At 50.4% G+C, this 63,431-nt stretch overlaps 2 protein-coding genes and 1 non-coding gene across 3 annotated transcripts; all 3 read right to left on the bottom strand.

Moving 5' to 3' along the window:
• Positions 1–8,859: 8,859 nt before the first annotated feature.
• Positions 8,860–9,020, bottom strand: LOC138074829 (U1 spliceosomal RNA). Its single transcript, XR_011144632.1, has one exon. It is a non-coding gene; the product is annotated as a U1 spliceosomal RNA (small nuclear RNA).
• Positions 9,021–11,032: 2,012 nt separating this feature from the next.
• On the bottom strand, positions 11,033–18,458 carry VSIG8 (V-set and immunoglobulin domain containing 8). The gene is made up of 7 exons (XM_068966776.1): positions 18,410–18,458; positions 14,680–14,855; positions 13,959–14,160; positions 13,614–13,835; positions 12,761–12,880; positions 12,227–12,434; positions 11,033–11,312 (listed from the first exon to the last, which is right to left on the bottom strand). Exons 1-7 carry the CDS (start codon positions 18,456–18,458, stop codon positions 11,033–11,035), a joined length of 1,257 nt encoding a protein of 418 aa, XP_068822877.1.
• A 16,856-nt stretch (positions 18,459–35,314) lies between these two features.
• On the bottom strand, positions 35,315–63,153 carry CFAP45 (cilia and flagella associated protein 45). The gene is made up of 12 exons (XM_068993875.1): positions 63,136–63,153; positions 57,470–57,595; positions 54,472–54,608; positions 52,093–52,237; positions 51,594–51,764; positions 50,223–50,401; positions 48,072–48,201; positions 43,649–43,795; positions 41,083–41,196; positions 40,301–40,494; positions 35,764–35,988; positions 35,315–35,393 (listed from the first exon to the last, which is right to left on the bottom strand). The coding sequence occupies exons 1-12, from the start codon at positions 63,151–63,153 to the stop codon at positions 35,315–35,317; spliced, it is 1,665 nt and encodes a 554-aa protein (XP_068849976.1).
• Positions 63,154–63,431: the final 278 nt, after the last annotated feature.

Here is a 63,431-nt window from a genome sequence, read left to right as displayed (position 1 = left end):
TATGCTTCCAAGTTCTGGTATGAAACCCCCATAGTCAAAGATTTCTAGCCTTCCAGGCCATTTTGAAGGCATAGATAGGTGTCAAAGGAAGAAGCTAGGACATGTTTTATGTAACTATTTGTTAGCCTTATTTATTATTATAAAAGTTAACAGTGGGCCTGAATATGGGGACCCCTCTCACTGGACTTTTTTTTTAATTTATTTATTTACTTATTTATTTGCTCTGCCGGGTCTTAGTTGCAGATGGCAGGCTCTAGTTCCCTGACCAGGGATAGAACTCAGGCCTCCTGCATTGGGAGCTCAGAGTCTTAGCCACTGGACCACAATCATTTTTTTTCTGTCGTGATTCCCATCCAGCTCCTGAACCGACACCCTCCACCTGCCACCCCATGATGAAGAGCAACCCCCAGTTCACACTGCAGCACAGAATCGAACTGTTCTGGAATCATGTGGGGGAACAACAGCCCCTCATTTCCTGTAAGACTGAGCCACGTGTCTCCAGCTCATCACTCAGCACCTCTCTCTTCGCAGCTACCATGCCAGAGATGCTGGGAATACAGCTGTGAGTAGGACAGATAGAGAGTTCTGCATCCAGGAAGCTTGCCATCTAATTGAGAGAGAGAGACATGAAACAAACACACACAAATACTTAATTAAACCTGTGCTGAGCTCTAGAGAGGAAAAGACCTGGACCCTGCGAGCAAGAATAATGAAGGAGAAGAACAGAGCTGGTAAGGGGCAACCCCAGGGCCCAGTCTGAGGAGGGACATTCCCTCTGAGACCGGCATGGACAGTACTTAGCGATGCAAAGTAGGGAGGTCCTCCACGCAGAGGATGAGAGAGCCGGAAGCCCTTCTAGAAAGACCTTGGCATCTACGAACGTCTGGAGGACGGAGGGTAATGAGCAAGGGGGACTCTGGGAGAAGACAGCAGAGGTCAGAGCACGCAGGGTCTGGTAGGACATGGTAATATTTAAAATTTAATTTTTTAAGTTAAAGGAGGCCACTGAAGAGTTTTAAGAAGGGAAATGACATAATCAGACTTACTTTAATCAGACTTAAACATTTTTAAAAGCTCCCTCTGGGGGCCTTGTGAAGAATGGATTGCAGGGATGGGGGGGGAGTGGTTTGGGGGGAGGAGGGTGAATGCGGGAAGATGAAGTTAGTGAAGGGATCCTGGCAAGATGCGATGACAGCTTAGAATTGAGGTGCACAAGCGCAGGGGCGTGGGTGGAGAAGTGGATGGACTGGAGAAATACCTAGGAGCTAGAACAGACAAAGTGTGTGAAAAGCCTTAATAGCTCAGTCGTGTCCGACTCTGTGAGACCCTGTGGACTGTAGCTCACCAGGCTCCTCTGTCCATGGGATCTCCCAGGCAAGAATACTGGAGTGGGTAGCCATTCCCTTCTCCAGGGGATCTTCCTGACCCAGGGATTGAACCTGGGTTCCCCACATTGCGGGCAGATTCTTTTCTGTGTGAGCCACCACAAGATTTTGGGATATGTGAGGGGTAACTTGGGCAGGAGGTCGGACCTGAGAACAAGGCAGATAGAGGTGCCACTTACCCAAACTGGGAATACAAAAAGAAGGGCAAGTTTTAGGGGGAAGTTAATTGTCCCTTAATTATCAGAGAATAGGACTTTAAAAAGAACAAGACATTTGGAGGCTGAACAATGTATTGTGTGAAATCATGTGAAAATAGAATGCTCAAATGTAGGTAATTTCAAACAATGCAACCTTATAATTTAAATGTAAATTGATTTAAGGAAGAGAAGCCATTGATCCCTCTTCCCCGGCTCCACTCCCTCTCAGGACAGCTGTTTCATGCCTGTAACTAGTAGATTTCTCCATTCAGATCCAGAATTACATTCTAGACCCCAACACAAACCTGAGGTTGTAGGGACGGTAAGACATCTCAGGCAGACAGGGCCTCCCACAGCATGCTCGGCACAAACTGCTCCGGCTGATCCTGTCCTGGTTTGTTTCTCTGCCACCTGGCCTGAGTCCTGCCTACTCACCCCAGAAAGCCCTGAAACATTCAAGACTCGAGGTTGATAATGATGAGGGGCCACCCTGGACCCCAACACTCTCTGAATGCAACCCACCCCACAGCATTCAGAGTCCCACCTAGATTGTCCAGGGGGAGCCCCAGTGAGGTCTCAGGGGAGCCCTTCCAAGCAGAGCCAGTGTCCTGGTCAGAGAAGAGCAGCTCATCACTCACTCCAGGAGTCATTGCCAGACACCATGATTGTCCTGCAGAGATCAGTCTCACCAACCAGCTCAGGGCATCCTTTCGTGGGGGTGGTAGAGGGCAAGGCAGGGTGGGGCACAGGAAAGGGGACTTGGAGAGGAGCCCCCTCAGATCAGGCTGGCTGGGGAAAGGAGAGCTTCCTGGGATGGAGACCAGTGCCTGCCAGCAGGGGGCTCTTGGCCCCAGAGTTGGAGTAAGGTCAAAGCAGAGACCATCTTTGGGTACCTAGTGCTCTGAACCTGGAACGATTCTTATCTTTCTGAAGGACCACTGGGTACCTAGGCAAAGGGAGGACAAGGCCAAGAGTTGGGGCAGCATGAATCAGGGCCTTGGGCTGGGAGAGGAGGGTACTAGTGATCTGCTGTGCACCATCCCTTGAAGCTGTGGCCATCTGGCCATCACTGACCACAGTAAAAATCCTTCCCGCGACACAGTCTCCTATGAGACTGTCCGAGCACCCAGTTGGAGGGACACACAAACATCTCATCACCAAGTTGCCTCTTTTTCTCGGGGACAAACGTGGCTTTAATGCTGCCGTCAGAGCACAGCCTCATTCCTGGAGAACTGAGTCAGCCAAGTCCTTTATGCTAAAGCTAAGAAGAATGTCAGGGAAGTCTGGGGAAGATGGAGAGGAAGCTGGAGTATTGGACAGATGAGGCTTCATGGTCATTTTCAGCAGACGTAAGTGCTGCGATTCACAGGGTCGCAAAGAGTCGGACATGACTGAGCGACTGAACTGAACTGAACTGAAGGGCCCTCAGTCTGGAGCACGGAGAAGGACACACCCCTTACCGGGGAGCATACCAGCTGACACACACACACCCCACCTCCCCTGTCCCCCAGCCCCACCCTGGGAGTCCTTAAGATGGAGATGACTCAGCAATTAGCAGCCCCAGCCCACACCCTCCATTCTAGACAGGCCCAGCCTTTGCCTGTCCCTGAATCCGACAAGCTCGTGCACTTTGATCATTTTTGCAGGATCTTCCCCTACCTCCCAGACTAGAATATATCCATTTATCCACCTTGTTCTCCAGTCGAAGTTTTGAAGTCCAGCCCTAGGCACTCCTTCTCTAAGAAACCTTCCTTCAAGGGATCTCAGAGCATCACTTCTCCCAGCTTTGTGTGAAACTGAATCAATAATCATGTGCCTCACTCTTCAATTTTTCCAAATGGATTAATGATCTCCCTAGGGAGGCTGGGAGATGCTGGAAGCGTCAGGTTTAATGCCCTGGTCCTACCAGCGACACACAGTAAGTTGTAATGCACTAAGTGGCTAATGCAGAAGCTGGGGACATACAGGTGGACAAAAGGGACCATGCTTCAGACATCCCCTCAGCAAGGAAGCCAAAAGTGCCCAGTTGGAAGATTCTATATCACCCTGGCTTCTCCATTGAGAATAAGTGCACGTGAAAAAGGGGGAAAGCAAGGGGATGCGTGGAGTCACTATTGCTGTAACCCAGGCAAGAGATGATGGCAGCTGGGAGCCGGCAGATAACAGTGGTGGACGAGAGGCTGGTCAGAGGTCAGATCCACTCTGCAGGGAGACAGTTCCTAACAGATTGGATGTGTTGGGGAGACAGGTGAGTGTAAGAAAGGTTTTAAGGAAAGACATAGAGGCTATCAACTGCAGTGGGCAAGATGCTGGGGGAAGTGGATCAGGGGCAGGGTTTGGGGCATGCTGAGTTTGAGATGTCTGTTACATATCTAAGTAGGTAGGAGAGTGTGCAGTGTGGGAGACAGGTCTGGCCTGAGTGGATAAATTTGGGTTTTGTAGGCATATCAATTTTATTTATATATTTGGGGTATACTACGTTTTATTAACATTATTTTTCAAACAATGACGTTCAGATTTGATATAAAGATAAATGGACAGGCAGTTCTCAAGGTACAATGTATTCAACGATCACAGACAATCTGCTGCCCTGCTGCACACTCAGAAGCAGCAGGATAGGGACAAGCTGTGTAATTGAAGGAAAGACCCCAGCCATTCGGGACTCAACAGAGGTCACTGGGCATATCCCATTTTAGATGGAAGGATAGATAGAAAGGTAGCGGCCAGCTGGGAGATGACTCCCACCCTCCTTCGCCACTTTCTCTAACTGAGTGATGCATTCCTAGAAAGGCTAATGAGTACTGAAAGGAAGGAATCTTCTTTCCCCACAGGAACAATGTCATCACTGCAGATCAGGCTCCTGCCCAGGAACCTGTTGCTCAGTTTTTTAATGGCAGTAATCTATTCCCACAAGTCCTTAATAAACTGAATGGGAAGCCTGCACACTGCACAGGAAAGAGCTTCCTAAGGAGCCTGTTAGTCCAAGGAACAGGGGCACCTTGACCTGTTCAGCAGAGCCATGCCTGATGTCTACTCGCCCTGGTCCAGAGATCTCCCAGGTCCTGCCTGACTCTGCTTATTGGCTTCCAGGCCCTTTTAGGGAGGACAGTTTTCACATGCACTTTAGAGAAGGAGCTGGGGGGGATATTCGTGGCTTTCTCCATCATGTGCCCCTGAAGTCATCGGGGGCATTGGCTACTGTCACCCCAAGTTGGGGGAGGAGTTGATTGTCCGGCTGATTGTCATCCATCACACTAAGTTCAGGGAAGGTCAGCTCATGGAGAGGTTCTGAACTCTTGAAAGGAGTAGATGTTGAGAAAAGAGGTGACACAGCCCTGCACTCGGTGGAAGCCTCGTCTGATGGATGCGCGAGGGTGACAGGACATTCCCAGGACAGGGCAGAGATAGCAAAGTCAACACCACTTCCCTTTACGTGGGAGACTGCCCTCATAGAACAGGACATAGCTAGGGCGCCTTTCTGAAGAACTGATGCAGGATGAGAAAGAGGATGTGAGAGGAGGAGAGGGTTACAGGCAAGGCAAACAGCCTCTACCAAGGGACTGAGTCCAGGCGGGGGTTGGGAGCTGAATCCGAGCACTGAGCATTGCAAGGGGAGCCACTTGCAAGTTCAGGAAAGTCACAGCAGGGAGGGCAGGCGCCCCATGGCTGCAAGTGGTATCCAGGCAGAAGGTGGGCGCAGGGGGGCAGGCTGCCCTGACCAGGAGGTGTCTGTGGGGCCTGACAGGCAGCAAGCGGGGCCTGTAGTGCACGGAAGGGGCTCGGTTTCAAGATGGAGCTGATTCTCCCAAAAATGTTGAAGAAAATCTCCGTGCCCTCTGCTGGGAGGGTCCCTCCTCAGCTTTGGGAGAGAGCTGGGTGAATACTCTGCGGGAGGGGCCATCAGGTCAGTCCTCCAAGGGGCACCACAGTCGGCACTGGGCCCAGGGAGGCAGTTGATGTGGCCTGATTCCCAGCAGCTGCGAGCAGGCAGATGTGAAAGGTCACAGAGGGCACACCCTGGTCCTGGGAGGCGGCGCTGGTAATTCTGGCAGCTCATCCTCAGGCCTGGCTCGGGCCCTGCTGAGCTTGTGTTTCAGGCGCTTCCTGTTATTAGTAGTATCACTATTACTCAGGAGGATTGCCGTAAATATTAATACATGCACATGCGTTCCAGGATTCAGAGGCGAGGCCTGATTCTCCTCCTGCTTTACTACTTGCTGGTCCCTGGGCTGCTCACCTAATCCCCTAGATGCTGAGCATCTCCAGATTCAATCCCAAGGCTTCATTCTCCTCACTCTTTCCCCTCCCTGTGGGCCTCCCGCTACCTCAGCCTCCAACCTCAACCTCGTGTGGTTAAATCGCTGCCTCCAGGTCTGCCCTCCTCTGAAATCACATATTGAGGACTAGGGGCTTGGGATCAACCATTTGCAGAGCCCCTACTATGTTGTGTCTGACTCTTTGCAACCCCATGGACTATACAGTCCATGGAATTCTCCAGGCCAGAAGACTGGAATGGGTCCGACCCAGGAATCAAACCAGGGTCTCCTGCATTGCAGGCAGATTTTTTTTACCAACTGAGCTATGAGGGAAGCCCCTACTATGTACCAGGCTCTGTTAAAACAATATCACACAAAATAGCCTCTTACTATTCCATTTTACAGATGAAGAAACTGAGGCTTTGGGAACTTAATAATAATGAGGAACCCAGGTCTGTCCGACTCCAAAACTAGGGCTTTTTCTTATGTTGTTGTTGTTCAGCTGCTTAGTTGTGTCCAACTCTTTGTGACCCCACAGACTACAGCACGTCAGGCTTCACCAGCTTCTGGGGTTTGCTCAAACTCATGTCCATTGAGTCAATGATGCCATTCAACCATCTTATCCTCTGTTGTTCTCTTCTCTTCCTGCCCTTTATCTTTCCCAACATCAGCTCTTTGCATCAGGTAACCAAGGTATTGGAGTTTCAACTTCAGCATCAGTCCTTCCAATGAATATTTAGGGTAGATTTCCTTCAAACAAGGATTGACTTGTTTGATCTCCCTGCTGTCCAAGGGACTCTCAAGACATGACTAAACCACAAATATTTACTACAAGTTTTCTTCCTCCTTCCTTTCTTTCTTTTCTCCCCAAGCTAGCCAATATGGGTCCACCATCACCTCAAACTCAGTTGCTACAAAAATAAGCTTGACAGTTTCACCTTCTCCCTCCTCTGCTCAGTGTCCTGCCTTTGTTAAGGGCTTTGGTCTCCTCCCTAAGTGTTCCATCCTCTGTCCTTCTAAAATACATCTGGAGTAAAATAAGTAAAATAAATCCAGGAAGGCTGCTGAGGGCAATGGCCACGGGTGGCAGATGGGTGGCAGAAGGCTGTTTTGTCCACTCCCTGGTGGCAGGCAGTGACCTAGCCCATGTTCTAGATCCTCCAAAACCACCACCATCTCCTCGCCTGCACAGTTCCGTGTCTCTCAATGCTCTTTGCCTTTCAGCGTGTTCTTCTAATATAACAGCAAGGAACTGAATGGATCCATTTTGTTTCCACACAGCAGGAATAAATGAAATGAGTCTTCCAGGTGGACTGGATGGACAAGGATCATGAACTCCAGAGCCTCACCCGAGGCTCCCTTGGGAAGCAGAGGGGGCAGGACTAAACCTCCAAAAGAATTCTGCCTAAGCTGTGATTGAGTAATTAGCTCTCCAAACCCCTTTGTTTCCAGCAAAGCAAGGGAAACAATTAATCCCTCCATAGAGTCACACAGTGTGACTGGGCCTGGAGTATTTGCAATGTAATGGGGCAGCAAGCATAGTTATTCTACCAGAAGCACAGAAGAAAAACCACTGGGGTTTCACACAGTTACGTTTTGGGGACTTAAGAGAGGATGAGTAGAGAATGACTCCCTAAAACCTGAATAAGAGGATCAGAGAGGGAACTGAGCCAGGAAGGACTCAGGATGTCCATGAGTAGATTTCTCAGGGTTGGATGTTCTAGGAGAGCCATTCATGGAAGATGTGTGGATAGGAAGTTATGTTGTTGATGGTTACCAAGGACACATAAACTGTCTGAATAATTTTTTATTGACTAGAGGAACTAGAATTCAGTTTTGGCAGAACTAGGAAGTGGGTGCTCTGTGTGTGTCTCTGGGAAAAAAGAGAAAACTTGAGACTGCACTTAAGATTCCCTCGCTTGAAGCAACATTTGTGTACATAGCCTTCTGCCTGCTTGCAGATATGGTCTGCCCAAGTTTGGCGAGTCAGTTGTTAAATGCAACCATTATGAAAAATAAAAGTATAAAAATTTACAATTAAATGAATTCTACTGAGACACAGGAGATAAGCATTCAAAATTCATCCTATCCCAATTAGCCTGCTACAATTCATGACTGTCTTAATTCTTGAGGTTATTTACTTCTGCAGAGATGGTGTGATAGTGCACACTTCTCCTGACTCCACGGCTAGGACATCACATCGGCAGCCTGAAGTCAGCCACGGTGGGAGAGTTTACATCAGGGCAATAGCAAATGATACACATTAGGGCCTTTTGGCCCCCTACACACTCAACTTCGCTCCCAAAACCACTCGTAAACATTTACTACCATAAATGTTCCCCAATACTGACAAGCAGGAAAAATGAAAAAGCCCAAGGTGTCCCTGAAGCAAAACCTTCAGAGCAGAAACTCCCATCCTTTCTCACCCAGAAGTGACGAGTGCAGTGATCATTTATTTAGGGATTTAGGAACTTCCTGGGCTTCCCTGTTGAGTCACCCTGCCGAAAGTTGTTTCCAAAGTCCCTCTAAAATCTCTTACTGCTTCTTAATGAGCTTTTCTTGCCAGCACCTTGTTGTTCTCACCCTTCAAAGGAAGGCTAAGTCTGAGTATGGCTCCCTGTTTCCTGGAATGGGGAAGATGATGTCATTCAACACAACCTGCACAGCTGGCTGCCTCTGTACCTCCCTTCCTTGCAGGGAGCTGAGCTGGAGGGTCTAAGACTGGGAGAGCCCTCCCCAAGTCACCCTTCAATCTCCAGCCTTACGGCAAACATGTGCTAGGCCCAGCATCCTGCTGAAGTTCTCTCTATGAACAAATCATCCTACAGGAGCTGTTAAATGTCTCCAAATAAATGAGGGAAGGATGGTTCCTGGAGTTCTCTGCTTCCCTTACTTAGTCCCCTTACTCCCTCCCCATCCAGCCTCAAGAATCCCAACCTCCACCCCCCAACCCCCACTCTAAGACATCTCTCCCTGGCTCCCTCTGTTCCACAATCGTCTCTTCTTTCTTTTGTTCTTCTTCAGGAGAAAGTGTGAATGCAGTCCCCCCACTAGCACAAATTATGCCACCGAGTTTCCCACATTTGAGTAAATCACAGGGGCAGCACATCCAGAGTGCAATGGGTGAGCCTTGCCCTGGGAAAACCACCTTCGTGATCACGGCGTCGCCCCTGCCATCGTCTCTCCTTTCTCTCCCCAAACTCTATCAAGGCAGAACCAGAGATGCCATTACCCTTTTGCAAGTACCCAAGCCAACAAGAAGGGTTTCCTAGTTACGTACAACCAAGCAAGGTTTCAGAGTGTCCTCTATCAACAAACTCTGAGGTCCATCCATTCCCCACAGTTCACATGGCCACAGGGTAAAGCAGAAAGACTTCAGGAGCCCTGCTTCTCCTTAAGAGAAAAAGAAGCCAAAAAAAAAAAAAAGACAAAGAAAAGGAAGCGCTACGCTCTCAGAGGCAGGTGGCTGGGCAGAAGCACGTAGAGCAGAGTGACCTTGAAGTACTATTCTCCTCAGAAGACCCTCAACCCCTAAACCAGGCACAGGTCCAGTCGTGTGCCTGTTGCAATCATCCAGTGTGGAGTACAGCCACTTGGTCCATTAGAGGCAGCTGAACTGAGAATGTGATGCTTAGGGCTCACTAAGAGTAGCACTTGGACCAAGGGATAAAAACAACACAGGGACCCAATTTGAGTTCAACAGGAGAAAGAGATCTCTGACAGGCAGAAGCCAAACGGACTGATTTGGGAGGTGCCACTGCAGGTATTCAAGAAGAGGTTGAAATACCTTTTGTCAGGAATGTAGAAGAAGGAATTAAAATGTCAGGGAAAAAGCATGATGCCTAAGAGTCAAACATGCCTGTTATTACCTGTGACCTTGGTTAAGATACTTAATACCTCTGAGCCTCAGCTGCTTCATCTATATAATGGGATACTGCACCTCACAGGATTAAATAAGACGAAATATCAGAAAGCACCTGGCAGTCAGAGGGTGCCCGATAAATGTCAATCCCCTTTCCATTAAAAAGGGGGCAGCTGCTGCAGCTGCTGCTGCTGCTAAGTCACTTCAGTCGTGTCCGAGTCTGTGCGACCCCATAGACGGCAGCCCACCAGGCTCCCCCGTCCCTGGGATTCTCAAGGCGAGAACACTGGAGTGGTTTGCCATTTCCTTCTCCAACGCATGAAACTGAAAAGTGAAAGTGAAGTCGCTCAGTCGTGCCTGACTCTTAGCGACCCCATAGACTGCAGCCTACCAGGCTCCTTCATCCATGGGATTTTCCAGGCAAGAGTGCTGGAGTGGGTTGCCATTGCCTTCTCCGAGAAAGGGGGCTAGGTTAGATGAATTTAGTCTTTCTACTGAAACCCTTCCTAGTGTTGAAAAGGATGGCATACATCTGGGAGAGATCAGGAAGTCGGGATTTGGTAGGTGAGAGAAGGAAGAAACATGCTGAGAATGGTCAGGGAATATTCAGAGAGGTCATGCCTGCCAGTTCCTTGTTATCTCTTTTGATTTCTGGAATAAAAGAGAAAAGCAGGATTCTGGATTGAAAATCAAGCCTGAGGAGTCTCCGTTTCTCCATCTGCCTAGGGAAAGGGTAGGATTAGGCAGCCCCCTTCCAGCTCTGACTGCTCCCGATCAAGGAGGGTATGGGGCACATGTTGAGGAAATGATGCTGGACAACAGGAAGCAACGACCCCTCCCCTACCCCTGAGCATGGCCCACCACCCTGACCCCGTGCCCAAACCTCCGTGCAACCACAGCCACCTCAGTCTCGAATCTTACATTTTCTTTATTGTGCTAACACTGCTGCCTCAGAGCTCAGCTCTCACACTCACAATTCAGTCCAGGTCCCCACCCACCCAGCCCCCGGGGCTCTCTGCCTTGGCTGGGGAAACGGGCCACCGGCTTCGTGCGCTCTCGGACACTTCCTCCTCTCTCCCTCTCCAGGAGCCTGCAGGCTCCGAGGATGAGGAGAGGGCCCAGATGGCCTTTCTCTGCCTTCTCCCGCCCTCTCCCACGTTTAGAGGAGGCGGCTCAGCCGCTCGACTCAGTTCCCGAGGGAAACGTCCTCAGCCCTCAGCCGCCGCGCGGCCGGGAGCAGCCGAGGTCGGCGCCGGCCGGAGCGCGTCCCCAGCTGCGAGCAGAGAGCCCCGCGCCCCGCTCCCAGCCGGGGCGCAGCCCAGTGCCGCGCGCTCACACCAGCAGCCCGTCCTTGCTCTGCCGCGGCCCCTCGGCGGCGCTGGCGGGCTCGGCGCTCTTGACCTGGACGTAGACCGGGGACGGGCCCGCTTCGCAGGCGGCGGCCGCGGGGGCGGGGCGGGGCGCCAGGGCCACGTCCTCCGGGCCGCCGCAGGGCGCAGGCGCGTACTTGCGGCGCAGGGAGTGGCTGACGTTCTGCGTCGGGCGCCCCAGGAGGTGGGTGACGCGGCTGCCGCGCCCGCTGGCTTTGCACCCGGGCGCCACGGCGTCCTCTCTGTGGAAAACAACAGGCGGGCGGGTGAGCGGGCTCCTCCGCGGCGCGGCGTGGGCACGGCCTGGGCAGAGCCGGGGGCTCTTGGCAGTCTCTCGTCTCCCGCGCCTCCCTCCGCCTCCCCTCGCCTCTCAGCCTCAGCCTCGACCTACTCTCCCCCTCTGCCCCTTCCTGGACCCGCGGCTCCGCAGCGTTCCCGGAGCCACCGTCCCCGTCCTCCTCCGGACCGGGCTTGTCCACACATGGCCGGACAGCCCACGGCAGGGCAGGCCGCCGCATCTAGGCGCCCTCCTGTCCCCTTCTGATGTTTTCGCAGAACCACCAGCTCTGATAGAAAGGGAACCTTGGAGATCCAGAAGGAGCTGCTTTCCCTGACCTTCTTTCCTTCCTTAACCCTGACCTTGCCCTCTCTCTTCCTCTTTTCTCGTCTCTCCTCTCTTAATCTTCTCCATCTTTTTCTCCATCCCCAGGGCATTGCAATCATTAGCACTCCTAGTCTTGTTCTATTTTTATTTCTAGTTTGTTTCTAATAGAAGTTATTAGCACTATTCTTAATATTAATGAACTCTTCTTAAATAGGCATGTCCAAGAATTCTCACCGGCGCGATACAAGGGAAAAGAGAAAAAATAAATACAGGCCCTGCCCTCCAGGAGCTTACAGTCTAGACAAGACAGAGAGGTGCAAAGACGCGAGGGATGTGGAGGGCAGGGGAGCAGAAGTGGAGACTGGCAGGGGAAGGAAAGACAAAAGCCATGCGATGAGTGGCCAGTTGACATGCTGCGATCCCAGCACTCCGTGGCGATGGCAGGCAGGGTGGGGGTGGGGGTCCCAGCCGGCCGGTGGCAGGCAGGGGTGAGAGGGAGCAGCGCGCCGGTCCCCTGCCGCGCAGCAGCATGCAGCATGCATCAGGTTTTACCTGATCTCATTAGACAAGTCGCCGCAGGCCCCTCCGCCGACCCCGCGGCCGACCCCGCCGCCGTAGCCGAAGGTACCGCGGGAGCCGCCGCCGACCCCGGCGCCCCCGCAGCAGCAGCAGACGAGCCCCCAGATGCCCACCAAGAGGCAGCCCAGTGCGAGCAAAGAGCCCAGCACTGCGCCGATGATGATTCCTATGCGCCGGGTGTCTGGGGAGAGAAGTAGAGACTAGTCAGGCTTTCTGCAGCCTGGCAGGTGCTTGGCTAACCCGGAGTGGCAAGCACAGGGCTTCTGTGTGAAAAAGGATGGGGGATCCAGGGGGTCCCAGGGCCCTTGGACACACAGTGAGGAATATATGGGGAGAGGCAAGTTAACTCCTCATATTTGCATGTTTCTCCCAGGGCTTCCTGGCTGACCTTGGCAGAGCTATATGCATTGATGAGACCCATAAGGCTGAGCCTGCTGAGACTCCAAAATACAGCCCAGCTGCCTCCCATCCAACCCTCCCAGCCAACAAGCCATTGCCTGCACCCACCTGAGACCTTCACCTCCACCACACACACGCTGTAGCCCACGTGGTTGGCCACTGTGCACTGATACAGCCCATCATCCTTGTAGGAAATGTCCTTCAACACTAGGTCACCGTTGTTCAAGCCTGAAACTGAAGGAGCATCAGAGGGCAATGGTGAGGCCAAGGGGCTTGGTGTTTGAGAGCTTCACCCCAGCCTAGACCACTGCGGGTTGGCCCAGGGAAGGAGGGTGTATGTACACACAAAAGTCCACCCCACTGTGTCCAGGTGAGTCACCTTCCCCTGCTGAAAGAGAGGCAAGGAAGGCCCCTTTCCCAGCAACAGGAAAGAGGCCATGATTTCACTCTCTGACCTTAGGGAAATATGCCCCCTCCCTGAGCCTCAGTCTCCTCATTTGTACAGTGAGGACCGGGTTAGACCAGAGGAATTCTAAGGTTCCTTCCAGCTCTGATCATCTTTGATTGTGAGTACCAGTCAGCATCTCTCTGTGCCAGCAGCTTTACACACCTCATCCTGTTTAATTCTCACACACCCTTGGAGAATGACCCTTACCATTCCCTTTTCATGTACCGTAGAATGAAACCACGGCACAGAGAGGTCAAGCCACTTGCCTGAGCCTTGCTGCCAGTCGTGGTCCAGCCAGAATGCAAACCCAGCTCTATCTGAAACCATCCTCTTTCCGAATTAGTCATACTGCTTTCGACTGACTCTCCCCTTTTGCCTTCTCTTCTTCCCTCTATAGCAGCTTCTGGAACAGGCTCAGAGGAGGAGTCTCCCACAGTTGATGCCGCTGATGAGCTAGGGAAGCCCCAGCAGGACCCAGCATCCCCATCTTCCCCTTTCCCAAGGCCCCCTCACCTTGACTGATGGAGCTGTGGAAGGACTCCTGGTAGGAGAGCTCAGAGTGGAAGCTGTGCTGAGAATGGTAGGACCCAGCACGGTAGGGGTGAGTATGCCCGCTGATCTTGGCCCACTTGTAGGTGAGAGGTGGGCTGCCCCCATTGGCAAAGCACTTCAGTACCACATCATTGCCGTGTGTAAAGTGGCCCTCAGACCAACACAAGGGCACCGCAGGCCGCGCTACAGGGAAGAGGGTAGTTGTGAGCCAGGGCCCAGCCAAGAGGCAGAGCCAGGCTCAGGGTGGCCAAGGCACCCTTGATTCTGAAGTCTGGGGAAGGGGATCCCAGAGGAGTCTGCTCATACCTTGGACAGTGATGATGACCTTCCGGGTGGCCACAGTGGTCTTCTTCACCCGGCACTCATAGGTGGCTGTGTCGGAGACTTGCAGGTTCGAGAGGGTAATGGAGGCATCGTACTGGCTGGGGTCTGAGGCTGCAAAGCGGACCCTCTGCTGCAGATGGGGGAGGTTGCCATGGTTGATCCTCTTGTCCTGGTAACTAAGGAACTGTGAAGAGAAGAAAACAGAGATGGTGAGACAGGCAGAGCCAAGGATTGGCTGTCTGGGGCAATTCACTGAACTTTCCTGAGACTCAGCTTTCTTGGATGAAAAACGGGAGTGATAATGCCTGACTTTTAACAGAATGGGTGAGATCATATGAAGTCAGGCACTCTCTGCCTAATAGCTACCTCCCAGGGGCATGCGAGGATTAAATGGGATGAGGTGAATAAAGCCACAGGCACACAGAGAAGCTGGATGGTACTCAATCAAAGGCTATCTGAGCTGGAAGTATAAGGTCGGGCCAGGACAGTGTCTGTCTTCTTTTTGGAGTGGGGTGGGGGGAGGTGGCCTGACTGACTGGCTTGATTGGAAATTACACAGCTCCTCCCCATTGCCCCATTCTCTGAGAAGCCTTGGGGAAAGTTCAAGGGCTGGGTTTTCTTATTTACCCTGCAGTGTGCTAGCTGCCCAACAAGTAAATACTATGAAGTGTGGAGTAAGGAGAATCACGTACCCAGCACTTACCACATTCTCCCGATGTGAGGGGTCTGAGTTGACCTGCTTCCACTCGATGTCCAGCCCGTTAGGACCGTAGTCCTCAGGGTCCAGGATGTAGGGGCAGCCCAGCCTCACATTGTCACCTTCCGCCAGGTACAGGATCTCCTGGCCATCCCCGTTGATCCGTACAGCAGACAGCAGTGCTAGGATACAGGCAGGGCAGATGGGATGAGGGGAGCGGGACCAGGGCTTGGGTGATCAGCTTCAGCTCCCTTCTCTCCACCATTCCTCGTCAGTGGCAGCCCAGGCCTCAGTGCGGTTTCCTCAGGGAGTAGGGCCTGCTCTCAGAGTGTGCATGATTTGAACAGTGCATATCTGTGCTGACTTGTGTTAGCGTGTCTGTATTCTATAACTGTGTAGAATGGCAACTATACTGTTTCTATTTTGTATATATATAGTTGTTAAGAATGCTTGTATATGGGACTTCTCTGGTGGTCCAGTGGTTAAGAATTCGCCCTCCAATGCAGGGGATGTGAGTGTGACACCTGGTCAAGGAACTAAGATCCTACACACTGTGAGGCAGCTAAGCCCGTGCGCCACAGCTATTGAGCCAACACGCTCTAGAGCCTGTGCGCCACAACTCGAGAAAGCCCATGTTCTGCAGTGAAGACCCAGCACCGCCAAAATAAAAATAATAAAATTTTAAAATAAAATATGAATGCTTGTGGGTATGCATGATTATCTATGCGTGTGTGGATATGTCCACATATGGACTCTGTGTGTTTATGGGTGTTTGTGTCTGCTTATGTGTACTGTAGGGAGATTTATGCACATGGCTAGGTAGAGTGTCTGCTTCTATATTCACATGACAGTACCTGTGGGTGTGAGCGCGTGTGTGCCTGTGTGTGCAGACATGTGGAGCACGTCGAGTTGTTAAATGCTCTGATGGAAGCGACTAGCTAGTTAAAAGCCACATCTGTCTGGACCAAGTGAAGTGGTCGCGTCCAGAGGCAGGAGGATGGACACCATGACCTCTGGAGTCCCCTTCCGGCCCAGGGAGCAGAAGAATGGGTAGTCTCTGTGTGTGTGTGTATGACAGTGCATGTCTGCGGCTGTGTGCCCGTGTGACAGTGTGTGCCTGGCTGTGTAAGTGCTCTGAGTGATAGCGTGTGCCTGTGTGCAGCTGTGACCAGGAGCTTGGCTGCATCCGTGTGTGACAGTGAATGACGGTGCTGAGACCATGGCTGCAGTCGTCTGTAGTATAGGACGGGTGAGCCTTGCATGAAGGCATGCGGCGTTGCGTGCTCTGCGTCCTGCCCCCTGTGTGATCCTGTGCCTCAGGTACAGCCACCGTCACATGCTCGCTCCACTTGGGGCCCCTCCCGCTGCCACCAGCCCTAGCCTCACTGAGTCAGCCCCGGGTGAGGAGCCAGGATCTGGAAGCTCAGGACTGATCTCTCCCTCCCTCCCCTGAAGCCCCAGGCAAGTGCTAGCCCCAACTTGTTGGACCTACAGAGGAACGCGAAGTTGGGTGGGGGGGCAGTGCCCAAAGGGCCCCAACCCTGGCTGAGGGGGCAGCGTGCCACCTCCCAGTCTCTGGCATCCCCTTGCCCCCGGCCCCTTGCCCAGCCTGGCTCACTCTGCAAGAATCAGCGAGTCCTTTGGCATCTCAGCCCCTGGTCTCAGTTGCCCATCCTGCTTTTGCTTCTCTGGCTCTCTCCCGGGACCACCTGCACACTTAGAGAGCGTCTCACACACACAGGATTATACACTGTCACAGCCAGAGACATCAACACATAGACACACTCTTACACACCTTCAAAATGCGGATACCTACCTATGAAGTCCCACCTTCCTATACACACAGACACTGTCAGATCCACACAGCCATACAGACACACAGCTACACACAAACGCAGGTACATATTAATCCAGAAGATACACCCACTGCATACACTGGCAATCCCCCATGTGCATTCATTCAAGACTAAGCTACAGAAGCTTAGTCTGGTTCTTAGAGAGCCAGCAGGTGCCCTTTCAACATCCACAGCACCACAGGCATCACTGAACCTGCCCCTCAGGATCCCAACTGGGCCATCAGCCATGCCCTGAACCCGCCCCCCACCCCTGCTCAAGCCTCCAGGGTAACCCAGAGCAGGCAGACTAGCTGCTGGGGCTCTAACGGGACTTGATGATGCCTTCTCTAGCCCCAGGCCATGCTAACACCACCTGACTCCTGAGATAAGGATCCTAACACCATCTGCCAGGTCCTGGGCTGGCGCAAGGCAAGCCAGCAAGCCAGAGATGAGCCAGAACTCAGTGGAGTACAGAGGCTCCACCCTGGGGAAGGACTGTCTGTCGAAAGCAACCAACAAGAGAATGCTCTCCACACCCTGGGAGCCAGCTGGGCAGGAGGGTAAGTATTCTGGGCAGGGGGCTTGGGAGGGAGGGATGGACTGAAAGAGAGTGTCTCCACCCTGCACTAGGCAGAGTGTCTGCCTTTGTTCCAGGCCAGGGAGCCTCACCCTAGCCTTTCAGTCTCCCTAAATCTCTCTCAACCTCTTCCCAGCCTTTCTGCACCCTCTTACTCTCCTGGGGAAGTCATTCCTGGCGTCTCACCTTCACTCCTCTTGCTGTGGTCCTAAGGAAGTACCTCCAGGGAGTGTGAGAGGAGAGAGAAGCTGGGGGGATGGAAGAAGACCAGAGTGGAAGAGCGAGAGTTGGGTGCAGAGACTTGGAGGAGGGGCAGGGAAATCACAACAGTCTTGCCAAGGAAGAGGACAGATATCTCAATAGCCGTGTCTACTCTCAGCTTGTAAGTCCTTTGTGAATTTGTAAGCTGCTTCCAGAGCCATGAACCCTCCTTCTGCAGATAAGGGAGGAGAAGGGAAGGGAGGGGAGAAACGGCAGCCCCCACAAAAGGTACACATGACACACAGAGATGTGCCAGGTCCCCACAGCACAGCTTCCACAGTAAGCTCAGCCAGGCCAGCTCCCACCAGACAGAGAAGGGGTTGCAGGCTTGCTGCCAGAAAGGCAGTCACTCACAGGCTCCCCCCTCCCTGAGCTCCTCCCCTGTGCCCCCTCAGCCTGCACCCTGACCCCCAAGAGCATCTCAGCCATGTCTGCCGATGCCCACACAGATGGGGGCAGGCAGCCTTGATGTCCAGTCCGGAGCCCTGCCCTCCAGGTGTGTCCCAGGGAGGGGGCTCCAGGAGTCACCTTCCCCGCCCTCCCCAGGCTCACCCTGGACGGGCTGGGTGCTACCCTGGAGCTCTCACAGTGCAGGGGCCCAGTCCTGCTGGAAGCAGCCCATTCTTTCTCCACCAGCCCAAGCCTCTGCCCTCTTCAGGCAAGTGGGCTGGGTGGGAGGCCCTCCCACTGAGAATAGCACACAGACCAATAGAAAAGGGATCTTTCCAGGCTCCTCCTCAGCCCCCACCCCCAGTTCCCATAGTAACTCCTAGTGAGCCCTATGCTCCCATTCACAGCATGTCCAAACGTGTGTGAGCCCCACAGGTTCAAGGACACAGTGAAGAGCCATCCAAGAACACATGCCCCAAACCTTCAAGTGCAGGACTCTCCTGGGGAGAGGTCCCCTTGGCAACATCCAAACCCCAGCCCAGCAGGGCGAGGGTGGGCAGCACCCTGCCAGGGAATCCGAGCCCACCTTCCAGGCTCCTCTGTGAGCCCCTCATTGCCTTTCTCCTGTGCATCCAGCTTCAGGTGGGCATCCCGCCCCTGCCCAGCCCCATACCTGGGCTCAGGCACGCAAGCAGAAGGTGGAATGCTCCTCGGACTCCCATATCTCTAGGTTTGGTGCTTCCTCCGCCGGGGCTGGGATCCGGTGGCTGCGGGCCGGCGGCTGTGGGTGTGTGGGGACAGGTGGAGGGAAGGGGAGCGGAGGGCCCAGGAGGGTGCAGCAAGTGCTCTGCTGGGGAGCAGCCGGAGTTATTTCTACAGGAGGGAGGGGGCCTGGTCCCCGCCTTGGGGAGGAGTCCCAGGAGCCCTAATTAGCAGGGTGACAAAGAGTGGCCTACCCAGGCATCACCCAGCCCTTCCCCAAGCTCTTCCCTATCCTGAGAGAGGCGCAGGACGGCCAGCGGGACTTGTAATTAGGCACCTGTTAAACTTCCACTTCCTCCTGGCCCCATCCTCGGGGTGACAACAGTCGCCCAATTTTACAGCGTCCACGGAGCACCCCTCACCACTCATTTGTTGCCTCTTCCCTCAGTGGAATGGAGAAGAAGAAGGGGAAGCCAGACTGGGGATGGAGGGGTGACCAGGAGCTAAAGGCTGGCGCTGACCCCAGGGCACTGTGTCTGACACGCAGGATTCCAAATCCCATGCCCTGCTCTTTTCCCTGACCCTGCAGACCCCCTCCCACCCAGGTCAAGACCTATGGGAAAGGGCACCAGGGAAGGGGACGCTGGGACTGGAGGGAAGGCCCCAGATGAAAGGGACCCAGGACTTCAAAGGGCGTCAGGCCTCCTGAGCTGAAAGGAGGAGGGGAGGGGTCTGTGGGGAAGCAGGCTCTTCCCCTGGCTGCCCGCTCTGGAGCTGTGCCCTGCGCCTATACCTGAGACAGGGTCACCCCCAGGTGCAGGGGATCCTGCAGAACCGGGTGTGTTACAGGGGATCCAGCCCCCCACCTCCCACACACAACTAAAACCAGTTCAGTGAGGCCTACGAGGAGAGGGCCCAGTGGGTGCAGAGGGAGTGAGGTGAGTGGACGGGCGGGTGAGAGGCTGCTGGGGAAATGAGCACCAGGACGGCAGGGGAAGGGGCGTGCCATTGTACATGTACAGCCCTCACCAGAGTGTCTGTTGAGTGGTACCAAGCCCCTCTTTACACCCTTCCTTCAGGGACAGAATGGCGCCCTTGGAAACCAAGGACCCTCCTGATGTGGACGGTCATCAGGGTGACTAAGCGCCCGCCATTCCAGGCAGGTTGGAGCTGGGATGAGAAGTCCTGCTGGGCAGGGGGAGAAAATGGAGGGCCAGCCCTTGCTCGTTGATCCAGGGGGTGGGGGGTCCCAGAACAGGTCTTGGGCCTCTCCTAGACTCCAGGACTGCCCCATACACAGTGGTAGGGGCCCAGCGATGAGTGGCTTTTTTCAACAATTCAACCCTCTCCAGAGGCTTAGAGGTCCTGCCCCGTCGCTGACAGGGGCACAGGAAGGGGATGGGGAAGAGTCTAGGAGAGAGTCACGGGGCTCAGGACGCTGCCAGGGCCCACCCCTCTGGGAAAAATAAGATAGAACAATAAGGAAGCACAAGGAGTCCACGCTGGAATCTCTGCATTCCAGCCCCCCAGCTGCACTCCCAACAATAACAGGGTGCTCCGGGGCCCACGAGTTGTACACTGTAAATGTCCTTATTTCCTTATTCACTTTAAGGATTATGGGATTGGCCTGCACACTCTGGAGAGCACAGATCATTATTCCCACTTTACAGATGGGGAAACAGAGGTCTGGAAAAACACAAAGATTCAGTCTAGGTGATGCTGCTATGGCCTGACTAAGTGGAGAACAAGCAGGCATCCTGACTCTCAGTCCAGACTGGACCAAGAAAAGGGCATAGCAATCCTGTGGGTTACTAGACCCACTCATGGGGAAAGGCAATGATAGGTGGAGGGGTGAACAGGTGGGGCCAGGAAGAGGGGGTCTGAAAAGAGAGGAGTAAGATTGTGGTTCCTTTAGACTGAAATGTAGGGCTGGAGTTTAACTGGATTCCGAATTTTAGCTACTGTTAGAGTTGGAGAGAAGGCTGGAGCTGAGATTAAGATTGAGGTTAGGTGGAATGAGGAATGAGGCTGAGGTCAGATTTGAGCTTGGGATGAGAGTTAACGTTGGGATTAAGGATAGAACTACAGCTAGAATTGAGGCTAGGCTTCATGGCTGGGATTCGTGTTTTGATAAGGAACAGGGTTTTAGTGTCATCTACAGAGTTGCCTGGGAATGCAATCAAAGGCAGGCTTCAGATTGATTTAGGATTGGATTTAGAGCTGGGTTAGACTTGAGTTTGGGATTTGAGTTAGAATAGGCGTGGTAAATCGATGGGGAAACAGTGGAAACAGTGTCAGACTTTATTTTTGGGGGCTCCAAAATCACTGCAGATGGTGACTGCAGCCATGAAATTAAAAGACGCTTATTCCTTGGAAGGAAAGTTATGACCAACCTAGATGGCATATTCAAAAGCAGAGACCTTACTTTGCCAACAAAGGTCTGTCTAGTCAAGGCTATGGTTTTTCCTGTGGTCATGTATGGATGTGAGAGTTGGACTGTGAAGAAAGCTGAGCACTGAAGAATTGATGCTTTTGAACTGTGGTGTTGGAGAAGACTCTTGAGAGTCCCTTGGACTGCAAGGAGATCCAACCAGTCCATTCTGAAGGAGATCAGCCCTGGGATTTCTTTGGAAGGAATGATGCTAAAGCTGAAACTCCAGTACTTTGGCCACCTCATGGGAAGAGCTGACTCATTGGAAAAGACTCTGATGCTGGGAGGGATTGGGGGCAGGAGGAGAAGGGGACGACCGAGGATGAGATGGCTGGATGGCATCACAGACTCTATGGACGTGAGTCTGAGTGAACTCCGGGAGTTGGTGAGGACAGGGAGGCCTGGCATGGTGAGATTCATGGGGTCGCAAAGAGTCAGACACGACTGAGCGACTGAACTGAACTGAGGTTGTGGTTAGAGTTAAAACTTTGGTTAAAGTTACATGGACAGAGGATTCATGGGGATCAAAAATGAGGATGTATTTATGATATAGAAAGACCTCAGCCTTCATTCATTCAGTCTGACTTTGGCTGGAATTTCCGTTCCTTTCTTCTGTGATAATACCAGTGGCACATGTCCAATGGGGTTTCCAAATTTGGGAAAGAGTTCTAAATACATGCACGCCTATCTGAAAGATATAAAGCAACTGAATCGCATAAGAAATACAACCTCTTAAATTCTGCTCCATGACCTAAGCTCACCATCTGGTCAAGCTCCCAGAAGGGTGTTTGCGGAGGGGATGCAGGAAGTTATATCGGTGAGTGGGGCTCTGACACCAAATGGAACTGGACGATGGGGTCCATCAGAGGCAGTTTTACTTGGGTGAGGTGGTTCCTGGTTTTGAAGTCGAGGAGATTGGCACTAGGGGAGACCAAGGGCCTAGATGCTCCTGAGAGAACAGCCACTTTTGAGGTCTCCGTGCAGGGGCTCCTCAAAGTCTCAAAAGGCAGGACACATTGTTGTTCCCCTTTGACCCACTGAGGGCTAATTGCCACCTCCTTGCAATCTGGGGCCCATAAAAGAAGCTGTTGGCATTTCTGCCTTGCGCCTGAGCCCTGCAGGGGTTTGAGAGGGTAGTATTGGAGTGATGGCATTGGGGTATCTGCTCAATTTTCAAAGCACAAGTCCAGCCCATGGCCCTTCCCTCTGGGACCAGCCCACAGCCCCCCTTTCTCTGTGATTTTCATCCTGGGGAGGAGGCCCCCTCCCCCGGTTTTTCCCTCCCTTTTCCCCACCAGTCTCCACCCCAAACATCCCATTGCCCCACCCACTTCCTTTTCAGGTCCTATAAATGTCTGGGCAGATCCAGGAAAGTATTGGGATTCCCTGTGTGCCCCCATAGAGAGAGAGAGAGAGTGGGAGAGGCAGAGGTTAGTAAAGGGGCAGGGAAGCACAGATGCCATCCAGGTGGCCCACCCAGAAGCTGAGAGAGGGACAGGAGGCAGAGAATCCAGGCTACAGTCTGCAACAGAGCGCACCAATTTCCAAAAGGGCCCCTTGTTTTTCTTTGAGAAATCCATAGCTCCCTAGAGGAGAATGGCCCCTCTATCGTGCACGCGCACACACACACACACACACACCGCCAGTCTGGGTTGTATTTGCTTCTCTTCTAAAGCAGAAACAGACACTCAAAGACAGAAACTTGGAAAGGCGTGATCAGGAGTACAGAGACAGAGAGAAGAGGCAGACAAGGACCCAGAGAGGCCCAGAGGCTGCTTCTGAGAGGAGGGGCAGCCCAACCCCAGGACACCGTGGGGGGGTGACAGGCTCCCCCCATCTGCCTGGAACTATCCCCAACCCCTCCCCCAGGCCTCCTAGGCTCAGCTTCAAGCTCCCCATCTCCCCTCCAGGGCCCAGGCTCACCCCTGTGACATCCAGGGAGCAAACAGCAACCCTTGGAGTGCTGAGCAGAGAAAACCTCTGAGGAAAGGCTCTGGTGGCAGGAGAGCCATGGGACAGACAGTCTCACGCTCAGAGAGGGCAAACAGAGGCACCTGGTACACAGCACAGAGAAGCCTGGGAATCCCAGCTCTCAGTGAAGGTTTGGTGTCAGAGATCCGCCAGGTGAGGTCCTGCTTGGACAAGAAGAATGGAGGTGCCTAGGGGTGGTAGAGGTGCTGTGATGGGAGCATGTCGAGTTCAGACAGGGAAGAGTTACAGTTTAGAAAAGGCTTCCCAGGTGGCTCAGTGGTAAAGATTCCACCTGCCAATGCAGGAGACGCCAGAGATGCACGTTCAGTCGCTGGGTCGGGAGGATCCCCTGGAGGAGAAATGGCAACCCACTCCAGTATTCTTGCCTGGAGAATCCCGTGAACAGAGGAGCCTGGTGGGCTACAGTCCATGGGGTCACAAAGAGTTGGACACAACTGAGCGACTGAGAACACAGAGAAGGATAAGATCCACGAGTGAGGTTCAGTTTCAGAAACAAGATTAGGGTTTAGGGACTGAGGCCCTGGTCAAGGCTAGAGGGCAAGAGTTTCTGAGATGTGAGACCCAGGGTCTCCTTACCTCTCAGCTCAGGCTTCCCAAGGCTCAGTGATTCCTGCTCATCCACTTCAGAAGAACGGGGATGCTAGGAGGGAGCCTGGATACACCCAGACTTCTGCCAGCAGGAGACATCCTGGAGCTGACCTACAGTCAGAAGAGCAGACAGCCCCGAAATTGTGCCCATCGCTGAAAGGAGTGGTCTAACCTACTTTATCAGCAGAATGTCTTAGCAAAGTGTGGCTGCTTAAACACTACAAACTGAATTGTTATCAAGGGAACAGTGGAGGAAAGAAGAATTCACTTTGAAAGACTATGTGAATCCCTGATGACAAACCTGAAGAATTAAGAGTCCTTAAGGATAAAAGGGAACTCACCTCAACGAGACCAACCATTTCTTGCAGAACCTTCATCCAGTCAACAAACCAGCCGGGCCTAGTGTCTAGGCCCTGGGGAAGCAACGGTTAACACAATTCTGTCTTCTGGAGCGCTCAGTCTGGAGGGGGAGACAGACAAGGGAAGGGGCACCAGCTCCTATCACAGGCTGATGACCTCCCATCATATGTGGCAAGACCCCCTGGCGTGGCGGAAATGACCTTTAAACACCGATCTGAAGGATAACTAAGGATGTACTTGGTTTGTCTGAGAGTGGAAAGAGGTGGCCGGCAGAGTATTTCAGTCCTTGAAAAATAAACCAGAGCCCTGGCAGACACAGCAGAGGAGAGAGTGAAGTTAGAAAAGACAGCTGATGGTATTTTTGGACTGAGGAGGCACAATCCTTGAGAACTGAACCTCTGGGGACCTTCTACCCTATCTGCCCAAGTGCCCCCTGGGGTCAGAGCTAGACCCCGGGATAAACCAGGCAATGAAGACAGATCATCCTGGACCGTGTATGTTTGCATGCAGGGAGAGAGAGACCTTGTGATGATTACCCTACATGTCCAACAGGACTTTGATCTTCGGTATCAGTATTTATACTGGTTTTAGAAAAGGCAGAGGAACCAGAGATCAAATTGCCAACATCCGCTGGATCATGGAAAAAGCAAGAGAGTTCCAAAAAAACATCTATTTCTGCTTTATTGACTATGCCAAAGCCTTTGACTGAGTGGATCACAATCAACTGTGGAAAATTCTGAAAGAGATGGGAATACCAGACCACCTGATATGCCTCTTGAGAAATCTGTATGCAGGTCAGGAAGCAACATGAACTGGACATGGAACAACAGACTGGTTCCAAATAGGAAAAGGAGTACGTCAAGGCTGTATATTGTCACCCTGCTTATTCAACTTATATGCAGAGTACATCCTGAGAAATGCTGGACTGGAAGAAACACAAGCTGGAATCAAGATTGCCAGGAGAAATTTCAATAACCTCAGATATGCAGATGACACCACCCTTATGGCAGAAAGTGAAGAAGAACTAAAAAGCCTCTTGATAAAAGTGAAAGAGGAGAGTGAAAAAGTTGGCTTAAAGCTCAACATTCAGAAAATGAAGATCATGGCATCCGGTCCCATCACTTCATGGCAAATAGATGGGGAAACAGTGGAAACAGTGGCAGACTTCATTTTGGGGGGCTCCAAAATCACTGCAGATGGTGATTGCAGCCATGAAATTAGAAGACGCTTACTCCTTGGAAGAAAAGTTATGACCAACCTAGATAGTATATTCAAAAGCAGAGACATTACTTTGCCAACAAAGGTCTGTCTAGTCAAGGCTATGGTTTTTTAAGTAGTCATGTATGGATGTGAGAGTTGGACTGTGAAGAGGGCTGAGTGCTGAAGAATTGATGCTTTTGAACTGTGGTGTTGGAGAAGACTCTTGAGAGTCCTTTGGACTGCAAGGAGATCCAACCAGTCCATTCTGAAGGGGATCAGCCCTGGGATTTCTTTGGAAGGAATGATGCTAAAGCTGAAACTCCAGTACTTTGGCCACGTCATGTGAAGAGTTGACTCATTGGAAAAGACTCTGATGCTGGGAGGGATTGGGAGCAGGAGGAGAAGGGGATGACAGAGGATGAGATGGCTGGATGGCATCACGGACTCGATGGAGGTGAGTCTGAGTGAACGCCGGGAGTTGGTGATGAACAGGGAGGCCTGGCATGGTGAGATTCATGGGGTCGCAAAGAGTTCGACACGACTGAACGACTGAACTGAACTGAAAATATAATTTTACTTTATAGAAGTAAAATTTGCCTTGGGTTCTGCCAGCTGGATTCTCCAACACATGTCCCCAGAGGGAGCTGTGCTTCCCCTTGCCCGCCGCTCCTGAGTGGTTTCCAGTCTTGCCTTGTTTTCCTGGAATTTGCCAGGGAAGCTGTGGGGAGCCTTCAGATAGCAGAGCAAAGCTGGGTGTGTGTCTGCTGCAAGGCCTTGCCCACTAAGCCCTTCCGACCAGCCCGCACTCTGCCCTCCCTGTTTGTTTCCTGTTGCCTGGACGCTGGGAAAGCAGGAGGTGGTGCCAGAGGGGGTGGGGCTCGTAGACAACAGAGCTTGGCCAGGGCTGCCTGGGACGGTGAGAGTGTGAACTGTCAGAAGAGCGACATGCCCAGCCCAAGGGATAAGTGGAAGATTTCCCAGTTTCCCCCACTTCCTCCCTCCAACACGCTTCTCTCTCTCCTTACCAAATGCTCAGAAGAACACTGTGTTCCTGAACTGCACACGCTTCCCCCAGGGTGTCAGGCCGCACAATAGCTGGGGTAGGAGATATCTGGAGGGGCGTCATGAAGAAAACGTGAACTTGTTTTATGCGGTCCCAAGAAGCAGAACTAGGACCCTGGAGAATGGTCAGGAAGACATGTAGTGACTCCATGTTAAGAACTTTCTGAGCATTGGGGTTGATCTAAGACAGTTTAGGTTTTGCTTTATGAGGTAATGAGCAGCCCATCTCTTAGGGTGTGCAAGCTCAGATGGTCCAACCATTTGATTAGTTTACAAAGAAGTTTCCAGGGTAAAAGAGTCTTGGATGTCGTTTCCAGCCTTGACATTCTATGATTTGGCGCTCACTCCCACTAGCTCTTGGGACAAAGCAGTCTTTCCCAGGATCTGTACAAAAAAGCTCATGAGCTCTGGGCAGTTTCTCCAACTCCCCACTCCCACTCAGCCCCTTGACTCCTCTTTCCAGGGACCCTATTCCTATCACAGTCTCAAAGTCATCCAAGCGCAGGGAGGTGATGGCTCCCCTGCTCCCAAGAGGATGTGGAGAATGTGGGAAGAAATGCAGGGCTGGGAGCTTGGGAGCTTGGAGGCTGAGGACAGCGGGAAGGTCTAAGCTATTTAAAGCCAGTCAAATCAAGAATAACTTGGTCTTTTCTGGGACTCTAGATTTCCGTGATGTTGGAAATGAATTTCTCCCAGGTAACCTTGGTATGATTTGCCAGGATCTCTCTCAGAGGGTGGGAGAGGGAGGGAAAGGGGGGCAGGCCACCTTGGCAGCAGCCTAGAATGTGAGACGTCTGGTCTGGAGTGAGCCACTCCTCCCCACAGTCCTCTCCCAGGCGCCTCGGTCCCCAGAAGCAGCAGTGTGGGGGGACGAGTGAGGAACCAGAGCAAGGCACTCCGTGGACTCTACACCCAGACTTCTTGTCTGAGACTCCAGCGTCTCCCCTCCACTGTCACCTCAACAACTGCCACCCTTCCTCACCCCAAAAACCCTGACTGGCTTTGAAATATCCTGAGCGCCTTTCATCTGAGCTTAGTCAAAGTATTTTATTGAGACCAGTTAATGCCCAGAGGTGGCTAGAGTCACTGACGGGGATACTGAGGCTTTCAGGAGGTACTGGAGGACATCCCAGGACCCCACTGAGTCAGGGACAGCCTGGCTCAGCCACCAGAGCTGGCTGCTAAGTCGTGCCCCTTTGGTGTTGCTTCTGCGGCAGGGGCAAAGGTTCTGAGACCGCCTCCAAGCACCAGTGCAGTGTGACACAGGCAATAGGCACACGTGCCCAGGAGGCTGCCTGCAGACCTGACTCAGTGCTCTGTGGTGGCGTCCAGCCACTGGATTTTCCAGGCTGCACCAGCCCAGTCTGACGTTGCAAGAACCAGAACACCCAACGTTCAGAAGAAAGGGAGCTGGTACTCATAGTCAATCAGACACTCAAAGTCAAACAGGTACTCATACAACAAAGTTAATAGCTTGGGCACTTTTTTTTTTTTTTTTTCCTTGCAAGGTTCTAACATCTGTATGTCAACAAAGGCAATACACCAATGAGCGCTTCTTACTTACCCCCAGATTTCCTCCACACTGAACCACAGCTTGGAATTTCACAGCCTCCCAGAGACCCCTAAGCTGCTATAGCAGAGTTCATTTCTACCCCTGAGCCCTAGGAGGGAAAGTTGAAGCCACCCCTAGGGGAAAACACTGCCCACCCAAAAGTCCGGCCTCAAGTAACAAGTCTGCGGCTGGTTGTTCCTGAATGGGGCAGGTGGGAAGCCATGGGGGGAGATCCATTATGCTTTCAAAACAATTTCATGTTCTCTCTTTATCTCCATGTCCCACCCCCGCCCCCCTGCAAGCTGGGCTTACTACAGTCCCTTGCTGGCTCTTCCACTGTATCATGCAGCCTGAACCCTCCAGCCCCCATTTAACACCAGGGAATCTTTCCCTGTAATTATCTCCCTTTCCATTCCTCAGTGAGAAAGGGGGAGGATTTATAAAAGGTGACCAGATGCAGCCAGCTGGCCTCAAATGACAGCTGCCTGCCTGGCTGTCAGGAATGCTCCACTTCTAGGGATTAGATTCCTGCTGATGATTCAGGCCAGTCCTGAAGCCACAGAAGCCTGTGTGGGGCTTCTCAGTTATCCTGAGAGAAGAAATCAAACCTCTCTCACATCATGGGCCAGCTCAGAGAATCCCTAGAGGGGACAACTCTGAGGGGAGAACTCTTAAGATTTTCCCCCAAACTATCTTCATTTGATCAGAGGTGGCTCCATTCTCCCATCTCCAAAGCCAAATCCCAGTCACGTAACTTCTAGCTGCCCACCCCAGGCCATGTCAAGACAGTCTCACTTTTAGGCTTTGGGATCTGTCAGGCTCCAATTTTGGGCTTCCCTGGTGGCTCAGACGGTAAAGTATTTGCCTGCAATGCAGGAGACCTGGATTCGATCCCTGAGTTAGGCAGATCCCATGGAGAAGGGCATGGCAACCCCTTCCATTATTCTTGCCTGGAGAATCCCCATGGACAGAGGAGCCTGGCAGGCTACAGCCCATGGGGTTGCAAAGAGTCGGACACGACTGAGTGACTAAGCACAGCACAACACAGGCTCCATTTCACCTGCAAAGAGTTCTGAGGAAGTGTTGGTCTTGCTTTTAACCCACAAAATTGGACCATTTTTCTCTACCTGGCTCAGAAATTAGCAATGGGCATGCAAGCCCTTTTCTTCTTGACCTTCACTCCAAGGGAGCTTGTTCCTCCCAGCCCTGAGCTGGATAACATAGGTAAGAAGCTGGGCAAACTCTAGATACCCAAGGCCGTTTCTAACTTTCCTGAGAAGAAGGTCCCCTGGAACAAGTAAGGACCCACTCCTTGGTCCCTGCAGGTATTATTAACTGCATTAAAAGTGTGGCACTCAGTATGTCAGCAAATTCGGAAAATTCAACTGTGGCCACAGTACTGGAAAAGGTCAGTTCTCATTCCAATCCCAAAGAAGGGTAACGCCAAAGAATGTTCAAACTACCGTACAAATTGCACTCACTCCACATAGTGCATAATGCATTGGAGCAAAGTGATGCTCAAAACCTTTCAAGCCAGGCTTCAGCAGTACGTGAACTGAGAACTTCCAGATGTACAAGCTGGGTTTCAAAGAAGTAGAGGAATCAAAGACTAAATTGCCAACATTCACTGGATCATGGAGAAAGCAAGGGAATTTCGGAAATTCTGCTTTATTGACTGCTAAAGCCTTTGACTGTGTGGATCACAAAAAACTGTGGAAAATTCTTAAAGAATTTTATCTGTCTCCTGAGAAACCTGTATGCAGGTCAGGAAGCAACAGTTAGAACCAGACATGAAACAACTGGTTCAAAATTGGGAAAGGCATAGGACAAGGCTGTATATTGCCACTCTGTTTATTTAACTTATATGCAGAGTACATCATGCGAAATACCTGGCTGGAATCAAGATTGCCAGGAGAAATATTAACAACCTTAGATACACAGATGACACCACTCTAATGGCAGAAAATGAAGAGGAACTAAAGAGCCTTTTGATGAGGGTGAAAGAGGCGGGTGAGAATGCTGGCTTGAAACTCAGCGTTAAGAAAACTAAGATCATGGCATCCAGTCCCATCACTTCATGGCAAATAGATGGAGAAAAGGTGGAAACAGTGACAGATTTTTTTTCCCCTTGGGCTCCAAAATCACTGCAGACGTTGACTGCAGCCATAAAATTTAAAGATGCTTGCTCCTTTGAAGGAAAGCTATGACAAACCTAGACAGCATTTTAAAAAGCAGAATCATCACTTTGCCGACAAAGGTCCAGGTAGTCAAAGCTATGGGTTTTCCAGTAGTCATGTAGGAATATTAGAGTTGGACCATAAAGGCTGAGTGCTGAAGAATTGATGCTTACAAATTGTGGTGCTGGAGAAGACTCTTGAGGGTCACCACAGATGAAAATCCTGTTAGGTCTCCTGTTTGGCCCCTGTCTATTTCATCTCTGAGAGGGGCCAACAGTTTCAAACTAAATTGCTGTTATTACAAGGGTGAATGCTGGTTTCAGGCAAAAAATACCTTGACTTAGATCTGGTAGAGAGAGACTTCTACTCTGCTAGGCAGGCCTACACCCATCCACAACAGGAAGAAGTTACAGAAGAAAGACACCTCTGCCCCAATTCCCAAGAAGTATCTTGAGTATGAAGTCTCTCAGGGGGGAGTTGTTAGGGGAACCACACTGATTGAAACCGCCCACCCTGACCAGGCACCATAGTAACCATTTGCATGAGTTGTTTTATGACAAGAGATCCTGATAAGGAATATGGAACTAATAAGCCTCCACCAACCAGAAGAGTTCCGGAAAGGTTGAAAGGAGACACCACGTGTCCGTCCACTTCCCACTAGCATCCATCTTGGCTGAGTGATGCGTGCGCCACCAGGAAAGACTCTGAATTAGAATGATTGGCCAAAGACCACCTGGAAACTAATCCCATCACCATAAAACCCAAGACTGCGAGCCATGCAGCAGAGCAGTTCTCCTGGGTTCCCTTACCCTACTGCTCTCCACCTGGGTGCCCTTTCCCAATAAAATCTCTTGCTTTGTCAGCATGTGTCTCCTCAGACAATTCTTTCCCGAGTGTTAGACAAGAGCCCACTTGTGGGCCCTGTAGGGGGGCCTCCCCCTCCCTACAACAACTGGCGACCAGTCCCTTGATGGCAAGGAAATCTGACCACAGTTCAAACAGCTATTCAGTTCAGTTCAGTTCAGTCACTCAGTCGTGTCCGACTCTTTGCAACCCCATGAATCGCAGCATGCCAGGCCTCCCTGTCCATCACCAACTCCCGGAGTTCACTCAGACTCACGTCCATCTAGTCAGTGATGCCATCCTCCAGCCATCTCATCCTCTGTCGTCCCCTTCTCCTCCTGCTCCCAATCCCTCCCAGCATCAGAGTCTTTCCAATGAGTCAACTCTTCACATGACGTGGCCAAAGTACTGGAGCTTCAGCTTTAGCATCATTCCTTCCAAAGAAATCCCAGGGCTGATCTCCTTCAAAATGGACTGGTTGGATCTCCTTGCAGTCCAAAGGACTCTCAAGAGTCTTCTCCAACACCACAGTTCAAAAGCATCAATTCTTCGGCGTTCAGCTTTCTTCACAGTCCAACTCTCACATCCATACATGACCACAGGAAAAACCATAGCCTAGACTAGATGGACCTTTGTTGGCAAAGTAATGTCTCTGCTTTTGAATATACTATCTAGGTTGGTCATAACTTTTCTTCCAAGGAGTAAGTGTCTTTTAATTTCATGGCTGCAGTCACCATCTGCAGTGATTTTGGAACCCCAAAAAATAAAGTCTGCCACTGTTTCTACTGTTTCCCCATCTATTTCCCATGAAGTGATGGGAACAGATGCCATGATCTTCGTTTTCTGAATGTTGAGCTTTAAGCCAACATTTTCACTCTCCTCTTCCACTTTCATCAAGAGGCTTTTTAGTTCCTCTTCACTTTCTGCCAAGAGGGTGGTGTCATCTGCATATCTGAGGTTATTGACATTTCTCCCGGCAATCTTGATTCCAGCTTGTGTTTCTTCCAGTCCAGCGTTTCTCAGGATGTACTCTGCATATAAGTTAAATAAGCAGGGTGACAATATACAGCCTTGACGTACTCCTTTTCCTATTTGGAACCAGTCTGTTGTTCCATGTCCAGTTCTAACTGTTGCTTCCTGACCTGCATACAGATTTCTCAAGAGGCAGATCAGGTGGTCTGGTATTCCCATCTCTTTCAGAATTTTCCACAGTTGATTGTGATCCACACAGTCAAAGGCTTTGGCATAGTCAATAAAGCAGAAATAGATATTTTTCTGGAACTCTCTTGCTTTTTCCATGATCCAGTGGATGTTGGCAATTTGATCTCTGGTTGCTCTGTCTTTTCTAAAACCAGCTTGAACATCAGGGAGTTCACAGTTCATGTATTGCTGAAGCCTGGCTTGGAGAATTTTGAGCATTAATTTACTAGCATGTGAGATGAGTGCAACTGTGCGGTAGTTTGAGCATTCTTTGGCATTGCCTTTCTTTGGAATTGGAATGAAAACTGACCTTTTCCATTCCTGTGGCCACTGCTGAGTTTTCCAAATTTGCTGGCATATTGAGTGCAGCACTTTCACAGCATCATCTTTCAGGATTTGAAACAGCTCAACTGGAATTCCATCACCTCCACTAGCTTTGTTCATAGTGATGCTTTCTAAGGCCCATTTGACTTCACGTTCCAGGATGTCTGGCTCTAGATGAGTGATCACACCATCGTGATTATCTGGGTCATTAAGATCTTTTTTGTACAGTTCTTCTGTGTATTCTTGCCACCTCTTCTTAACATCTGCTTCTGTTAGGTCCATACCATTTCTGTCCTTTATCGAGCCCATCTTTGCATGAAATGTTCCCTTGGTATCTCTAATTTTCTTAAAGAGATCTCTAGTCTTTCCCATTCTGTTGTTTTCCTCTATTTCTTTGCATTGATCGCTGAAGAAGGCTTTCTTATCTCTTCTTGCTATTCTTTGGAACTCTGCATTCAGATGCTAATATCTTTCCTTTTCTCCTTTGCTTTTTGCCTCTCTTCTTTTCACAGCTATTTATAAGGCCTCCCCAGGCAGCCATTTTGCTTTTTGCTTTTCTTTTCCATGGGGATGGTCTTGATCCCTGTCTCCTGTACAATGTCATGAACCTCATTCCATAGTTCATCAGGCACTCTATCTGTCAGATCTAGGCCCTTAAATCTATTTCTCACTTCCACTGTATAATCATAAGGGATTTGATTTAGGTCATACCTGAATGGTCTAGTGGTTTTCCCTACTTTCTTCAGTTTGAGTCTGAATTTGGCAATAAGGAGTTCATGATCTGAGCCACAGTCAGCTCCTGGTCTTGTTTTTGTTGACTGTATAGAGCTTCTCCATCTTTGGCTGCAAAGAATATAATCAGTCTGATTTCGGTGTTGACCATCTGGTGATGTCCATGTGTAGAGTCTTCTCTTGTGTTGTTGGAAGAGGGTGTTTGCTATGACCAGTGCATTTTCTTGGCAAAATACTATTAGCCTTTGCCCTGCTTCATTCCGTACTCCAAAGCCAAATTTGCCTGTTACTCCAGGTGTTTCTTGACTTCCTACTTTTGCATTCCAGTCCCCTATAATGAAAAGGACGTCTTTTTGGAGTGTTAGTTCTAAAAGGTCCTGTAGGTCTTCATAAAACCATTCAACTTCAGTTTCTTCAGTGTTACTGGTTGGGGCATAGATTTGGATTACCGTGATATTGAATGGTTTGCCTTAGAAACGAACAGAGATCATTCTGTCGTTTTTGAGACTGCATCCAAGTACTGCATTTTGGACTCTTTTGTTGACCACAATGGCTACTCCATTTCTTCGGAGGGATTCCTGCCCGCAGTAGTAGATATAATGGTCATCTGAGTTAAATTCACCCATTCCACTCACTCCAAACAGCTGACTCGTTAGAAAAGACCCTGATGCTGGGAAAGATTGGAGGAGGAGGGGGCCACAGAAGATGAGATGGTTGAATGGCATCACTGGCTCAGTTGACATGAATTTGAGCAAACTCTGGGAGATAGTGGAGGACAGAGGAGCCTGGAGTGCCACAGTCCATGGGGTCACAGAGAGGTGGTGACTGAACAACAACTAGGAATACTTAGACCCTAGGCACGTTGGCCGGCTCTCTCAGCAGCTGCCATGTTGTCTCTCCCATCCCAGGCTGGGTACCACATCTTTACAAGACCCCTGGGGAGGACAAGACCAACTTCTTCAGGTACGAGGGATGCACTTAGGGGAAGTGAAAGGGAGCAGGGAAGGTGAGAAAGCCTCTTCCCCACACGACTGGTGAGGCTGCCCATCTGATTTAGGAAGGAAGGGGATAGCAATCTTCCCTGGTGGGGATGGTGAGGAAGGAGCCTGGGGAAGATTCAGAGGCAGGGGCAGCACAGGAAGCAGCTTGCCCACGCTCCCTGGGTCCTATAAATGAAGGACTCTTGCCCAAGGCCCTTGTAACCTGGTGTTGTAAACACCTGGGATGTGCCCGGCAGCTGTCCTCTGCCTCCTCTCAGCACAGGACCCACCAAAGGAGACAAGACCAGACTCTAGATTGGATAAATGAAACTGAGGGGGAGGGAGGTTGCCATAGTGATGGGAGCTGGATGGAGGCCCTTTCCCCGCAAAGACATACAAAAATGGAGAACTGGCTCCATCTCTGGAAGCTAGTACACAGTCCAAAATGGGAGCCTGATCATTAAGTCCTTCTAAATAGGCTGAGACTTTTCTAAAGATACAAGAAATCTGGTGGAAAGCAAGAGCAGACTGATGGACACAGATGAGATGCTTCTCTGGGACTGGAACCAGGTTCACTGCGTTCACTGGACATTGACTTCACTAGAAATGTACCTGGCATCTGGCAGGTACTCAGAGATACTTGGGCGAGTGAATGAATGAATGAAGAATATTTTGAGGAAGAGTGAGGCAAGCTAACACTGAGGAAGATGGCTTTGGGAAGCCCCACTTATTGGAGTGAGGGGGACTAAAGAGAGCCGGCCACTTGAGTGAGGAGACAGCTGTGTTGGGTAAGGGGACCGGGCAGGCAGGGTGGTGCCCTGATGGGAGATGGGGCTGGTGCCTGTGCGGTGACACTACCAAGAGTTGAAAGGGCTCTGGCAGGAGAGAGCTGAGACAGGAGGGTGAGCCCCAGGTTCAAACGTCACCCTCTCAACATTCACGGTCTGAGTCACAGGCATGTGCCTGTAAGAGCTCTGGCACCTCCTGCCCCGGCCCTTGCCTCAGCCCCTCCCTGAGCCAGCATCTCTAGCTCCTTGCCATGAAATGCCTCTGCCCTGGGCACGGAGTGGGGACAGAGATGAGACTGAGCTGAAAGTGGACATGAAGACAGCATGCCAGAGGGTCACCGCAAAAGCCAAGAGACCCCAGGACAAAGGGACCACCCGGCTTAGGAGGTTGCCCATGAGAGAGAAGCCTTTCATTTCTGTCTCGACCATCATACTGCCCACAGCCCAGAGCCCCCATAACCTATTTGGTTCCCCATTCAGTCCAGAGCAGCCACATTCCCCCCAGCAAGAAAGCTGGACTACCCTTACAGAAGTAGAATAGATTTAATCTATAACTCAGAACTCTTGATTAGCAGCAGCTATGGACATCGAGAGCTGGGGAGGAACCTGCCCCCCTTGAAGGCATCTTGAGGGGCAGAGGGGTTCCCTCAGTTCACAGAAGTGTTGACTGGGATGTTAGCTTTGCGCTCAGCTTCAATGCAGTACTTCTCAGGAAGGCCGGTGGCTCTGCAGGGAAAACAAAGGGTGGGCGTAAGGGGTGGGGGTGGCGGGGCGGGGACCAAAGAGACAGCAGAAGCAGGCTTAAAGAACCTGGGGACCTGTATCCCTGAGCCTGGTCCCACCACTCATTCCCCAAACACATCCCTGTCAAGGCTCCAGCATCCTGCTAAGGAGTTCCCCAGAGAGCCAACCAAGGAAGTCCCAGCTTCAGAACATTCTGCAGGAGCCCCTTCAGAGGGCAACAGCCCATGTGAGCCTGGAGTCGGGCAGGAGGCCCTCCCTACACACCGTCCCTTCGTTCCCCTAACCCTGCACATTCCAGGCTGCCTCCCTGGGCAAGGGGAGAGCAACGGGGGAGGAGGGGACCCCAGTGCACCTCAGCTCCTCGAGCTTTTTCCTTTTGATGTCTTCAATGCGCTCATGCCGCTTCTGGGCCTCCTCCTTGAGGCACCGGCCCTCGTCGAGGGTGGCGATCCGGGCCTGCACCTGCTTCTGCCGGTTCTCCCGCACCTGGCGCCGGAGCTCGTCGGCGTGCTGCAGGCGCCCTGTAGCCTTTTTCTCCTCCTCCAGCCGCTCCTTTTCAATCTGCTCTCGCTGGGCCCTGAAGGAGGGACATGGGCTGTCGAACGGGCTAGGCTGAGCTGGCCCAACCCAGGGAAGGGTCTGGGGAAGTTCCTGGGTGGGCTCCTCTAGGAACATGCTTCAGAGACCAAAGCCCTCCCTTACCGTGGCTCAGAGACCAAGCCCAAAGGCTGTTCCCAGCCAGGCCCAGGTTCATGGGCATGGGACTCCGTCATGGGCATGTTTAGAAGGGCCCCTTGCTTGGCCTAAGCCTCTGCTATTTTAATTTTTGAGCAAAGGGCTCTACATTCTCATTTTTCACCGGGCCCTATAGATTTTGTAGCTGGCCCTACACCCGGGATTTCACCCCCCGGAAACTATCTATTTATTTATTTCTGGCTTTGCTGGGTCTTCATTGCTTCTCGGGCGTTTTCTTTCTTTTCTCCAGTTGCAGCAGGCAGGGCTACCCTTCAGCTGTGGTCACAGGCTTCTCACTGCAGTGGCTTGACTTGTTGCCGAGCACAGGCTCTAGGGCGGGCAGGCTTCATCAGCCACGGCACACGGGCTCAATAGTTGCAGCTGCCAGGCTCTAGAGCGCAGGCTCAGCAGTTGTGGCACATGGGCTTACTTGCCCCGCAACATGTGGGATCTTCCCAGACCAGGAATCGAACCCAAATCTCCTGCACTGGCAGGTGACTCTTTTATCACTGAGCCTCCAGGGAAGCCCCAGTGGAAGCCATTGTCCTCCTCTGCTCTCTGGTAACAATGCCCGACTCCTCTCCGCTTGTTCTGAGATATCTTTCCCTCTCTCCCTTACATCCCTGCCATTATCAGTAATAATGACATTAACAAAACCAACAAAGACAATGCTTAGGAAGTTCAAAGAAGTAAAATCTGTGATGTTGGCTCTCTTTAATTGCTGGAAGAAGAAGGAACTTTGCCTGTTATCTCTCACTGCTCCAACTCTAAACTTCTTTCAGGAGCCTCTTCCACAAGAAAACTTAATTGAACCCTGACACCCAAGGGAAAATGGCCAATGTAGACCAGATATGTTCAGAAAACAAAAAAAAGCTCAAATGAAATGCACTCACATCTCAGAGGAAATGCAATCATAGGCCATCTTGAGCTAACATCTTATTTCTTCCTCAGTGTAATCAAAAATAAAATGTAAAATCATCTTAGGCCAGGATGTCTCAACTGAGGTCACTCATACCCTAACCAAGAGCACCACTTCCCTGACTCACTTCCTTCAGTCGTCTTCCAAGCTCCGCCATGCATGGCGTGTCCTCTCAACTCCGAGCAACTCTGTTTTTGTTTTTTTAATTTACTTATTTGTCTGCACCAGGTCTTAGTTGTATATACAAGATCTGCACTGTGACGTGCAGGGTCTAGCTCTGACCAGGAATCAAACCAGGGCCCCCTGCTTTAGGAGTGTGGACTCTCAGCCACTGGATCACCAGGGAAGTCCCCCAGCAACTCTCTTACACCATGCAGATACCTCCCAAATGTCTATACCTTCTACAGAGGCTTCTCAGTTTATCAAAAGAAAACTGCTGACACTTCTATGAAAGCAGAAGACTCTCCCGCCTGCCTTGCCATTATGTTCCTATATAGAAAACAGCTTTCTATCGTTTCACATGATGTGAAACAGGGTGGAAACGGGGGACCTGTATGTGTCACCAGACAGCCCCTGAGGTGGCATGCAATCGGAAACCCAAACAGGAAGGGCCCAGTCATTCCACAGGATTGGGGCTAGGATCCTGGAGCCCGGCTGCATTACCATCATCTGGGGACTTTCAGAACTACTGGTGCCTGGGCCTCATCCCAGACCCGTTCAGTGAGAATCTCTGGCTGTGGTCCCTGGGCACCAGTACCTTTTGAAAGCTGCCAGGCATTTCCAAGAACCACTGAGTAGGGTAGGTCAGCTATTTATGCTTAGTCAACAGGCTGACAGTTAAAGGCATCCCTCTGTCCAGAAGCAGGAAGTCCATATATAAGCCATAGAGGAGGCTGTGCTTTTGAAGTAGGAAAAGCTCAATTGCTGGCCATGGCAGAGACGGTCCTAGCACTTGGAGATGCCCACCATGGTGATCACGTGGCCCTGGAGACACTAGGTCCCGATGCTAACCTAGAACAAAAGATGAGACTGAACTTCTCCAAAGGGCTGGTCTAGCGTTAATAACTGACTAGTCCATGTGCTCCAGGCAAACAAAGCAAAGAAGGGACAAATGGGTCAGTGGCAACAGTAGGGCTTTAATTTCTTTCCAACATGTATAGGGATTTCTTTGAAAGGAATGATGCTAAAGCTGAAACTCCAGTACTTTGGCCACCTCATGCGAAGAGTTGACTCATTGGAAAAGACTCTGATGCTGGGAGGGACTGGGGGCAGGAGGAGAAGGGGACGACAGAGGATGAGATGGCTGGATGGCATCACTGACTCGATGGACGTGAGTCTGAGTGAACTCTGGGAGTTGGTGATGGACAGGGAGGCCTGGCGTGCTGCGATTCATGGGGTCGCAAAGAGTCAGACACGACTGAGCGACTGAACTGAACTGAACTGAACTGAATCCAAGGAGGCAATGGCAACCCACTCCAGTACTCTTGCCTGGAAAATCCTATGGACGGAGAAGCCTGGTAGGCTGCAGTCCATGGGGTCGCTAAGAGTCTGACATGACTGAGTGACTTCACTTTCACTTTTCACTTTCATGCATTGGAGAAGGAAATGGCAACCCACTCCAGTGTTCTTACCTGGAGAATCCCAGGGATGGGGGAGCCTAGTGGGCTGCCATCTATGGGGTTGCACAGAGTCGGACATGACTGAAGCAACTTAGCAAGAGCAGCAGCAGTGACTGCTAAAGGCAACCCAGATGTCCAAGAGCACAGAGGCTGGGGAGGGCAGATATCTAAAAGGCAACCTGGAGTCCAGGGGCCAAAGCTTTGGGGCCGTTAAGGAAAGTGCCATCTTTATCAGGTATCTGGAGACCATGGCATGACCCTTGAGGGCAAGGAGAGCTACAAAGCCAAAGGACATCACAGCCAATGGAGGTAGGCTGAGGGTCCACAGTCCCACACAAGTCCAAGAACTTAGCTCCGGCAAGGACGACGATTCCTATAGACTGTTCTGTCTCTGCCCAGGAATCCAGGGGCCTGGTCTGGCATGCAACTAACTGGGGCAGTAGCAAGAAGGACCGAGAGCATATAGACCAAGAAAGCTGGGCTGCTCCACTCAATCTCTACCTATCTGAGCATAATTCCGGGCTGCTCCACTCAATCTCTATCTATCTGAGCATGATTTCTGCAGTTTGTACCACTCTGCCTCAATTCAAATTTCATTTGTTTCCTTTATTTGTTTAATTTTTTTGGTTTAAGCGGGGCTGCACTTCACAGCACACAGGATCTTAATTCCCCAACAAGGCAGTGATGTGCTAAGTCCTAACCACTGAACCACCAGGGGATTCCCCAGTTTGTTTCCTTTAATTTTTTTTCTTTTTTTAATCTTATAGAGTCTGAACCAGAGTAAGAAGAGAGTCTTTCCCAGTTAGGCCAAAACAGTTAGAGCTAGGAGAACACCACCGGTCTGGTGGTGGCAGATCTAACTAGTAGAAAGTAGAGCCGCTGAGACTGCTGGCTGCCTTTGGGGAGGAGGAGGGAGACAGAGACAGTGAGAGATGTGAACACTTAACTTCCACTTATGGCTGGAATTATCATTGAGCCAACAGAGAGAACAAAAGTAAAAGGATAACAAGCTGGCAAGGCAGGAAAGATGGATGCATATAGGTGAGGTCCATCCAGATATGAGTCTCTAACATCCTTCCTACATGAATGGGCAAGGATGGTGTTTTATTCATCTCTAATATCAAGACCATAGCATCCAGCACAGAGCCTTGAATTTACGTACTTATATATTCGTCAAATGAATGGCAAAGACCTCCCTTAAAGCCCTGCTCTGATGACTTGAAACCCAGAGCGTGTGAGTTCTTCTCTGTTCTCAACCTCTCCTGCTGCAGTTTCAGCCCAAACTTGCTGAGGAACATGGAGACAGAGACAGCAGAAGGGCCCAGAGTTATATCTTTATTCATGCTTTTAATGCTCCTGGGTAAATAATCCCAATAACCCCCAATTCCTTAAACACTTCCAGGTGTTATTAATATATTTCCATTCTCTAATAAAATTCTTGGCTCAAGTGTCTTTGAAATATTTCAGTCACCCATCGAGGTAGAATGCCCCGCATCAGCGCGGTCAAGGTGGCTGCGCATCTCTCTATGGACATGCCGGAAGGCACCTGTCCACCAGTACGGACCGTCCCTGCCACAGTACTCGGAAAGGAAGCCGAGGGTCCCAGCCCCTCCTACCGGAGAATCCTCTCGAACTCATCCCGGTCCCGTTGCACCTGGACAGCCAGAGTGTGCTCCTTGAAAGCCACCTGTTCTAGTCGACTTTTCCGCAGCTTGGCCTCTGTTTCCAGCTTCTTCTGTGCGTTTTCCTTTTCCTTTCTGCGCCACTCTCTGTCGGCAAACTCCTGATTGCGCTTGGCCCGCAGGGCATCCTGGGGAAGGAGAGGGTGGGGGAGGCCAGTGAGGGCGCAAAAAACACCCTCAGGTCCCTTTAGGAAGATGCCTGCTCCAGCTGACCCAGCCTGCTTCGAGAAACCTCTGGAATTGCTCTAGCAACAAGATTATGCTACGAGAGAACAAACGGAAACCTGTCATAGAACTTTCAGGTCAGAAGATACCCTGAAGGGTCATCTTGTCCTTCTCCCCGCCAACCCCACCAGCTTATCCCAGTTCTTCCCCTATACCTCAAACACCTCCAGGCGGTCCTGCGATTGCTTCTAATTTTAAAAACTGCTAATGATGGAGATGCCACAGTTTCCTCCTCCCGTGACACATTTCAATGGTTAGTTAAGGTTGAAAGTTCTTTATGTGGCAGCCAAAACTTTCTCTTGAATGTTAGGCAGGTAATGCACTCCTCCGTGCTTGCTGCCATAGGTGTCCCCTCCATCCTCAAACTACTGAAGCTGAGGTACCTCGCATCCTCTCTTCTATACCCTCACCCTTGAGGCTATTTTACAAGCCGTCCAAGGACGAGTTAAGGGGGTGTGAGGGGCTGAGGGAAGCCAAGATCGAACAGGTACCTGCTCTGCCTGGTAGTCCTGGGCCTTCTCCTGCATGGCCCTCAGGCGGGCAATCTCCTTCTCTTTCTCCCTCCGGATTCTCTCCTGCTCAGCCTCAAACTCTGCTTCTCGGGCCTGCCAGGAAGAAAAGATCTCATAGAATGGCTCCCATCTGCCCCAGCCTTGCAGAAAGAAACTGAGCCCCTGTCTGTTCAGTATGCCCCCTACCCCTCCCTGACTCCGTTTTTTTTTTAATTTATTTTTAATTGAAGGATAATTGCTTTTTAACTGAAGGATAATTGTGTGACTCCTTTTAATGTAGGGCAACATGACTGGCAATGCATAGCTATGAAACTAATCAGCATTTGTAAGATGCTTCACTGCTTACAAAGTGTCTTCTCCTGTAATATCCCAGAGAGTCCTCGCAATGTCTCATGAGATAGATACTCGATATGAAGAAACTAGTGCTCGTAAAATTCAAGGGTCCTGTCCAAGACTGCACAGCTTGTAAACCACCAGACAGATTCACCTACAGGTGAGCCCAGACTTCATGCTGTGTCCTCTACTTCACAATTTCCAAGTTGTAAGGCCTCTGGGCCAAGTTTCTAGAAATAGAACTGTGGCTTCCTGCCTGTCTTATAAAGTACAGCAGGTGGAAGTTATCTCATTAGTCCTTGGGCAAATGGCCAGCCCTATGATGTCCGGTCCCCCAGTGGTTGGCAGTTACCTAAGGAGTGAGCCATCAAAATTAGTTCCCTTTGCCACCTCTCTGAAAGTGCAGACATAGCCCTAAAAGCTTTCTATATGCAGCTTCCCAACTACCATTCTGGGGTATTCATAAGACGAATGGCTTCAGTTGGGTGGAAAAGTGATCACCCCATAAAGAATCTTCCTTAGCCTTGTTCTACCTGTCTAGACTCTGTGCACCACAGTGCGTTATCTGCTGTGAAGTGTGCATGGCTGGATGTGTGTCAAGCTGGTCTCTTTGCTCAGCGTTGCCCTATATGGCAGGGCAGGGAACTCTGGAGGCTTCCACCACCTATCTCTGCCTTCGGGGCAGCCTTTAGGGGAAGCCTCAGCTGTAAGCGTGGAGACCACTGTGAGGTCAGGGAGGGGCTTGCGATATCCTTGGAGACTTATGGTGGGTTGTGGTCATGCCCAAGTACCCAGTCCCTTTACCAGTCTCCACCTCTCTCAGCTCCTTCTGCTAATGACCTTTCTGGGTATGAAGGTCATACATTGTCCTTTCCTGGTCAGAAATCTAGGGCAATTCCTCATCATTCCACACTTGCGGTGCTGCTCAAGGTCCAAGGCCTCCCCAACAACTGCTCTCAGCTCTCCATCATCTCACCACCTCATTTCCCACCAGAGACTCTCTGCTGCAGCCAATAGACCTGTTCACAACTCCTACACGTGATTGGCTTATTATCACCACCGTCATCCACTCAGGAACAGTTGCTGACGTCCACATGAGGTACATGGTATTATTCTAGGTATGTTCAGCCTAGTCTGGTAACTGGACACCCTGAGGCATTTAGGATCTTTTTCATCACTCAGTTACTAGGTTTGCAAGAAGTGAGTGATTAGATGAGACAACACACATGAAGCACTTTAGCACAGAGCCCGTGCATAGACTAAGCACTTGATAAATGGTAGTGGTATGATCGTTATTATGCAGAAACCCATGTTCCAAGTCTTGCATTCTCACTGTTGCCTGCATATAGCTGGCATTCAATGAAGAAGCCAGAACCAATAAGCAAGCTTTGCTGAGCTTCATTTTCTGTGGTTTGCATTTGGAGTACTGAGGTATATCAAACATGCCTTTTCCAATTGTACCAACACCCTCCCCCAGTAAGACTTCCTTAGAGAAGTGTGGTGTCATCACAGAAGCTCAAAGCTAGGAGGGGAGACAGGACTGCCACATGAGGAATTGAGTAACTTTTCTCCCTTCTCTTCTGACAGAAATCCATGTTCACTCCATCTAGACCATGTCTAAAAGCTTTTCTTTGCCCTCCATTCCTCACAGACTCCAATCACGCCATCGCCCCAGAAAGAATCAATGCATTCGTGAGCTGCATATCTCCCTGGAACTGTTCTCATGCATTGCTCTCTGCTCCACAGTGTATTTGTTCTGGTGGTTGAAGGCTCTGCTTTCCAAATCTAGCACCAAGTAAAGGGTGCCCAAGATAGGAATTTTCACAAGAAATTTACAGGGCAGCTGACTCATAATTACTGGAGATATAATTTTCCAGGTCGTGAGGAATCCCCAAAATCTTCACTTTTACCAATAGTTTTAATTTTCTTCCCTACCTGAACCTGACCCTCATCCCAAATTCCAATCAAAGGTGTTAACAAGGATAACATGCTAATTAGGGTGTCCTTTGCAGGCTATTCTCTGGTAATGAACAAGGAGACTGGCCAGGTAGAAAGAAAAAGGAGCCAGGCCCTTGAACTAAGGATGTGAATTTTCAGGCTGATGACGTGACTGCCTTCTGCTGAGTTCACTCAGGACTCATGCCTACCCCTCCCTGAGACAGACATTCCATTCCTGCTCAGAAGTCCCAGGCATCAGAAGGCGGGTCCCTACCATCTTCTTCTTGGTGAACTCCATCACCATCTGGTCAGCCAGCTTCTCCTGAGCCCGCAGCTCTGCTTTCTGCCTCTGGGTTTCATCATTGATGCGTTTGATCTCAGCCTGCATCTTCAGCTTTTGCTGGTGCCTCTGTTCCAGGTCCTGCCACCAAAGGGAGAGAGCCTCAGAGAAGAAGAGAGACAGAAAGATACTGGCCTACCAGGATGGAGAGACACGGATGGAGGCAGGGAAAGAGATGCACGCTCTGCAGTCTAGTTCTCATTACTGGCCTTGATTCAAACTATTCTTTCCAAGATCACGAATGACCTCTTCTAGCCAAACAGCCCTTGGCAGTCTTCATCCACCTTGACTTTGTGGCAGCCTTGACACTGTTGATCTCTATTCAGTCTCAAGGAGTAAAGGCTCCTAAAATTCTACTCAGTGTCTCCCACATGTCAGGCAAAATCCTATCACTTGTTCATAATGTTTTCCTCTTGCCTTCAATTCCCTTCTCCTATTCTAACCCAAACTTATGGTCTCTGTTCAATAATGATAATTAAAATAATAAAGTATGATGCTAACTGAGTACCTTTTTTGGGCCATGCCACAGTGTCTTAGTTTCCTGACCAGGGAGGGAAACCTTGTGCCCTGGAGTGGAAGTGCAAAGTCTTAACCACTGAACCACCAGGGAAGTCTATTCTTATGAATAGAAAGTACTTTATATAACTTTATATAACCTACCTCTAATCCCTAAATGTACCCCCCAAACCCTGAAAATTAGGTCTTGTTATCTTTCTCATGCAAATGGAAAAACTGAGGCCCAGAGTTTAAGTGACTTGCCCAGGTCCACAGAGCTAATAAACTCCAGAGCCCAGAATTTTGGAACCCGGTCTATCTTAATTAAAGTTCCAATTGTCTCTGGAACTCTGACTTGATTGCCCCAAGTTTTCATTCTCTCTGCATTTCTGAATTCCCTTTGCACCTAGGATGGTGATATACCTCCTGGGATTTGATTATATGCTGCTTTGTGGGGCCCACCCACTTCCTGAGTGTTCATTCTGTCCCAGCCAGAGGACAGGGACCACGTGTCACATGTCTTCTCTTTCCCAATACTGAGAGGAAAACAGCAAATACTCAATAATGAGGCAAGGAAGATGGGGAAGAAGGTGAGAGGCAAGTGAGAAAGGGAAAAAAAAATCTCAGAAGCACAATGAGTAATGGAGATCAGAGTCCACATCATCATGAGTGACAAGATCCCTTCTAAGAAATGAGCCGGAGCCTTTGAAAGCGCCCAGTGGTCAGACCACTTCTGAGTACATCCCCAGGCCCTGATGCGCAGGGGCACTGGGATCTTGGGCTGGGTCCTCCCTATCCTCTCAAACTTGGACTCCTTGCTTCAAACTCTCGTACCTGTCAACTCACGCTTCAAACTCTCGTACCTGTCAACTCACCCCACCTCCCACGCTGCTCCCAGACGCCTCCACATCTTCAAAGACTAACCCCCGCTGGTCTTCCAGTCCTCTCTGCCCAGCTTCTGCCCTAATGCATCCCAGGCGACGCTGCTGGCCCTCGCTCAGCTTGGCTCGCTGCACTGTTCAGGGCCCTTCCTCCAGGGAGCCTCCTGAACAGAAAAGCACAGTGCTGTCTGCCTCCCGCCAGGTCCGTGTGGCGCCTGAGTCATGACCGCCCGCACCCCACAGTCTCCACGCGCCAGCCTCCTGGCTCACTCCACAGCCCCTGTCCTGCTGCTCCAAATCCCACAGCCTCTCTTCCTCATCTCCCTTTCTTCCTTTCCTTCTTACCTTTCTTTCCCCCATCAGTTTTAGGCCCGATATTGGTATTCAGAGTGAAAGCAAAAGTGTTAATCCTTTGTCTGACTCTTGCAATTCTGTGGACTGTAGCCCACCGGGCTCTTCTGCCTATGGGACTATCCAGGCAAGGATCCTGGAGTGGGTTTCCATTCCCTTCTCCAGGGCATCTTCCCAACTCAGAGATTGAACCCATGTCTCTTAGGTCTGCCTACATTGGCAGGTGGGTTCTTTACCATCTGAAGGTAGTATTTAAACCCACTGACCCTCAAAGCTAGAAAAGCTGCTGACTTCTGATCTATGACATATATATAATCATATATTCATTACTTTACTTCTTTGCTTATTTACTTTTTTTGGTTTGTTTTTGTGGGTTCATTTCATTTTCAAGAAACCAAAGAATTTTCCCTGTTTCTCATCTTTGAAGCCATTGCAAAGCAACCCCACATTGACTCCTGACACTCTCTCCATCTTGCTAGCAAGGTGGGAAAAACTGGTGGCTCAGCTGGTAAAGAATCCACCTGCAACGTGCAAGGCCTGGGTTTGACCCCTGGGTTGGGAAGATCCCCTGGAGAAGGGAAAGGCTACCCACTCCAGTATTCCGGCCTGGAGAATTCCATGCACTGTTCGCAAAGAGTTAATGCAGTTCTAAACTGGTGAGGCAGAGGTTTCTATCTCTGCCCCATAATACTTCCTGAAGACTCAGGGAGTGCCTAGAAGGACAAGAAAAGGACAATGACATAACACCTGAGCAACTGTTGACTCAGCGACACCTGGAACTCTCTCAATGAGCCCCTGCGTGTGTTCTCAGTCGCTTTAATTGTCTCCGACTCTGTGCCACCCTATAGACTGTAGCCTGCCAGTTTCCTCTCTCCCTGGTATTCTCCAAGGCAAGAATACTGGAGTGGGTTGCCATGCCCTCCTCCAGGGGATTTTCCCAACCCAGGGATTGAACCTGTGGCATCGCTTGCATCTTCTGCACTGCAGGCAGATTCTTTACCACTGAGCCATCTGGAAAGCCCCCTCAGTGAGCCCACCAATGCCCATTCCCCACAGCGAATTTGGGTTCTCCAGTATTCTGCATGTCTACCCCAGACCTATCCTTTCTGGCCCTTTCCTGAGCCAGGAGCTTGGCCAGGTCTTGTCTGTCTTCTTGGCCTTGTTGGTCCCCTTCTCAAGCAGCTCACGAAGTCGCCTGCCCTCTCATCTTCCCTAGCCACCCAGTGATGTGCCTCCCACTTCTCACACTGTTCCTTAGACTGCAGGCGCTCTGAGAAGCCTTCATAATTATGAGGTCCCCTCCCCATGAGACCCAGCCGGGCCCCCTGTCACCCCTCACCATCAAGTGCACTGTGAGATGACGATTCAGTCATCATAAACATGGGGGAAGAGGAGAACAATGAAGGAATACAGGCTCCTCGAGTTAAATGCACCATTAGGCAATAACCTGGCAAATCAGAATATGGGGCATTCTTCAAACCAGCTGGCCTGAGTACTTCAAAATATCAGTGTTATTAAAATCAGTGAATGGATAAGGAAACTCTGCCAGATCAAAGGAGACTTAGGTGAATACAGTGTGTGAATCCTGATGATTCAATCCCTGACTGAATCCTGGTTTGGAAGAGAGAAAACCATGGCAAACACATTTTTGGAACAACTGGGTAAATTTGAAGGTAGATTAAATATTAAATGATATTGTAGAATGGTCAGACTCAAAATTTTGATGGGGGGATGTGATAATGGTACTGCTGACAAGCCAATGTCTTTGTTCTTCAGAGATACAGGTTGAAGCATTTAGGCAAAGTGCCAAGATATGGGAAACTTACTTTCAAATAGCTTAATAATAGCAAAATACGTATATACATCTAAAAGAGACAAGCAGCTCCATGGAATTAACAATCATTAAATATAGGTGAAGCACTGATGGGTGTGGTATAGTTCTTTGAATGTGTCTATGTGTGCAAAATGTTTCCAAAGTAAAAAAAATTGAGGAGGAAAAGAATAAATGCTCCAAATGCTGGCCATGTACCTCCTCTCTGAGCCAGGGGCTTTCATATATTGCAAAAGATCCAATAAGGCCAATAGAAGGGGATTTTTTTAAGTCTACTTGGTTTGAGTAGCTATGTTATTTATTTCTTATGCAATGGAGATGCCTACTAATTTTAGATAGGCTAACAGGAAAAAAGGTTTGGCTTGTCCATACAATTAATGACACTGGGATGCAACGTACCTTGAGTGAGGTAACAGCAGAGAGCCTGGAACTAAAAGACAGCTGCTGTTCATGTACAAAGTATACAATATCCCAAGATAATTGAGGGAAGACAATAAAACATCCCTATGTTTATTTGTGCAAAGCATGCAGCAATATCTTTCCTTGGTGTGTCCATTTACACAGATATGTCAATCCTGGACCCCAAGTCCCAGGAAGGCAGGGACAGTATCTAAATCACTGCTCATCCTCATGAGGCCTCAGTCAAACAAGTGTTTCATATGGCAATAAAAAGTTGACGGTGAAGATGTTGTGAAACGTGCGTGTGTCTGACGGAACATCAGCCCACCCCCTCCAACCCCACAGCGTCGGAGGGCTTTGTTGCTGGCAGAACTTGGCATGATCTGTGCAGCCCAGTTACCCTTAGATCCTCCTCTTGGAGCTTTTCCATGTATTCCAGCATCTGCTCCTTCTCCTGCTCCCGCTGTTCAGCAAGCAGCGATCGCTCCTCCTGGTTCTTTTCCATCTGTTCCACAATGTGCCGTCTTCCTCTGGGAAGAAACAGTGCCAAGGTGTCTTAGACACCAAGAGTTCAGGTCTCTGTTCTAACCTCCACCCAAATAACACCCACGATGGGAGGCATTGTAGGGACAACGTGATGAGTGCCCCCTAAATACCACTATGTTCCACAAGTGGGGTCAGTCCTTTCTCTTCCAAGCTCCTAATTCTGGGGCTCACCCTTCCTGAGATTCCCTCCCTTCATTTGTTTGTCCAAGAGTGTGCCCATAAGACACCTTCTCCTTTCAGTACCTGAGGTCTTCTGAAATCCTACCACCTCCCAAAACTTCCCAAAGTAATCACAGGGAGTGACCTTCCCAAGCTGATTTCCCAGAGTTAAGAAGCCCACAGTAACTCCTTTCTCTGGAGCATCTGCTCTCACCCAGTGTATCTTGTCGCCCCACTCCATCTACCATGCCTAGTTAGCTAACTGTCCTTCTTATATCCAATCTCATATTTTAAGACCATCGGCTGCTGGTGTACAGGGCTGAGTCTGAGGAATTCTCTACACTCAGCAGTACCCTTGCTCAACAATAGAAAGCAGAGAAGCCAGATTCTAGAGTCAGTGCAGCCAGTGACTCCCTAACCTTGGAAGCATCTGGATCCCATGATCTCTGAGCAAAGGCTGGGAGAGTGGGAGAAGACACAGATGAGGACGAGTATCTGTGGGAAGGAGTATGACACTGACATTCAGAGAGTACTGTTGAATGGCGTCATGACTCCATATGAAATATACTAGAGCCACGAGCAAAAAGAGTTACATGAAAGCAGGTTTAGACTCGGTATAAGGACCAGGTGAACTCATTAGAGCTGCCTTAAAAAGGCAGGGATTTCCCCTCCCTTGGAACTGTTCGCGCAAAAGACGAAGAGCCATTTAGCCATGAAATAAACTTTTCATGGGAGCCTACTGTATGGACCAGGTACCTGCTAGAAGGACACAGATGAACGGCGCAAGAGAACAGAATACAAATGGGGAGAAAGAACTGCCATTCGGTGTGGTGCAAGGACTATTTATAGGGGTAATTCTTGTATTATATGGTTGGCATTCTAAATCTAGGACACTATGATTCTATAATTTACCTGCTTTGGGATTTGTCCTTTCCTGCAAACTGGAGGGGATTAAATTTATTCATTCTAACTTGTATTAGGCATTTACTACAGTCCAAACATTCTGGCAGGTCAGAAGCTACAGAAACAAGACAGGGACCCTGTCCTCAGTGAGCATACAGCCTGGTGAGGGTGAGGGAGCCGCAGCACAAGGAGGGGCGTGTCAGACCACAAACACAGTGTAGGGGCTCCAGAGCAGGGAGGCTCGAAGCTTGCCCAGTGAAGTCAGGGAGGTTTCTCAGGGGAGGGGAGAGCAAGGCCACATTATGAAGGAAGAGAGAGCATTTTCCGGGGTGGGAGAGGAAAAAAGGAAAGAGAGGGTATTCAAAGCTGAGGGAACAACAAAAAATAATGAGATTATATGAAGACCTGGCATGCTGGGGGACATGAAGGAAAGCCTCCTAGAATGGATGGCAAGAAATGATGCAGAATGAGGGTGAATCAGGGCCGTACTGTGAAACACCTGCTGTGATCTTAGAAACAAGCTTTAAGACGTTCTACAGTTGTTTGGGATTGGACATGTACACACTGCTGTGTTTAAAATGGGTAACCAACAAGGACCTACCATATAGCACATGGAACTCTGCTGAGTGTTATGTGGCAGCCTGGATGCAAGGAGAGTTTAGGCGAGAATGGATATATGTATATGTATGACTGAGTCCCTTTGTGGTTCACCTGAAACTATCACAACATTGTTTGTTAATTGGCTATACTTCAATACACAATAAAAATTAAAAAGAAAAAAAAAAAAGAAGCTCTGTGGCTTTCTGAATCATTCCATAAAGGTTTTGTGATAATAACAAAGGATGATAATGACCATTTCTCATGTCCTTCTCTGCAAGGCTATATGGACCTAAAGATGCATGGAAAAGACTTAGAGAGGGAAATGCCACAACCACCTCTTTACCGGATTCTCTCCTCCCTCCTCTTTCTGTCTAGCTCCTCCTGCCTTTGAACAGATTTCTGCCGCTCCACCTCCATCATCTGATCCAACCGCTTCTCCTCTGCATCCAGTTCTTTTTGGATCAGCTGCTTCTCCAGAATCTGGGCATCCCGAATGGCATGGCACTTGGCATTGAGGATGATCTGGAGAGTGGAATTGAACTTGCGGTACTAGGTCTGGGAGTAAGGACGGGGATGGTGGGGGGGTGGGGTGATACACCACAGGGATGTGGAAGCTGGAGTGGGGAGAAATGGGAGCAGAATCCTATCAAGTGTGCTCACAAACCCAGAAAAGCAATAGCATCTTTCAGGGTACTGGGTCTGGTGTTTGGGGCAGAGGGGGGGTCATGGATCACTCTTTGGGAATAAGATGAAAGCTATGGGTCTTCTACTTCATAAAATTCACTTACATCTATACACACAAAATTTCCATAAAACTTTAGAAGTTCATGGTCCCCTTAGGGACCCCTGAACCTCAAATGAAGACCTCCCCCCAATTCTACTCTTCAGGAAAATAAACATTCTTGCAGAGGCCGAGCCACTGGATTTTTAAGCTAAAAGAGCCCAACCTGACACATAAGGAGATGAAAAAATCAGGAGCCATCAATAAGAGCTGTGGAGTAAAAGCTTTGGAAAATAAAAGGAAGCATTAAGGAGAGAAGATTTGCCTGAGAGACAGAAACTCTGGATGAAGAGGGTGGGGAGTCAGCATTTTTCCTTTGGCCAGGAAGTGAACCACATGCAAATGAGTAACACAATAGAATTCAAATAGGCCTCTGGTCTTTATGCTCTGGCTAAAGGAAGCACTTTGAGAGCAACAAAAAGAACCCCATTGTATCCACCACTGTATGTGGCCAGAATTGAAGGAGCAGGATAAAGATACAAGTAACATGTATTTTTCAACCCGCAGTTTGCAGAGTATCTCTCATATATTAGCATATTACATCCTAATAATGCTGCTTAGTAGTTTCACCACCCTCATTTCACAAACGAAGAAAGTTTGACTCAGGGAGTGCAAGTGACTTGCTGAAGGTCACACAGCAGGCACTCCATAGGTAGAGCTCTCCTCAACCCAATCTACTCCATTCGCCTGCCAAGGCCAGCCCCTCACCTTTCAACCCTGCAGCCCATCTCTAGCCCATGTTTTCAGGCGTGTGAATAACAGATAGGAGGAGGAGGGATTCCCTGGTGGGCCAGTGCTCAGGACTCTGTTCTTCCACTGCACAAGGCATGAATTCAGTCCCTGGTCAGAGAACTAAGATCCCGCACACTGAGTGTGGCAAGGTCAAAAAAAAGAGAGAGAGATGAAAGCAGAGAAGGAGAATGGAGAGCCCACCTTTTTCATATCCTTCAGCTCTTCCTCCTGCTCCATCCGCAGCTGGTTGGCTCTCTGCAGAAGGTTCTGGGCCCTCTCCTTGGCTGCCTCCTCCAGGTCGCTGAGCTTCCTGTTGTTCCTCCAAACCATTTCCTTCTGTTTCATGATTTTCTTGCGTGTGGTCACTGTGTCCTACGGGAGCCACGCTGGCATCAGCGGGGACTTGCTCCAGCGCTCCGTGCCCTGGGCACTAGCCTGGCTGCCATGGGTGACCTCAGATGAGTTGCACATCACCCCATCACACTGTCACAGGCCAGAGGTTTCCCAGCCTGGCGTCCTCACCCCTCCCCTGGCCCCGCAGTTGCTCCCACCAGATCTTTATTCTGTAACACATCTTCAGCACATTCACACCTTACTTCAGGGTCCCCTAACTAAAGCTCCCAGTCTTGCGGGAGGCTGGCCTCTCCCCAGCCCTTCTCGTCAACCCCCACTCTGCGAAGATGGGGTCGGGGTTAGGTACCACAATGGCTTCCTTCTCCTTCTTGAAGGCCTGCTCCCTGGCCTCGAGTTCTTCTCTAGTCAGGACGTGGGATGCCCATTTGATCCGCTCAAACTCCTCAGGGCTCAGGATAAGGGATTGCCCGGAAGGGTCCTTGGTGGGAATGCTGACACAAAGAATGAATAAAATTAGGCAGGGGTGGGGGGGGGCGGGGGTGCTCTTAGCACTACTCTGCAGGCTGCTCTGCTCTCTACCCCACCCTCATCACTGCCCACCCTGCTTCAGAGAATCGGGCAGGAGAGACAGCAGAATGGGTCCACTGGGGAGAAGCAGTATCAGGCAAGGGTAGAGTAGCATCACCGGCTAAAAAAGGAACATTTTAAGAACTTTGTCTAAAAGGTCCGGGTCACACGTTACCTCCTCTGCTCCCGCCCCCATGTACCCATACGCATCCACCTCCTCCCCTCCGCTGTCCCTGCCTGTGCTGTGGGCAACATCTGTTTGCCTTTCTAGATCACAAGCTCCTGTAGGATTCAGGCTCTGCTGTAATCCCACAGGCAGCCCGGTCTCTGGCTCAGCACTGGGCACAGAGTGAGGACTCAAAATAAAGCTGCCGAACTGAACTTTTAAAACAGATGATTCCTCAAGAATGACATGAAAAGGGCAAGGGCACGCCAGATGAGGATGAAGTGGAGGCCAGTGAGGAACGAAACCACCCCTGTGCCTCCAGCCCAGAGGGAAGCTTTGAACCCTAAATATTAATTAAAATCAACAATAGCCAGAGACATGTCTACAGACTTTCCTAGCTGCCCAACGCATTCAACAAACCAATAGGTAATTATAATGATTACAAACAGATGACATACATTAGCGATGGAGCAGGGGAGTGGGCATAAAGCTGCTTCTGGGTGGGGCGTCTAACAGGCACATGGCAAACAGACGCAGATGGTCTGAGGCAGGAAGTGAAACCTCATCCCATAAAACTGGTTGGGGAGAGGTGTCCAGGAGGTGGACACATGAGTAAGTGGACTTGAGGCTTAGCCAAGACTTTGTTTTTCCCTGGGCGCTGTGGCCCCAAACAGCCTGGGATCTGGAGTGACTAGGAATGATGTGAATCTGAGACAGCGTCTCGCGTTGTTCTCAGAACCCTGACAAGCTACCCGAGACTTTGCCTCCAACGTGTTTTTTAGGGCTGGACCAGTCCAAGAAGGAGCCCTTGGGACTTCACTGGTCGTCCAGTGATTAAGAATCTGTTTGGCTTGGTAACAACCTAGAGGGGTGGGATGGGGACGGAGGTGAGAGGGATGTTTAAGTGGGAGAGGCCATGCGTAAACCCATGGCTGATTCATGTGCGTGTTTGGTAGAAACCAATGCAATACTGTAAAGCAATTATCCTTCAATTAACAATACATTAAAAAAAAAAGACTCTGCCTTGCAATGCAGGGGACGCTGTTTCCTTCCCTGGCTGGGAACTATGATCCCACATTTGGCAGAGCAACTAAGCTTGCACACCGCAACCACTGAGCCTGCGCACGCTGGAGCCTGACATCCCTCAGGACTCAAGGAAGATCCCGTGTGCCCCTACTAACACCCGACTCAGCTAAACACACAAATAAATAAATAAAGAGAAGGAGCCCTTTCTTGGGCCATAAGCGTGTCTGCAGGACTGCTACCACATCTGGCCCTTCAACGCCAGAGCTGACCAGACGGCGCTCTTGGACCTGTGGACCAGCCCTGCCTCCCCAGATCGCGACACAGGATGCATTTTCTGGGAATGCAAGTTTGTCGTGAGTGGAGCCATAGTTGGAAGAATGGTTTGGAGAATGGAGCACCAGCAGAAGAGCTAAACCTCTGAGTGACAGGGTTGGCTCCCTTCATGTGACTGAGCTGGGCCTAACCCCACAGGAGGGGCCCAAGCAAGGGGGCTGCTGCAGTCAGGAAGCCGTGCTGAGCTAATCCCAAGGGAACCCCAGAGCTTTGGGGAATTTCCTCTTCTGGCCTCAGAGCCTGGGAAGAAGCCCTGGGACTAATTAGGCATCTGGTCAGTTTTTCCTTTGCTTCAGATTCTTGATGCGGCCAGAAGGAAATGACTCATCTGGACACCTCCCCGACCCAGTGCACTATTCAGGGCTCAGAAGGGACCCCCTCCCCCAAGAACCTACCCTCTACCAGCCCCACAGGACCCACAGTAGCCAGTAGCTGGGAATCGAGGGCAGTGGCGGTAATAGATACAAGGCGGGGAGAAGCAGGTCAAAATGGAGAAGAAACAGGAACCAAGAAACCAAAGGCAGGAAATGGATAGGAAAGAGGTGGGGTCCGCAGCGACAGGACAAGACCAGGTGGGCTCCCCCTCCCCCAACACATGTCCTCACAGAAGGGCTCCGTGCCCTGGGTACTCACATTAGCTCCCGGACCATGTCCCGGGTGATGAGCTGGATGCTCTCCGGCTTGTGGTCCAAGTCCAGCGCCGTGAGGGTTTTCCGAATGGCATGCTTGTCTCGGAGCAGCACGATGGGGCTGTCACTCCAGGTCAGGGGCTGGGGGGTCAGGAAGGGCAGCTTAGAAGCTGGTCACCCAACTTCTTGCTGGTTAGCGGAGGGTGGCATCTCCACCCCATCCAGCGTCAGGGGAAATCAGCTGGAGCCCAGACTGCAGGGGCACCCAGAGTAGCCAGGGCACTGAGCAAGCAGCGTGGCGGCCAGATGTGATCTGTAACGACTGGCTCTCCGAGAGCAAGGCTTCTCTATAACTCGTGCAGATACTCCCAGAGGGATGGAGGCCCAGGGAGAGTTTTGCTAGTGTGTGTCCATTCCTAACCTGAAACCATCAGGAATGAAAATTTGGGGTATTTTGGTTCTTCTCCCTCCATCATTTACAAAAGAAAAACTAATTAGCTCTCTTGGACCACATTGAGGGTCTTTAGCATACAGTTCCTTAGGGACACATTCAATCTATGGTATTTGTTATTTTCAGTCTTTTCTAATTATTCATTTACTTTGATTCCCCCCCCCCAAAAAAAAAGCCCTATGGGGGAAGTTAGAAATATGGCCTGGTGGATCTGCCCTTAAATCTAATATGATGAGGCAGTCAGTGAGTTAGAATTCAGCAAGGAAAACACAAATTAGATACATGAGTTTTTTTCAACTTTCTGACCATGAAGGAGTTAGATAACAAGAAAACAAAATCATTTGTTTCAGGGAATTGTCCACAGAGAAGAGGACTTCATGTGTCATGAACACAGTGTCTGTGATCCTGAGTGCAGGCAGGGGCATGGCTTAGGTGGAGCCTTTCCTGTCTGGAGACCGGCACTGCGCACACCCGTTCCCGGGGTGCTGCTGCCGCCTGGCGCCCGTCTCTGCTTCCAAGTGGCTCAGCTCAGTCAGGTCACAGGCCGCTTCTGCCCTCTGCTGCCGGCTGGGAGGCTTCCGAGACTCTGGTCCAACAATAAGCCCAGAAGACTGAGCCAGGAATAGGCAGTGTGCCACCGCCCCCTTTGGCAAGCCAGCAGGACTAAATCTGGAGAAGTGGGCCATTTCCAAACCTGTCTTCACTTTAGCTAGAAGAGTCCCCATGGACTCAAGACAAATAAACAACATGACTGTAAGTGAAAGTGAATTGCTTTGATTCTTTCCCTTGTCAATAGGAAACAGCTTCTAAAGGCAGAAAGATACCCATCTGGAACAATCTGTAAAGTCCTTTTTGATTCACAGTGAGAAGACTGAAGGGTAAGGGTAGACATCAAAAAGACCCTGATGCTGGGAAAGACTGAGGGCAAGAGGAGGAGGCAACAGAGGATGAGATGGTTGGACAGCATCACTGACCCAGTGGACATGAGTTTGAGCAAACGCCCGGAGATAGTAAAGGACTAAGAAGCCTGGTGTGCTGCAGTCCGTGGGGTCACAAAGAATTGGACATAACTTAGCAACTGAACTGCAACAAAGGGGAGACATCAACTCTTCTCTCCCTGGTCCACCTGCAGCTAGTGGTGTTCACGCCAGTGCTTAAATCACTACTGGTGTCTTTCTTCTTTTTCCCTTTCCTCTATTTTTTTCTCTCTTTTTTCCTCCCTTCCAGTTTTACTGGGACATAGTTGACCTACTGTTTCAGTTCAGTTCAGCCACTCAGTTGTGTCCAACTCTTTGTAACCCCATGAACCTCAGCACGCCAGGCCTCCCTGTCCATCACCAACTCCCGGAGTTTACTCAAACTTATGTCCATTGAGTCGGTGATGCCATCCAGCCATCTCATCCTCTGTCATCCCCTTCTCCTCCTGCCCCCAATCTTTCCCAGCACCAGGGTCTTTTCAAATGAGTCAGCTCTTAGCATCAGGTGGCCAAAATATTGGAGTTTCAGCTTCAACATCAGTCCTTCCAACAAACACCCAGGACTGATTTCCTTTAGGATGGACTGGTTGGATCTCCTTGTAGTCCAAGGGACTCTCAAGAATCTTCTGCAACACCACAGCTCAAAGGCATCAATTCTTCAGTGCTCAGCTTTCTTTACAGTCCATCTCTCACATCCATACACGATCACTGGAAAAACCATAGCCTTGTCTACATGACCTTACTATTTAGGTTTAAGGTACAGCATAACTATTTGATTTGTCATCATGAAGTGATAATCACAGTAAGTTTAGAGAACAGCCACCATCTCATATCGATACAAAATTGAAAAAAACAGACAAATTTTTCTGTGCTGAGAACTCTTAGGATTTACTCTCTTAACAGCTCCCATGTCCCTTTTCTTTCTCAATCTCTCACCGCTCTTCTTTCCGCATCTCATTCTCTTGTTCTCCTCCCTTCCCACCTTCTGACTGTCATGTGTAACCAAGATCGCTCCAAGTAACTCTCTGGCTCTCCTTCTCTAGTCATCAACCTCTTAGACTGGGTGATATTTGCAAATAAATATTTACTTGCTCGTTTTCCAAAGCAAAGTAACTGTTTTAGCTGAGCAGCTAGGAAAGAAGGATGATTTGTGTTCTACTCTGAGCTATTCTTGGATGGAGGGGGGATTATGTTGAACAACAATTATGTTGTTCTATATCTGCAAGCCTGGGCCACCGACACTCAAATGTTTCCATCACAGGGCGTTCGCTGAGCAGAGCAGACACTGAGGGTTCAGCAGCTGAGCCTCCGTTCAGCATTATAACACATCTTCAAATGCTGCACAGATGTAAAGATCTCAAGGGTGGAGGAAACCAGGTAGCCTGTTTACATGAGCCCCACAAAGTGTCTGAGCTTGTCCACTAGAGCCTCAGAAACCCCCAATTCCTTCAGTCTGATAGTTCCCTGGGAGAGGGGGTAACCTGTCCAGAGCTAGCTTTGTCCTGAGCAACACTAGCCAGTTCAGGTCACTGCCTCCAGGTGACAGCTCCCTGGAGGGACTGAGTGACCATTACCTTGATAGCTCCAAAAAGGCTCTCATCCACCTCGGAGCTCAGGGCTTTGGTCCGATAGCGAGGCCTACTCCTTGACCTGTTGGAACCAGTAGAGGCGGAGCTCAGCACGCCAGCTGTGCTTAATGGCTGCAAGGAGAGGCAGAAATTTGGGCTCATCAGTACCGACCGCCATCTGCACCCAGGGCAAGGCAGACGCTTCGCCAGCCCGTGCTGAGGGAAGGTTGGGTGGGTGTTTGGGAAAGCACCTGGGTAAATCCTGAAACACAGGAGATGCCCTACAGGGGCAGTGACTTCCCTGGACACCAGCCCAGCAAGAAGGAGGACTTCTGAGGTTTCTGAGCTGAAGAAGTCCAAGCCCTTGTGCAGCAGGGAAGGAAGGAGGGCAGGAGGATGATTCAGTGTCAGCCCAGCCCTCGTTTCCCGCGAGCAGTCTCTTGTGAGGCCACATGGGCTCTCCTCTCCAGAAATGCACAGTGTCGTCACCTCCAACCTCGTCATCTGAACACCAAGCCCCCTTCACAGCTGATGCTACCATCTGACCTCCTCCATGCCCCCACCATCTCACAAGGTTACGGTAGGGATCCGAGGACACTAACGCTGAGAAGCACCTTGCACACAGCCGGCAGGTGGTTGATGCCTGATAAACTTCAGTGGATGAACGACTGCCAGCTGCAATCAGGCAAACAGGTTCACCCTGAACTTGTGTCCACCAGGAGGCTCTGACTCTCAGGACTCCTTGAGTGCGCATGTACGTGCACGCATGCTCAGTTACTTCACTCGTATTCCACTCTTTGCGACCCCATGGACTGTAGCCCGCCAGGCTACACTCGATTTTCCTGGCAAGAATACTGCAGTGGGTTGCCATGCCCTCCTCCAGGGGAACCTCCTGACCCAGTGATCGAACCCGCATCTCCCGCATTGCAGGTAGATTCTTTACCACTGAGCCACTGGGAAAACCCCTTGAACATGCCTGAGTCCGTTTTTAGCCATCCAGTACTCTTCTCGGTTGGATCCTTGTCGCTCCCATCTAATGAGCTGAAGGAGACAGGGATCATCTCCGAGCATAGAAGCTGAAAACATCAGATAGCTGCCTTCCAAGCCTGGGCAAAGGACCTAGGTGAGCCATCAGCTCCCCCAAGCCTGACAATGAATAGAGAGCTAGTGATATAAGAAGGGGACGTGGAAACCCCTTCTGACAAAGGCAGCAGTGGCAGTCACACCCTGTGTCTGCGGCAATGCTGATAAGGGCACCAGGAGCAGCTGCCATGATAAAGTGCCAGCCCTGGGGGTGGCATCAAGGGTCTTTGCCAGGCCAGTGCCGGGTTGTGATTTGGGCCTCAGTTCTGGCTGCAGTTCCTGTGTGTTTTCATTTTCCAAGCCTAGCTGCCCAGCCTTGGCGTGAACTCTGTGCACTCTCCAAAATCCTCTCCATACATTCCCTTCTCCCTAAATTGGAGTTCTGGCTCTGTTGTTTATAACCAAGAACCCTGACTAACACAACCTCCATTCCCCAAGGTCAGTCTCGCTTCAGCTCAGCCTAAAGAGAAGTCTGTCTCCAGGGGGCGGTTTCTGTGAGGACTGTGGGACAACTCCAGGGTTACCCTAAATCTCATTCTGGAGGAGCCCCCATCTCCTGCAGTTCTCGGAGATGGAAGACCCTGGTGCAAAGGGCTGGACGCGTCAGGTCGACCAAGCCTGGGAATGAGCAGCCGTCAAGGGGACAGGGTGGACAGGGAAATGACCGTGCATTCCAGGTCACTAAACACTGGACGATATGTTTTGAATGCTCTCTCTAATCTGCCATGACCACAGAGAACTCCCTGCAGCACCTGTTCCACCTGTGGCAGGTTTTTGCGGCAAATCGGGCAATTATTCTCCGGCTGGCTCCATTCCATACAAGCATAGCTGAGTGTGCCCTTCCCTCCCAGCCTGGCACAGCCAGCAAAAGGCTCACAGAGGGCGCCTCGCTTTACAGCCTCTGTCAGCCCCAATACAGCAGAGAAGAAAAGCTTGAATTCATGAAAAGTAAATACAGGAGCCCCAAGGATGCCTAATAACAGACTCTGAAGGGTTATTACATGGAGAGTGGGGAGCAACAGCTCCCCTTTCCACCAAAAATAGAATAAGAAGGAATGAATAGAGTCCACAACAGGTGGGACTGAGGCAAAGCTTTAGGAATAACCTGAAAAGATGGAGGGCATCGGATCACAAGAGATGGTGTCAGTTCCAAGGGGAAAGGTACAGAGTCTGGCATGTAGCAGGACCTCGATATGCATTTGATGAAGAATGAATGAATGAAACCAAGCAAAACGACCTCTTCGGGTCTGCAGACCAGACTGAGACAGAAGCCTTTCCAGAATATACCACCACTTCACATTTTCCACATCACGTATGTGGTCTGCGCTGGGGAAAATAACGTAGGTGAAAGGGCTTTGGAGCACAGATGGAAAGCATTATTGTTGTTTTGCGTTTGTTTTCCTGTTTCTTCCCCTCAGGCTTGGGCGTCCACCAGACTGAAGGATCCTCCAGCGCTGGGACTGTGTCACCTCCCTCCTACGCCCTTGGTACCCAGGTCAAGAGGAAGTCACACAAGAAATACTCGACTGCCTGAGCCTCGAAGTCAGAACAGAGGAAGGAAAACAGATGTTGACCACAGAAAAGCAGCCGCTGGGCAGAGCAGAAGGAAGCGTTGAGCTCTGGGGTTGGGTGGCTGAGAAACCTCACTCGGGAAATGCTGACTTTGAAGCCACAAGCCTTACACCAGGGTTAGAATAACCAGTTTTGCCAAAAGCAACAAGAAGGATTAGGGAGGTCACTGCATAAAAGTACTAGAAAACATGAAGGAACAAGTAGAAATGGAAAGTTAGATCCCTCTGGGCCAGAAGCAGTAGCCAAGAGGTTCTTCCAGGAGGTGAAGGGCTGGTTTTATTTCTTGCATGACTTAACAAATTATAAATATCCCCAAGCAGCTGACCTGTGCCGAGAGTGCTCATCTTCCTTGAGGGAAGGCATCTCTGATAGGGAAGGAAAGACCTTTGAGGAGACAAGGATGATTGGGGAAGAAGAGGATTGAGACAGAAAAAGATGCCAGCCCTAACCTTTCTGTTTTCCTTTTGGTGACCTCGCTGACTCCTTAACTCCTCAAATAGCATCCCCTCCTAGGTCTGTAAGAATTCAGCCCCTGCTGGGGGCTCCAGGAGAGACTCTGGTACAGAAAGATTAACGGGTTAACCAGAATAAGATTTTTACATCATTATAGATGCAGGGTGATCTCCCTAATGTACCAAGTTTGAAAGAAAGCAGATTATAAGAAATATCCAAGTACTGCAGTAAAAACGCTCTTACGAAACCGAAATGTGGCACTGAAAGAAAGTTCACAAAAATGTTTAACAGTAATTTCAGGTGAGCATTAGCATCTTAAGGTATTTCTCATTTTGAATAATGATCTGCATTGAAAAGGTAACTCTCTTTATGGCTGAGACAGGGGAAGGGGGCACTATTTTAACTAAACAAAGCAGCGGATCTGGTACCCTGACTCTGAACACAGAGAGTGCAGCCCTTCAAAAGCTACAGTGCCAGATGTCCTGAGATCCGGGATGTCCAGCTCAATTCCAACAAGACAGAGCTGGAACAGAGCTGGAACAGGGCTGGAACAGAGCGGTGTGGAGTTTCCCTGATGTAACTGTAACACCTGTCAACTGAACAAAGACGAAGCCCTGTCCTTTCCTGGGTGTGCTCTCCACTGAGGGATCTAGTTTCTTTCGTACATAGGTTCACCACCGGCTTCATGCTCTTGACCTGATTCTACCTCCTTTTGGTTAAGAAGAAGGTGGGGATGCCCATGTACCAGGCATCTTGCCTTGCACTCAGGTCCTCCCTCTCCTCAAAAACAACCAGGTTGGTCATCTGTGGGGTACCATTTGAAGATGACATCCTACTCAACACCGAGACCCTGTCCTTCCTTCTGGGGGATGTTATTTATTGTTTTTGTAAGGGTCCTAGAGGTGTGCCTAATTGTGATCCTGTCTCCAACCATCACCTCTCCCCACTCCTCCAAACAGCCTGAAAAGCTAGTAAGTAGCACCACACACACACACACACACACACACACACACACACACACACATACACACACACACACCCCTAGCCTGCCAAAGGGCAGAGATCACTAACTTGACCCACTACTTCTCAAAGGTGCTCATATGCCCTGTCCTGTCCAAGGGACGTCAGAAGGGCTCAGTCCACAAACCAAAGCCCCACTCTGAGTGGCCCTTGGATGGGGAATCCCTGATTTGGGTGCGCTGAAGCCCACAACTCTAAACAGGTGCAACTCACTGATTCATTTGACTTGGAGATAAGACATTTTCCAAAGAGGAGAAAAAGAGAACTAACACTTCCTGTGAGCCCTTAGATGCCAAGTGCGATGCTAGGACCTCACAGACATAGTACCGGGCCCATAAACCTACGTGCAAAAGAGACACTAGATCCCCGGGTGGAGATAAATATGGACATCCAGGGATAAATATGCATCATAAAAAGCATAAGTGAAAGGAGACCCCCACTGCAACATTGCAGAAAGTCCTCAGAAGTTGGGAACTGCTCTTCTCCAGAGATTTGTTGCCTTTATCATTAACAAAGCTCTTCTAGAAACTCCAACTTGGGGACCCTGAATTTGAACCGCTTAGTCCCAGAAAAGCAGAGTGACCTCTGAGCATGAAGTGTGTCCACAAGTACATTGAAGGAGCTACCTTTGCCATAGGGTGTGCACCCAGAAATTCTAAGGTTATTTCCAGTAACCCAAGGCTCCAGCACCTACCCTCTGCCCCATCTCACTTATCCCTCAGGGACCACACCATCCTCCCTGGATCCCAGACACTACTTTCTTACCTTCTCCCAGGCATGCTGTCCTTTCAAACCCTCATGTCATCCTGTCCACCCCAGGGAACTGCAGGCCTGCTAGACCAGTCTCAATCCCTCCAACTGGGGTCTCCTGCATTGCAGGTGGATTCTTTACCAACTGAACTATCAGGGAAGCCCCAATCCCTTTCCAGGGACTTTCAAATCTGGTACCCTATCCATTCATTCACTTATTGGTTTGCAAATGTTTGTTGAGTAACTGGGAGTGACCCAGAGCCCCAATAACAAGAGAAAACTGAGGTTCGGGGACATTAGGTGACATAGACATTGTCGCACTACTAGTCAGACATGGTGCCCTGACTTTGAACACAGAGAGTGCAGCCCTTAAAATACTGCAGTACCAGATGTCCTGAGAGCCTGGATGCTCAGCTCAAATCCAACAAGACAGAGCTGGTGCCCGGCTGGAACAGGGCAGGCACAGGGCCCTGTGGAGTTTCCCTAACTTAACTGTAACACCTGTCAACTGATCAAACATGAAGGCTTGTCCTTTTCCTGGGTGTGCTCTCCACCCGGGGATCTAGTGTCTCTTTTGCACATAGGTTCATATAGGCAGAACATAACCTGTAATCTGGCCTCCTCACCAGTGTTTTTTCCACGTCACATCCCACAGTCCCCAGCCAGATGGGAGGGGTAAGTGGATTGGGACAGCACTTTTCCAGCTCCTCGGCTAGGCCCCAGATTACATTTCCAGGCTCGATCGACCCCACTCCTTATTTCTCTCTTGGATTCCCCCTCCGGACTTCCCTAACCTCTTCTAAGGCTGTCATCGCTGTTCCTGGACCTTCTGACCCCCACACCCAACTTCTTTCCCCCCGCCCAGATCCTCATTTTCCCCGCCCAGAACCTCATTTTTCCCGCCCAGAACCCCAACACAATTGAAAACACGTGAGGTCCCCATCCGAGGTTCTCCACACCCGGGACCTCACCATCTCAGCCGCACGCCCCAACTCGGCGCCTCCACCGCGTCTGCAGCCCACACCACCACTTCCGCACAGGGTGTTGACGCGTTACCATAGTAACCAAGAACGCGCGCTCCTCGGTCCAG

Source organism: Capricornis sumatraensis, chromosome 2, assembly GCF_032405125.1.
Source record: "Capricornis sumatraensis isolate serow.1 chromosome 2, serow.2, whole genome shotgun sequence".
Lineage (NCBI taxonomy): Eukaryota > Metazoa > Chordata > Mammalia > Artiodactyla > Bovidae > Capricornis > Capricornis sumatraensis.
Note: the sequence above shows the minus strand (reverse complement) of the source record. Positions and strands in the feature narration are given on the sequence as shown.

Excerpts from the sequence above, each read along its gene's own strand:
- VSIG8 (XM_068966776.1), bottom strand. The coding sequence starts at position 18,458 with ATGGGAGTCCGAGGAGCATTCCACCTTCTGCTTGCGTGCCTGAGCCCA. Across the intron at positions 12,881-13,613 it reads CCACAGCTCCATCAGTCAAG|GCTTGAACAACGGTGACCTA; the intron begins GTGAGGGGGCCT and ends CTTCAGTTTCAG. Across the intron at positions 11,313-12,226 it reads GACTTGTCTAATGAGATCAG|AGAGGACGCCGTGGCGCCCG; the intron begins GTAAAACCTGAT and ends TGTTTTCCACAG.
- CFAP45 (XM_068993875.1), bottom strand. Across the intron at positions 48,202-50,222 it reads AGGAGGGAGGAGAGAATCCG|AGGAAGACGGCACATTGTGG; the intron begins GTAAAGAGGTGG and ends GTTTCTTCCCAG. Across the intron at positions 41,197-43,648 it reads AGTTCACCAAGAAGAAGATG|GCCCGAGAAGCAGAGTTTGA; the intron begins GTAGGGACCCGC and ends TCTTCCTGGCAG.